This window comes from Cyprinus carpio, chromosome A14 (genome assembly GCF_018340385.1).
Source record: "Cyprinus carpio isolate SPL01 chromosome A14, ASM1834038v1, whole genome shotgun sequence".
Taxonomy (NCBI): Eukaryota; Metazoa; Chordata; class Actinopteri; order Cypriniformes; family Cyprinidae; genus Cyprinus; species Cyprinus carpio.
The window spans coordinates 13,072,246-13,144,334 of NC_056585.1; the positions used below are offsets into that span (position 1 = coordinate 13,072,246).

General features: G+C 35.6%; 2 protein-coding genes across 4 annotated transcripts; both read right to left on the reverse strand.

The window, feature by feature from the left end:
* Nucleotides 1-13,161: 13,161 nt before the first annotated feature.
* Nucleotides 13,162-37,734, reverse strand: LOC109062316 (nucleophosmin-like). Of its 2 annotated transcripts, XM_042769905.1 has the most exons (11): nt 37,611-37,711; nt 37,157-37,239; nt 36,367-36,486; nt 32,650-32,743; nt 32,098-32,195; nt 31,058-31,149; nt 29,965-30,013; nt 27,366-27,449; nt 19,340-19,447; nt 17,619-17,693; nt 13,162-14,539 (listed from the first exon to the last, which is right to left on the reverse strand). In XM_042769905.1, the coding sequence occupies exons 1-11, from the start codon at nt 37,657-37,659 to the stop codon at nt 14,495-14,497; spliced, it is 897 nt and encodes a 298-aa protein (XP_042625839.1). In that variant the 5' UTR covers nt 37,660-37,711; the 3' UTR covers nt 13,162-14,494. The 2 variants fall into 2 exon arrangements, with proteins under 2 accessions (XP_042625839.1, XP_042625840.1); XM_042769906.1 differs by lacking the exons at nt 13,162-14,539; nt 17,619-17,693 and adding an exon at nt 17,756-17,904 and having other exon boundaries at nt 37,611-37,734.
* A 4,810-nt stretch (nt 37,735-42,544) lies between these two features.
* LOC109062354 (T-cell leukemia homeobox protein 3-like) lies at nt 42,545-54,394 on the reverse strand. 2 transcript variants are annotated; one of them, XM_019079446.2, is made up of 5 exons: nt 53,296-54,391; nt 46,728-46,965; nt 44,813-44,857; nt 44,505-44,685; nt 42,545-43,986 (listed from the first exon to the last, which is right to left on the reverse strand). In XM_019079446.2, exons 1-5 carry the CDS (start codon nt 53,774-53,776, stop codon nt 43,975-43,977), a joined length of 957 nt encoding a protein of 318 aa, XP_018934991.1. In that variant the 5' UTR covers nt 53,777-54,391; the 3' UTR covers nt 42,545-43,974. The 2 variants fall into 2 exon arrangements, with proteins under 2 accessions (XP_018934991.1, XP_018934992.1); XM_019079447.2 differs by lacking the exons at nt 42,545-43,986; nt 44,813-44,857 and having other exon boundaries at nt 43,993-44,685; nt 53,296-54,394.
* Nucleotides 54,395-72,089: the final 17,695 nt, after the last annotated feature.

Sequence of the window (72,089 nt, forward strand, 5' to 3'; positions counted from 1 at the left end):
AGTGCAAAAATAAAGCAATGTTTATGACCAGAACACTACCATCACCATTAAGGTCAAACTGGAAATCTTAACTGTTTGAAAGACATCATGAATTCTTTAAAGTATCAGGCCATTTTGGTAGAGAATGTGATGCTTTCAGTGCTCAGACTGAAGCTTGGTGATCATTGGACTCTTGCAGCAGGCCAGTGATCCCAGGTATGCATCCAAATTGACCTAAACCTTGTTTAGGGACTGGTCCTAGAATGATCTTAAGTAGCCTGCTCAGTCTTCAGATTTAAATCTTATTGAAAATCTTTTGTGGGATTTGAAGAAAGCTGTGGCAACTTGGAAACCAAAGATTATCAGTGATCTGGAAGCTTTTGCATGTGAGGAATGGGCTCAGATTCCAGTAAAGAAGTAACAGAAGCTTCTAAGCACTTAGAGGTATTGGAGGTTATAGAGTAAAGGATTCTGTGGATTAAATAAATTGTGTACATTCTCTGAAAAAAGGTACAAAAACTTTCACTGCAGTACCTTTTCAAATGGTACTAATATATACCTTAGTACCGTAGTGACAGCTTTTGTACATTACATGATGTATATGGAGTCAGTTAGAGATTTTATTTTTACATTTGAACTGAGTAACTCAACTTTGCATTTTAATCACTCAAATATATTAAAGGGATTTCAATTTTACTTTCTCTTTGGAGTGTTACAAGCTGTTCGTGCACAGATAAGATCCCTAAAGTTGCAAAGACTAACATCTCAATCCCAAAGAGATATTCTATTTAAAAGTTAAGACTTGTCCACACCCTCCTAAAATGCCTCGTTTAAACACGCCCCCACATATCTACGTCACTGTGTGGGAAGACTTGCATAACACCGCCCAAATGTTCATGCAAAGAAAGAAGGCGTAACGTTTATTCCCACTATAGTATTGTTGCTGCCGCCGCTGCCATGTCACGGAGACGCTGGGGTTTTGTTGTGAAAGCGAAACTACTTTGTTAGGCCCTCCAAAACAGGACACAACTAGAAATCAGTGGTTAAGTTATATTTACAACACTGTTCCAGAACAGTTCAACCCAAATATTCAGATGTGTGCAACGCATTTTACGGAGAACTGTTTCCCGAACCTGCAGTATCCTACAATGCCGGCTGTTCTGATTCACAGACTTTAAGCATGTTTTCATATTTCAAGAATTTGCCACTGATGATTCAAACGCGAGTTGTGAGCAGTGTAGAGTAGCACTTGTTGTTTGTCGTTTCTCTGATCACAAATGCAGACATGGTTTTATGTTTGTGCGATGCAACGCAACACGTAAAAACACAGTATAAGTCATTAATCAGTAATTATGTCCCAACTGGATGCAACAAATGTCTCGTTTGCAATGGGTTTTAATGGTTTTGTCTCGTCGCACTAGGACACGGTATCACAGTATGGTAAGGGGTGCAACATTTTCGTCACATGCTTGAGGTATTCGGCCAATCACAATGCACTGGATAGCTGGCCAATCAGAGCACACCTCACTTTTCAGAACGATGAGCTTTTTTAAAAAACGACGCATTTCAGAAAGGTGGGGCATAGAGGAGAAACAAAAGTGTACAGTATGTGGAAAATAATGTGTTTTTTAACCTTAAACGTCATAAACACACATGCACACGGCATGTACACCAAATACACAAAATAATATTCTTTTTTAGCAACATCATATGACCTGTTTAATAAACTTTATTATAGTTTACTGATGCCTTAGTTGAAGTGTTTTCATTCAATTTTATTTAGAACAGCCTTCCATCCATTGATCCATCCAATCCAACTATCTATCTATCTATCTATCTATCTATCTATCTATCTATCTACCACAGCAATGGTAAATCCCACGTTTCAAATCCCTGGTAGGTCGTTGTAGGGTCATGTCGTGTCGGACTCTGAAGGTGACAGAGAGGGTGTGTGGGGGAATCAAAGCCTTGATGTTGCTTTGAGGGTGTGCACGCATTCCTAATTTGTCCCCCGTCACACGTCGACTGCATGGAACTGTTTAGAAGCCCACCGAAGTGCAGGACACGGTGTGTGGGTGGGAACAGGAGTGTGTGTGGGGGGTGAGGAGCATTTGAAGGTCTGGGGGTGCATGTTGTGGTCTGTGGGTCTGAGAAGGTGATGCTGCCTTGGCAACCGAATTGGATAATTGCTCTGTCAGTGTAGTGCAAATCCTGGCCTGCGCATAGAACACATTAGCGTGCATCAGGCTGCGCAGCGTGGCGCTAATGATGATATTTCCCCTCTTGCTCTACGTTCCCTGTCCAACATCATAAACACTCTGTACGACTCCCTTGCCACTAGCTGCTAACATATGTTTTTCTTTTCATGACTGCATCAATTTCCATGGCTCGGTGAACTCTGTGCTCCTTAATTATTCCACAGTCGTTTTTGTAGAGTGGAGTTTAATAGATTTCAGAGAGCCGGGCTGTCAGAGCTTATCACAATAGAGTAGATGTCTCAAACCGGAGAGAGTAAATGGTTTGGGAACAGCAGGTTTCTTTGGCACTTTGGCGGAGGCCAGACGGTGGTGGCGAATCACATCGCGGGTTGCGATTTAAAGACATGGGGAAGGTGGGTTATGTACCTGTTTGGACGCTGAAAGTTATTTGATTGCTGTTATTATGCCATGACGCCTTCAATCTTCACAATGAGGCAATAAAGAGTCAAAACGTCTGAAGTGTTGACGGACAAAATTGGCATTGTCAGTCAGAGAATTACTTGGCTCTGGATGTGGGCCAGATAACCTTGTTTACATCATCTATTTAATAAAATACAATGAAGTAGTGTCACCCACCGGTCCCGAACAGAAGCCTTGTCCTCACAATGCTCAATTATATAAAAACAGTATCTCAGATTACAGTAAACACTACCTTTGCTTCCAGCTTGGGTCATCTAAGGGCACTTTACTGTTTTAAAACAGAGAAGCTTTGTTCGGGAAAGCAGACAACACTGGAGCGAGCCATATTCTTCTGTTTGAATTCACGCAGTCTCAGGTGTATTCTCTTACACCATCTCACCACTGTGTATAAACGCACACACATATACACACTCAGATTAGCAGACTTTTCTGAGAAGTGTGCTGGAGGTGTACTGTGTGTGTGTCCCTCCAGCTAGTTGAAACCAGCTTGAACTCAATGGACTAGTCTAGTCTCCCCTCCCGGACACTTTATGGGCTGGTCTGATCCGTTCCCCTGTCTAACACCTCCTTAGAGCCTGCGTTTCCTTTGTTCTGTCAATACACAAACAACCATTCACATATGGCCACTCTGTAATCAGTGAAATACTAGCCTCTGGGCTTTCAGCAACAGAGAGAGAGAGAGAGAGAGAGAGAGAGTTAGAAAAAGAGAGAAAACATCCATGACCAATCAACTCTTAAAATACCTGTCTGGCTTTTGGTTGCAGATGTTTTCTGAGGAGGACACGGATGAAAAGATCACTTTCCTAAGAGATTCACATTTTTAAGGGAATATTTAATGTCATAATTTACTTGCTAATAGTATTGTATATATAATAGTAACATTATATTAATATTATATAATAGTATATAACAGTATTTTCAGTAGCATAGAGATGAATGAAGTCACTTTCAAACCAAGCAGCTTTCTGTTGGTCAGCATGGCGAATTCGCATGAGCAGCTTGAACATGAAGGTAATCTGAGTTGGGGAACTTTTTCGCATTCATGCCAAATTCCCAGTTGCACAAATTACTCTTGAAATGACTGGATTTTGTCTGCAAATCATTTTCACAGAGCAAATGTAAATGTGATCCCACTTCAATGTCGCATTTCACCAGGAATTATGCTGTTGAAAAATAAATTAAACATAAGTTAAATCAAAAGGTTTTTATGTTACTCTTAAAAATCTATTCCCCTATGAAGACAATTAATGTGATCTTTTACTCACTTGTTGGGTTCTATAACCCGTGAACATGAGAAAAGATGAAGCCTGAAGATGCTACAGAAATTCTGCTCCGATTAAATTTAAGCTTCTTCTTCAACTGAAGTTAATTTTTACAGTCTATATAATGGTTTATTGGGTGAAAAGTGTGCTGAAGAGGAAGGCCTTGATGGTAAGGTTTTTTTTTAGTGTTAGGGTTAGGTTAGGTTAGGTTAGGTTAGGTTAGGTTAGGTTAGGGTTACTAATTTCTAGTAAAGAGTACTGCATTTATTTATTAGCTTTTTTTTTTATTAAGAGGTACAGTGGAAATTTAATAGAAAAGACAGGGTGAGCGGGGTCATGAAATGACATGTCAGAACATGTGCTAATCTCTAAACTCCAACAAGAGCTTTGCATTTAGTAAATAGTGTAGTAAATTAAGCTCAAATTCTCTTCCTCAACAAAAGGTGATCCATACCAGGTGTTTATGTATGACCTCGTTCCTGCTTCAACCCTACAATTATTATTTTGTCTGATTCATATTTCTGTGGTCTTCTCATTTCACTGTTCGTATGGTAAGTCTCAGGTTGTCGGGATCAACCTGGCCAAGTTTTAACGATAGATAGAGGCCATCACATCATAACAAAAAGCCTGCAAATCACATGGCCTGTCACGCACCATTTAGCAGCAAATGGGTTCAATTCATCTCGATAAGAGTCTCCAGAACTCAGTCAAGAAGGAAAAAAACCCAAAGCATATCCCATCATTCTCAGAGAGCTACAGGTGCCCCTTGCGACCCTGGGCTGAACATGTTTGAAGTGCAGAACCGCAAAAACCACTGGGACCACAATATGCACAAATATCGCTCAATTTATTTTACTCAGGAGATGCTTAGGAGTGACAAATGACCCTTTTTAGCTTCACCGTCTCAAAAGCGAACTAATGTATCAGGAAAATGCTAAAACAAAATTGTTCACAGTAATGCAGGATGAATTTCGAAAGCTAAAGAGGTCTTTTGTAGGTAAATATATGGCCTTTTTGTCCTGCTCATTTAGAAGTGAATGAAGCAAAATAACTCTCTAAAACACAGATAAACCATTAACACAATAATATTCCAGTACTTCCACATAGAAACAGCCACCACAACTTCTGGATTACATGATTAAGAAAGTCATCTGGTTTAACATTTAGGTTTAGTTCCTTTCAATGAAAATAAGCTTTAACAAGGGAAAATATTTCTGCCTCAACATTCCCTTAAAATTAGAACTGTAACGTCCTATAATGTAACTTATGAATTCATAAACTTTTTTTTTTTTTTTAAGATAAACAGCAGAACATTACTGATTTGTTTGATGGGTCCACACTGAAGAAAAAAAAAAGAACTGGTGTAGGATTTACTTTACAAAGAAACAGCAACACACTGAATTAATATTATTTTATTTTCAACTTCAAAAACAATTAATAAAAAAAAGACTAGACAAGACTGTCACAAATCATTCAAAACATGTTAGCCAGCTGATAAGTGACAAGCAACGTATTAAAATCACCAGAATGATCAACAACAATATTCAAAATATGGAGAGAGAAAAATGTTTGAGTTTGCAAAGCATAAAAAGAAACTTAAGATGTAGTTTTAAAATCAGTACAGAACAAATGTTTTTTTTTTTTTTTTATGGTTCCATAAAGACCATTTAACATCCAGGGACTCTTTCCATTCCAGAAAAGGTTCTTTAAAGTGGAAAATTATTCTTTATTTAATTTAAATGTGTTTCACAGTAAGAAAAGTAGTTCTTTTAAGAATTATTCACTGAAAGCTTCTTTAGGGAACCCAAAATGGTCCTTCTATGACATCACTGATGCTGGTTCTATCAAAAGGCCTGAAACGATTTCACACCTGCCCTGGGCCATCAAGTCACCCTTTTTGTTGAGCCCTGCACTTGGATTGGCCATTAGTAGATTAAGATTGAGGAACAGTCCTTTGGCTGTTAACAAAGACCCATGATTCATAAAGTTTTACAAGAGTAACCACCGAGAAACCACAAACTAACCACACAGCAGCTTCTAAGAAACCACTGACAAGCTATTAAAACCTGAAATGAAATCCTTTCCAAACTGGCCCTTGTCACTAATGCCTCTCAGTGCTCAGAGCCGAGGGTTTTTGTGGGTAGAGGAATGCAACTCACATCCCTGCCATAGCCAGCCGAGAAGGTAATATGCTCACATGTTGGCACATGTTAAGGGAAGCGCACCTTGTCTCTTATTAATAAAGCTTGGCCTCCTCTCTCAAAACTGGCAGCTTGGTCTTTACCACTTCATGAATCATGTGGCGCACATCGCAACCGTCCTACACACACCCTTAATACATGAAGATGTAAAGAGGAACTTTTAATAAACATATCTCTAAAAGCATGCTTTCAACAACAAACAAACTTTCACAAATAAACAACAAACAAACTTTCACAAATAAACACATCATAGAGCGAATGCATTGCTTTGAGAGAGATAGAAGCAGTTGAGGTGTCATTCTAACAGCTTAGAACAGGATAGAATGTCAAAGCTCAGCGCAGTATAAAAAAACTGAACTCTGACAATGACAATGATGGCTTCCTCTCTGTCTAATCTAAACATACCAGCATGATCACTTATTTTCCCCTCAGGCTATCATATCGTTCCACTTCCATTCTGAAAGCTCTCCACAAATAGTTGAAATGCTTCTTTGCTTTTTTTGGGCTGTATCTAGACAGCGTGTTAACATGTCGTTTTTGATGTACCTGACCTCTTACAGTGAAACAGAGAGCACAGAGCAGCTCTGAAAGAAAAGAGAAACATGTAACCAAACGAACCAATAATATTCACACAAATAAACATGCAAACACACTAAAATGAGAGAAAACATAAGGCTATGCACAACACAATAGAAATATTACTAGAGCGAGCGCTTACCCCCTTTGAGTGACGCACTGAATCCAATCGTGTTCAGTTGCTGGGAAATCGAGGCCACGTTTGTGCCGACCCTGCTTCAGTGCAGATTCCAGTGTGATATTGCAGAATAATTAGTCCCTCCATCTCATACTTCAGGCATTCTTTTTTTCCACAGATGGGGAAAGGATTATGCAATGTGTTCCTCCAGAGGCCCATGCTACCTGAGAGAAAGTTCACGCCAGCACAGGCGTAGCCGGAGACTGTGGGAAAGTGAACAGTTCCACAAGCTCGCAATGTTAATGAAACAGTTAACAGCTTAGTTTGCTTCTAATGAACCAATGGAACAGATGGAACACATGTTGCGGAGATGATAAATTAGGTTAGACTTTTCTGGTCAAAATGTTGTATGGTATTGTTGCACTGCGTTTGTCCCCAAAAACCTTGTAAAAATTAAAAGCTGCTATTAATCAAGATGTCTAAAATCTCAAAAGAGTGTGAGAGAGAGAGAAAAAAATAGTTTAAAAAGTACAAAAAGTTTTAGTTCACCTCAACTTTTAGTGGTTTTCTACCAGTGGGTTGCAAAATCAAAAATCACAAGTCTATTCTGATTTGGCTGTGGAAGAAAATAATTCTTAAATCCTTATGAATATGCAAAAGAAACTTTTGTTTGTTATGTGAAAGGTCCAAGTCAATTGATTTTTAGAGCAAACTCATCTGCCACTTGGTTGAATCTAATCAAATTTGACAGATGCAAACATGGACAGGTTGTATGACATTCCCTTATCCTCAAAAACCAGAACAAAACTATCCAAAATAAAAGGAAATCCAACCCAAACTACATTTAATATGGTTCTATGGGTAAATCACACATAGTGTTTACATCATTAGTTTTGCAATGCAGTTATTCACTTAAAATCTTGCCCTCTGCTGTATCTTTATTACATGCATTTGGCAGACGCTTTAATTCAAAGCAACATACATTGCACATAAAGTATACATTCTGACTTTGGGTTTGATTTGGTACTTTCAATGCCATGATCTACTCTTTGAGTAACAGGAATGGTGCAGGAATATCTTATTTGCAGTGCCACTTATTCAACTTGCACCAACACAATAAGTCATATGACACTCAAGTAACAATGGTGTTCGGCCTCAGTGACATTAAACGTGACATGACCTGTGAGCAGAAGAGTATCAGTGAAACAACTTAATTTTTGGTCTGTTCCTTACACAATGGGAGCACAGATGATTTGGCATATAGACTAATGCTTGACCAATGTTCTGATGAATACTGGTGAGCAGGTCCAACCCAATCACTCACTATCACAGCTCTGAGGACCCAAATGAGACTGCCAAGCTCATGACAGCTGAAATTAAAGCTACGTCAAACATTTAATCAGCCTTGATCCAACCAGTTTTTGCCCCTAGGGTTCCAGGATAGACATGCCAAGTTGCCATTCCTTCATTCTCCCACAGTCAACGTTTACAAATCTGTCTCCTCTGCACTTCAGCAGTCTGTTTTATAACCATGAGCATGAATGCTTTGTTTTACCTGGCCCAGGTATATCAGACAGGTTCAGCGCTGCATCTTTCCATATACAGCACTAACTGGAGCACTGGAAAAACTCACTTACTATGAGATTTGGCCTCTGTTTCAAAACCTAGTAAGCTGTCTACATAGACAGCTACCTTTTGAGGGAGCATCCTAACTCATTTGGAACGCACTACATAGGCAGCAACTTGCATTTTAAAAATAACCCTCCTGATGCAAAATGTATTATCTGTATAAATTTTTGTGTTGAATGTTACTAAGCTAAAAAACAGTATTCTAATAAGCAGAAATAACACAATATTCTTATGTAAATAATCCAAAATAATGAGTAATATGGTCAATTTCTAACTAGACTAAATGATTTAGAATTGAACTCCTTTTGATTTGGCTGTTATCCTGGGCTTGGCACTGTGCATTATCCATATACATGCAATTTGGCCAAAATAAAGTATTTTAGAAGATATGATATCTGTACTACATGACTGTAGCATCTGAAGAATTTCTACGCTGAAACATTACTTAGATTTATGCATTTGTATTGCACAGAAATTGTCCATCTATTTTGATTATAGTTTTAACACAAACTTATTGTGATGCATATTTTCCAGTCATGCATAAATGAAACAGGTAAGCAACAGGGGATATTTGCCCAAAATCATGGTTTAATTGTATGAAAAGAAAGAAGGAAAAAAAAAATCATGGTTTATCATCTTTATACATATTTAAGTTTATTTAAATAATTATTTTCAAAATGCATACATTTGTTCAAAGAATAAAATCTATTCAGTTAAAGCGTAAAAGTTATATTTAATATTCCATTAGTTAAAATGGGACCTGAAACAAATTTGATTTATTGGTAATAATTATATAAACCTGGTTATTGCATATTTAAAACTATTGCAAAAATCCTACCTGTTAAGTCATATGCAAATCTTATTTCTGACTTAAAATTCATCACATTAGGTTTATTTCAGGCATTGTGGTGTTGAACTCTCATAAAGGTACAGGAGACAGGATTTCAAGGCAGGTTAACTTTAATCCACAAACGAACACCCAAGAAGTCACAGGAGGGGAGAGAGAGGGAAAAGAGGAAAGAAAAAAAAAAACAATTCAGCACAGCAAACACCACTAAACTCAACTAAACACCTGACATGGTAGAACTGAAACTGCAGGATTAAATAGAACTTGCAAACAAGAGTAAACAGACGAGGAACACCTGAACAGAGTACTAAAATCAATGAGTTACAATGGAAACCAATAGGCAAAACCAGAGAACAAAACCAATTAACTAACAGCAACACTTAGAACAGAACAGGAAACCTAAATCAAACAGAATTCAAACATGAATGGAACAAACTTAGAATACAGTTCATATTAAAACTGTAATCTAAATGGATAGAAAATATGCCATTTAAATTCATAAATCTTAAATGTAGGCCCCTTTTGTGTATGTGTGATATGTATGATGCCTACAAAAGCAGCTGGCTAGGTTTTTGAAGGGATGGTAGCCCACTGAGGAAGGGACTTAATTGGTTTCACTGCACCTGTAGCCATAAAATAAAATAGTATGCGAAAGTATGCTGTATGCAACCAAACATTTCAAAGAGCAGCACACTACATTGATTTCACATGACTTGTTATGCTGCATGCTTAATTCAGTTATCTCAGAAGTTAATACTGTCATTTTGTGATTTTCAATCCAATTTTGTGGAAAAATGTCTGCAGTCTGATCAAATGAATCAAGGAGATGTTACAGATGACATTGCTTCTAGTTCATTCGTCACAATGGATGGAAGGTCAAGTTTAGTGTTTCATTGTGATACAGTTTTCCCACAGCTCTGCTTGTATATTGCACATCAGAGTATTACATGTACAGTACAGATTGTACAGTATTACAATCTGCATGATGTTCCGAGTTCTCATACCGTTTTCTTTAAAATAGTGTGTCTAGAAAATCTCAATTCTACACCTGTTTTCCTTACCTGTATGCAGGAGCTATAAGCACAAATTTTATAACAAGGCGGCACCAGTGGCAGTCAAGACCTAAATAAGAAAAGATGAAACCAAAGAACAAATAATAATTCTTTCCATAAGACTCAGATGCATTAAACTCCAGAAATAACAATTGGTGTACAAAAGTTCAAATTCCAACCTAATGCAGACTTATTTGTGTAATGAATGAAGTAAAACTGCTACTGAACTGAACAAGTGATCATGCATTTTCATTGTATATAAAACATGGGTTCCCCCAATTAGTGATTTGAAACTCGTATGATTTCTCATTAAAAATAAATAAATAAATAAATAAATAAAAACCTAACCCATGTTTTATATACAATGAAAATGCATGATCACTTCTAAAAACCCACTTATAGACATGCACCTCAAAGATACTAATATGTTTAAGGGAATTTGCATTTTAAGTCCACAGTGTTTAAAAAAGAAATCTTGGATAGGCCTACACTGGAAAAAGTGGAGTAGGATTTACTTGGAAAAAAAGCTAGGAATTTTTTTTTTATTATTATTTTATTTTTTAAATGTACTCCAATAATCCATATTTATAACAATAATCCATGGAAAAGTGTCTGATAGATTCCTCGATTCCATTTCTAGTGAACACTGAGATGTTAAAGAGCTGACGTTTGCACAGTTAAGCACTAATGTGCAACAAGCAGGACAGCTGCATCTGTCCCATTATTAAATGGGATCAAAACGGTTTCTGTTCCCAACAGGATCTTGCTGACACTGTTGTTTGCGCAGTCATTACTGGACACTTTAGTCAGACAGCTGAATCAGAGAAATATTTCATAATTCCTATAAACTGCTGATTGGAATAGCTTCAGGTGTAATTTCTGTATGTTTTCCTTCATCCCTGTTTCTGCCTGGAGTGTGCGCTGATCTGGAATTCCTCACACTTGGGAAAGAGGGGGAATTCCACACAGTAATATTTCAAGGCTTGCCCCCCATACACACACACACCCTGTCTGTTGAGCTCACTTCCTGCTGTAGACTCAGACAACGGGAAGTAGGTAAGTGTCAGCAAGCATAATGAAGGGGCGTAATCCAGGTGAGAGGCTGATTAAATGTCCCTTACAGTATAGAGCCCCCTTCCTCAAATCTTGCCCTGGAGGTCCAATGCGCTGCAGAGTTTAGCTCTAAGCTCCAACCCTGATCAAAGTCACCTGCCTGTGATTTTCTAATGATCCCAAAGACATCGACTGGCATTGATTAACATGCTCAGGTGTGTTTGATTAGGGTTAGAGCTAAACTCTGCAGGAAAGTGGATCTCAAGGTCCAGATTTGAGGATCCCTGGTATAGAGGGAAGGAATTCCATAAATCAAAATATCCTGTCATCATAAACCATTATCGCCACCATGTGGTGAATGCATGAAGAATGATTTCCAAACTAAATTAGCAAAGTAAAAGAATTTTAATGGAAAGATCAATCAAAATGGTCCACAATGACACGAAGAATCGTTCAAGTATAAAAATCCAGTTTGTTCTTACAAGTACCTTGCTTTTGGAGTTTGTGATGGATCTCTACATTTGAGATTCATTTGCCGATGGATGTAACTTTCTTCTCCCCTAAACTTTACTCTCTTCAAAAAGCGTAAGAAAAAACTGAGAGCTGCAAAATAAGCAAGTGGTATGTATAATTCACAAAGTTTTATTTTATGGCAATAAATAGCAAAGGTTTGTGGAGTCTGCTCCACGAGTCGTCATCATAATGGCCATGGACTGGACCAGGTTCCAGAGTTTAGGAAACATGCTGATGAACATGTGATACGTTTTCCCGCAATTTGCTTGAGACATTCAGGAAAAAGAAAGCAAGTGTTAAAAGAAAATGCAACAGTATGTTTCAGCTGACACTAGATCTGATAGAATGGAATCAGGTGAACACTTCAGGAGGAGAAATGGGATGGAGACTTTCTGGAGCAGGTCAAACAGAAGACATCTTAACAGTAAACTAGTGCGCCATATGGTCTTTGAGTGTTACAAGAATGTAGAGAAGGGGTGTCAAAATCATTTCCTGGAGGGCCGGAGCCCTGCAGACTTTAACCCTAATAAAACACAACTGATCCAATTAATCAAGTCCTTCAGGCTTATTTGAAAACTACATGATATGTGTGTTGAAGCAGGGAGCATCTTCTAACATTTACTTCATTAAAGCTGCAATCAATTAAATCAATCAATTCACACCTATGTTATTTGTAAATGAAATGACTACTGATGGACAGCTAAAATCAAGATACTGCATGGTGCAACTGTGCAATGCAACACACATAAGAACATTTTCAGATTAGAAAGGTGCAGAATATAGTTTGTTTTGTGCTTTGTCTTGTTATAAAAACTTTACATGGTAAGAACATGATCATGATGGGGAAGTCGTGGCCTAATTGTTAGAGAGTTTGACTCCTAACCCTAAGGTTGTGGGTTCGAGTCTCGGGCCAGCAATACCACTACTGAGGTGCCCTTGAGAAAGGCACTGGACCCCCAACTGCTCCCCGGGTGCCACAGCATTAATGGCTGCCCACTGCTCCGGGTGTGTGTTCACGGTGTGTGTGTGTGTGTGTGTGCACTTTGGATGGTTTAAATGCAGAGCACGAATTCTGAGTATGGGTCACCATACTTGGCTGTATGTCATGTCACTTTTAGTTTCATCTCATCTCTGGCCTTTGATGTTGGCAGTCACAACAACACCTTACTGGTGCATTTGGTTACCTTCATCCAAAGACTGCTTAAAGGTAGAATATAGGCAACTTCACACTGTTACAATTCACGGACAAAAAGTTGATATACAGTATTTATTTCACAGATTAACTAAAGCTTGATTACCTCCTTTTCCATTTAAGAAAGGAACCTAATCTAACAATGCAAGCGAGCAGAATGATGCAACAAAATTTAACTGCTCCCAAAGTAATCAACATCAACAAACAAGCAGCACTGTGCGACTGCATTATAAACCATTTTGTTGATCATAATGGAACAATACAGTTTAGTTGCAATACACTGCTTGTTTGCAGCATATACTTTGTGGGACAAAAAAGAAAAGAACAAAAAAAAACACGCTTGACCCAATTACACAGGGCAACACAACATGACATTCGAATTAAAACAGATCTTCTACTTTCAAAAAACAAACAAACAAACAAAAAACCTACATATATTTCAAGGTTTTAACTATTTGTGCTAGCAAATTAAAATGGCTTAGTGAAAAGATAAAAATAAAAATGACAAAAACAACATAAAAAGCAAAAGCCGGATTTTAAAACATCAAATCAATTAAACGTACTAACAATCATCTTTTTAACAAGGTATAATATTCTGGCCGTGCTTCTCAAGAGGATTTTAATAGGAGTCTATAGCACTTAATTGTATTAACTGGTAATTGTATTAATTGATAATTAATTGTATTATAATTGTTTTAATGTTGAAGGCCATGGGAATTGCTGCAAGGCAGAATCCTGAGGGCTGCATGGAATACTGTGAACTAGACGGAATCTTTAATCAGACAGAACAATCAGAACGTGACTGAATCTTTAGCATTACTACACTTCAGCTGCCATCTTCACATGAAGAAATTAAGCGGACGATTTACAGTGATTATGGTTTCAAATATACACAAGAAGCAAATTGGTCTTGGGGCGGTAGTGCAAAAAATATATTTAGCTCAAGATAACATTCAAGTGTTGTGTTTTTGTTTAGTTTGTTTTTTTTTCAAATGGCCTCACGAAAAAACTAAAACTAAAATTGTGATAAACCAGCACCAACCAATATTGGTTTTCTATTTTCTATTTAAGAGTGATGCTCACAAAAACACCCAGATTCTCTTTTAAAATTATAACTGTTTTAGCAAAACATCCCATTAAATGTTCTTCTAAGAAACCACTGTGGACTTTACAAAAACATCCATAATTAAAAGAAATAGACATAAAAAACATGATGCATGATATCTCTGCCATTGCTGAGGCTCCTTCTGCTCTATCCATCTTGAAAGTGAGAGAAGAGAGCAGGCGGATCACGTTAAGATGGGAAAAGGCCAGATCGTACAGCTGAAGTACCGTTACTGGCTCACCCCAGACTTCTGCTGCACCGGGACGGGAAGGGGAGCGCAGAGCAGCCATTACTTTTTTAGTGACTGTAAAAAGTTCCAAAGGTCTTTGATCACCTGCAAGAAAACAAATGGGGGGAGAAAGAGAGAGAGGAGGGGGGAAAGGATGAGTTGGTGAAGCTGGAACGGAGTTTCTCTGATGTAGCGACTCATTTGGATACTTAATAATTAGAGCCGTGTGAGTCAGCTTGGATGAAAAGCTCCAAATTAACTGTGCGTCTGGAGCCCAGAGGAAGGGGGTGCAGTCGTTGTACATACCAGAGGGTATGACTAGTGCCTCTCTTTGACAAAGACATGTCTCACACCTCTTTGCCTGCTGTGCTCCCAAAGCCATTTTTGCTCAAAAACACACTCTCAACACACACTCTCCACCCGTTGTACACCTGCACTGCAAAGTCTGACACACTCCAGCCTTGTTTCTAGAACACAGGGCGCAATGCATCAAATAGCTCATAACTCAATACTAACCAAAACACAAAAACATCTAAACTCTGTTCCAAATTCTAGTGAGCTGACTTGCTGCATACTATCAAAGGCAGCATCCAAACTGAAATGGGACCTCATAAGAGATCTGAAACCGTCTTCATAGACAGCAATGAACACAAACGGCACACAGGAGACTTGACTCAATTGAACTGCTAACAATATGATGAGTATAAAAATAAAAAAATTACAAAAATTGGATACAAAAATAGACCATTTTAATAGTTTTGGGTATTGAATGAAATGTAAGTATATTTATAATCAGCACATTCAAAATTTTTTGGAACAGCGGTTTCTTCACACATCTACAAATATTGGTTGACTGATATATTGACCAGGGTTGATATAACAAATGAAGATGGAAAGTGGGAGCTCCTGTGCTTTTGACACTCATCAGCCAAAAATGGTTTCTAAACATTAAAAATAAAATAACATTCAGACATTCAGGGGTTGGGGGTGGGTCAAATATCAGCCGATAAGTGTTTCTGTTTGGCCCATAATAAGTGTCAGAAAAGGGACTTCTAGTTTGACGGTGCTGAGAACCCTGTGCCTGAGTGCAGTCCTGTCTAATTTACCTTTCTTTCATATAATGCATTCAGCAAATATGCATTTCAGTATTGAATATCTTGCAAGCGAATCCAGCTGTTATATCTTCTTTATTCATGTTTTTCTTCAATTTCTTGATTTGTGTAAAATACTATAATAGGATTACAGAATCAAGAAGCTGATAACGTAAAGCATAAATCTTTACAGATTTAAATTTACCTACAAACTGATTTTTAGGGAATGTGGAAAAAGAGTAATGTGATTTAATGTGTGTTCCTGCAGCTCAAAAAGCAGATACCAAAGTCATGGGTTTGATGCCCAAGAAACCGAGAAATATGTAAACGTCTGTCAAATAAAAGAATTCACAAAGAAAAAAAATATTAGGGTAAAATAAGACCTGGATGTGTTTTTTTAAGATCCACCCCATTGGTACCACTAACACACACAGACACTCACACTGACATTTGCACTCTCTCGTGAGTAATTCATCCTGAGGAGCTACAGCAGACATGATAGTGCGCTTTAGTTAAAAGAGAGATTTTTCTGTTTTGACCCAAAAGTAGCCATTTGTGAGGGCTGCTTTAGACTGCGGCAATATTTTAGGTCAACACCCAGCCTGACACATACAAATGCAAAAAAAAAAAAAAAGCTCTAGAATAAAAGAGATGGCAAGAAAGGAATGAGTGAAGGTGGGATTTAAATCACAGCTAAAGATGTCAGGCGTTACAGCTCCCTCCTGTTCTTTTGAATGCCAAGAGGTCAAACAGTACATATTTCATTTGCTGATAAAAAAAAATGAGAGCACGACCTGAATAATAACATCCATGTTGGCACAAACATTTCAAGGTAACTCTATCGCCCCCCGAGTCTGGGTTACACGACATGGCTATGTACTAAAAATTTAAGTTTTTCCTTTGTGTTTTTGAAAGGCTTCACATACAAAGCTTTCAAAACGATCCCATTCACACAGATTCGTGAAAATGGTTAAAAACACTATATTATGCATGCCAGGCCAGTAGTTGGCGATGTCACTATGTAAAGAAACACTATGCGCATGCACACATACACATTGTTTTACAGAGCGGTGAATTTGTTTGTCAAATGCTTGCGCATACCTATAGAAAAAACACATAATATGTGCATGACATCACCATTTTCATAAACTTGGGTTTGACAGTTTATCATTAATAAAAACATGCACTTTGAAACCCGTTTTCAAGTGTTTGCATTTTCAGGCCCCCAAAACAGGCCCCTGAATAAAAAAAAAAAAAAAAACAGTTTTTAGTTTAAAATGGTATTGTGTAAATGCCCACTAAACCTAAAAACATTTACGTTACTTGAAATAAAAACGTCTAACTAAAATAAATAAATAAATAAACTTAAACTTACTGTTATATTTTATTTTTCATTTAGTTTAACTTGATGTACGAAAATAACTAAAACTGAAATAAAGATTAATAAAAAAAAATATATATAGACAAATAAAACTAATAAAAATGATAAAAACACAAAACCAACTGACTAAAACTTTAAAATTAAAATAAAATAAAAGCATAAAAATATAAACAAATTCCTGAAACAAAATAAAATATAAAAAACAAAAATGTTTTTAATTTCAGCTAGTTGCCAAGTTAACATTTAGTTTAAACTTAATGTTTTAACTTGATGTCCTAAAATAACTAAAACAAAAACTGAAATAATAATAAATAAAAAAATATATACTAACATTACAAAAAAAAAAAAAAAAAAAACTATATAAATATTTATTTTATTTTATTTATTATTTATTTTATAAAAACAAAAATAATTAATAAGTAGTAATAATTATTTAGTTAACTATGCTGAACAAGACGTAGTTAAGTTTGTCTTCGCATAATAGAGTACGTTTCTAGCCTGATGCCTGTATTTCTCCACCGGCTGAGGAATATCTCATCTTTTGAGCTGAAGTGTCTTAATCTTTTAAGTAGACATTTCTTACATAAAAGACCTCTTAGAAGTGTTGACAAATTTTGTTAGGGCTGTAGTACATGCTTTTTACGCAACGTGTGAATGCTAGAAATACTCCAGCCAGAGGGTGACAGTGTTTTATGAATGCAGCGATACTCACTTGTTTATCAGAGATCTTGAAAGCACTTCTAGCGTAGTTCTCAAACTTCTGTTCTGTCTTTGGAAGCGGCTTCCCCTGTTTCAGAGAAACATATTTTTTGTAGAAATGAAATGGCCCTTTTTCATCACTGGTGTCTCTCTGCTAAGTGTTGAGATCATTCTGTCTCGGAGCCAGAGCGCTGCTGCCGTGATGAACAGGGTGAATCGTTGGGTGTTGGACGCACTTCAGTGAACTCGCATTTTTTGTGGCCTTTACAGTAATTCCAGTTCCCCTTATCTACAGCAGACTGAATGAAATCACACGGACACAAATCATCATATCTGCTCAACACAATCCATCCGTCGTATCCTTCCAGTTTTAAACTAGATATTACGGCACAACACACTATTCGTCTCGCTCTCCTTTTTCTGGAGTTTTTTAAGAAGCAATACAGCTAGTGTAGAGACGTCTTTAAGGAATATTACAGGTTTTTTTTCAACCTGCTGTTGACTGCCACATCCATCAGTAATTGCACGACCATTCAATAGTTTGGGGTCAGTACCATATATTTTTTTTTTTTTTTAGAAATTAATACTTAAACAACAAAAGTGACAGTTAATACATTTATAATGTTATAAAAGATTTCTATTTCAAATAAATGCTCTTCTTTCTAGCCTTTTTATACATTGAAAAACAATCATAGTTTCCACAAAAGATTAAGCAGCAAAACTGTTTTCAACATGGATAATAATAATAACAATAATAAATGTTTCTTGAGCAGCAAATCAGCATATTAGAATGATTTCTGAGGGATCATGTGACACTGAAGACTGGAGTAATGATGCCGAAAATTCAGCATGACATCACAGGAATAAATTACATTTTAAGATATATTAAAATAGAAAACAGTTATTTGAAATTGTAATACTATTTCACAATATTACTGTTTTTACTGTATTTTTAAACAAAGAAATGCAGTCTTGGTGAGCTTAAGACTTCATACAACATAAAATTTCTTTCAAAAACATTAAAAACTTGTACCAACCCCAAGTGTTTGAACAATAGTGTAGGTGGTGCTGATGAGACAAGAGTTTTGCATATTTGAAAATCAAATATTTCATATACATTATTAAACATCTACTTATGGTGTTGTACTACTGCCTACTTGGATGCATAGTTTATAGCTTGCATTGTTTGTTTTGACAAACTGAAAAACAGCATATCACACATGAGGTAAATTCACATTAAGAAAAAAATCCTATTATAGCATCTCACTGCATGGTGTGTTTGCATGCAGTCATTTAACATTTAAAGGATCAGCATTGGTTTCAAAAACAGAGCAATGTAATGAGAGTCTCACAAAGATCGGGAGGCTATTACAGATCTGAGGATGTGAGGATGAAGAGGGTTAGTGGTCAGGGGTGCGTAGTAAATGCGTGCATTTGCGAACTGATTGAGGAAGTGAGCAGGTGGACTCAGAAGGACTGGATAATCCTGACATCATGATGTCATATAGCTGGTCATTCCCCCTCTGGCCTTTAGCTCAGACACCTCATTAACATTTGACCACCTCATCATCTGCTAAGTCAGCTTACTTACTGTTAACACACAGCATGTGTGTGTGTGTGTGTGTGTTTGTATGTCAGGGCTAAAGTATGTGTGTGATTACAGAAGAGAAATACATCCACATGTAGCAGAGAGACAAATATCAATGTGAAAAGGAATATGTTGAGTATTAGTACCTCTTTAGCTGTTGATGTAAGTTTGCTTTTGACCTCACTCAGGTTGGGAGTGCTGGGAGTCTTCCCAGAAGGCCCTGCTGCAGACTTGTCTTTTACTTTCTGTGGTGTCTGTAAACAAGAAAAATGCTAATTCTGTTAATCTAGAACAATTCAGTCAGGTCAATTATTTTTATAGCGCTTTCAAAGCAGCTACACAGTATTAAAGAGGGGGAAAAACAGAATCAAGGATGCAAATTTCATCAAATATAAGACAAATCCAAATTCTGCTGTTCAATGTTGATTCAGTTGAGCTCAATAACAGTGATGATGATGCTGCAAAATTTGTCAATTATGAAACAAATTCAATTTAGTATAATGCAGCTCTACAGATGACAACAGTATCTTCATTCAGCTCAATTGTTCAAGTTCTGTCAGTGCCACTCAGATATTGACAACAAGAGGCCATGTACAATCAAAAAAAGTTTATTCTCATGCATAACATACACCAGGAGGCTCCTTGACCCATTAAGCCTTAATAATCAGCAGCCTAGTCTGGCCCACAGACCTCTGAACCAATGACAGCACCCTTTGATAAATTTGGAGTGGTACAAATGATCCTTTTATTGCTTCCATGCAGGAGAAGACAAGCCCAAAGCTTTTAGATGCAGTTGGGGGATGGAACGCTCTGCCAAGAGGAGGAATAAATGATTCGTTTTTCAGTGACAAGACTATCATTTCCAAACACCCTCGTGTTATACAGAGACTAACAACTTACTGTATCAGCACCATTAAAACTATTACACACTGTGGCCACAAAAACACTTTTAAACTAGATTAATATCCATTACCATGATAACCAAGGATGCTGCAGGTTCTCTCAGACTGAACTTCACTTTTCAGAGTAATTTTTGCAATTTACTGACTTTTTTTTTTTAAGTAGAAACTGGTTTCAGAGCATCATAACATGAAATTTAATATCTGAGAACAAATGCAAGTGAGCATATTTATCCTCTCCATCACAGATGTACTAGTGGATGTATTCTTCCACTTTACATTGAACTCATACATTTTTTAGATAATTAATATTATATAGTTGATATAAACATAAAAAAACTTAATGAGATGCTTATTTGTACTCATACATAGATGAAAAGGGTAAGAAACCAGTAAGATTTCTGTAATAGTACTAACAGACTAAATGTGTTTTAAATGCAAAATAATCTGGTTTATACATTGACAATGAATATATGAATCCAGTTTGTTTCAATCTCATCAATTTTAACTAAACACTGTTTTTTTACATAGATATATTCCAGCCATATTTTAATAATGTTAATAGTTTTCAACAGAATAAATTTAATCATTTTCACAACGAACAGCTTTATGCTGACTCCGAGCAATGTGACTAAATACATTTTGAAAATGATTATTTAAATTAATCAAATAGATGGAAATTGTTGAAATGAACTATGTGCCTATTTCTTACCCGTTTCATTTATGTATCACTGACAAATATGCATCATGTTAATTTATTCATCCAACTGGATGGTGAATTTTATATGCAATTTAAAAATAAATCTTAAATTTAGGCCTAAATATGGTTTTGAGTGTCCATGTGAAGGATTTTTCAGGTTTCACAGTTGATGTTTTAAGTCAGTTTACCTCAAGTAAACACAGGTGCTGGAGCAGATGCTAGGAGCATCTCCTGTGACCAAGTGGGATCATATTTTGGAGGGCAGGTCTCTGATTTTGTGACTGCACGGGATGGTAATTTTCTTTCAAAGCCAGTAAAGTTTACCAGGTGTAAACAGGGTCTGCACTGGTGCATTAAAATTAAAATGTTTTTTTACGTGCTTACTGATGCTCTCTCATAGTATAGGTGACTGTGAGGGCAAATGTTTGTATTATTAGAACTTCACTAAAGAATCTGGTGTCCACCCTCTTAAAGAGCGGGTCTGTGTCTGTGTGTGCTCACTGGGCACAGGTGTGTGCCTAGCTTTCAGCAGAGAGATACTATCCCTCTGCAGACTGATATAAGCTCTCTCTCTCTCTCTCTCTCTCTCTCTCTCTCTCTCACACACACACACACACACACACTGGCCTGTCCATGCATGCAGCCCAGCCAGGAATCCACACTGAATGTAGGGTTACACTGATGGATAGAGCCTTGTTTTACACAGTAAGTGAAAAGATGGAAATAGATGGAAGAAATGGAGATGTAAAGCATGAGGACTTTTGGCATATGTGAATATATGAATGCTTCAAATGACCTCTGTGCCCTTTAAAGTGAACCCAACTGAGGCCATCTTGATAGGTGGAGTGATTATTATTTCATGTCTATATATTCTTCTTTTTAAAAAAGTCAGTAGAAAAAGATATATAAAATAAGCTATAAATACTAGCTAAACAACTTAAAAAAAATAGTTAATTGCCTTGGAAACTGAAATAAAATTAGCTGAAGTACTTAAATAATTAAATAAATAAATAAATTAAAGCTAAATATATGCATACATTCAAATTCAAAATCTTAAACATATGAATATATACTACAAACGTATATAATAAATGCTAAAATAACCCTATATCCACACAATAGTTTGAATGGAAAGTGTCTGAGAGATATTAAAATAAGATGCAAGTCCACTTAAAGGGCCAAGTACAAGTTTGGTCTGAGTTTGGTTTTCCTAACAGTGAAAACATCACAAAACCAAAGCACCTCTAGGCACATCTTGACACACATTGTGTATGAGTTCAGCTTCAAGGCAAACAGGTAAACATCCCTCAAGAATCCTCCAGAACTTTTGGCCCAGCTAGATGAAAGAAGAAAGTGAGGGAAGAACATAAAGTAATGGACAATGTCTTCCAGTCTTTCTTTGTGAGAACAAAATAAATAATCCCCTTTTCCTCTGTAGCGATTGACTAGCATGCGATAGATCAAAAGGTATCAGATTAAAGGACAAATGCACTCACAACACACACACAGGACTGGCAGAAGGCCAGAGAGGCCCGGTGTGGTGCAGTCATTATAAAGCAGGGCGTTTTTGTGTGTTGGGAAAGGACAGCTGTAGAGTTAAGACAGCTGACAGACAGAGTGTGCAGTGAGCTTTTTAATCTAAGCCAGACACTGATTACAGATGCCAGGGGACGGCACTTAATCATTAGCACGCTAGTATTTGATGTAATCAGCTGTCCTCTACACACACAAACACACATGCGACTCCACTGAGCCGTGATCAAGCACGTAACTTCCAAAATACTGACCTTTAACAATCAGGGACATTACGAATGATCTCGCACATTGTTGGCAGTTCTATTTTTATGTATTTTAGGACAGGAAATGGTCTCAGCTGCCTAATAGGAATCGACTTTACAAGTGTCCATACAGCCATCATCTCAGCCTCTTCTCGGAGTCCACTGTCTTTGCTACTAGTATGCTCTGGCAGATTTTTGACTAATGGCATAACTCAGTTAAACACACAGCTACTCAGCCATTTCATTTTCTCATTCTGACTGAAATATAATGATTATATTATGGCATTGGGAATGGCAGGGAATGCATGAACTGATAAAATGTATACCTTCAAAACAATGTAAGATGCTTTGGATCAAAGCATCTTCCGAATGAATAAATGTAAATACACTACCAGCGGTCAAAAGTTTGGAGTTGTTAAAAGATGTTTAATGTTTTTTTAAGGAAGTGTTTTTTTTTCTCACCGAGGCTGCATTTATTTTATCAAAAATGCAGTAAAAATGGTAATATTGTAATAGAAATTGCCATTTTGAGGATTTACCATAAGACGGTCAATGAGTGTTCTGTTTGCATTGCGGCTGAGGCAGACTAGCATAAAACCAACTTGAGTATGTATACATATTCTTGCATACTTTATGAAAGCACACATGCCATTCACAGATTTAGGTATCTTACAGCTATATCCCATGCTATTTTACTAAACTTGTTTCTACACGCCAATACTGTCTTACAGAGCATTCCACAACTGCTCGTGCGTGTCAGTGTGAAATGCAAGCAATTTTTCTTCATGCATTCATACAGATATACAGTTCTCTGATGGGAGAATGCAAAGTGTTAAGCAATTCAGCGTCTGCCACACTTTAATGACAGAGCACACGGCTTCCGCTCACTTCATGGCCTGCAGGGACACCCAACGCCAAGCCCTAATGATTTCTAAAGGCAGAGGTGTGGCCACCGGAAACAAGGGTGTGGAGAAGGATGAGTAGGAGTGGCAGACCGGAAACAGAAGAGTAAAAAGTGCCAGAGTTTGAGAAAGATGGGAGGATGTCCGCTTGACTGTCTAATCTCATCAGGTGTTTTAACAACAACGTCTTGCACCAGAACATGGCTATTATGGAATTAGCTAAATGTGGGTGCACACACACACACACACACACACACAGCTCCCCCCACCCCCCAGGTGTTTCTATAACAGTAGGTAATTAGTGCTCCTCACGTCAAGCATATAAGATGCTAATAACAAGCTTACTGAGTCTAACATTGTTATGTCAAGTGAACTGCCAGCAGGAATGATGGGAAACTTATTTTGACATTTTTAAGGGATGTTTCACACATTGTGCGGGTGCTTACGTGTTAAAGGTGGTCCGGGTTTGAATGCAAAGACCAAAGGTCATCCTGTAAAGGTTTATACCTGTCCTGAAGGGGTGTGTTCCAGGGGTCAGGGGTCAGACAAATTTAAATAAGTGGTGAAAGTTCAGTCTCGCTTTTGTTTGTCACCTGCAAAAAACCTGCCAACTTAGGTAATTGGTTTGTGAAATTGCTTTGGGGTGTTTGAAAGGTAAAGCCTGATAGACATTTATGGGCAAATTTAAATCTGGTAATTTCTCAAGCACTCAATACAGCGCAACAGTGACTGCCCACTTTTGCACTGTCATTGGTTTGATATTTTCCTCCATTATTTTTCTCCATATACATAAAAGGGGTCAAATGATGTGATTAAAATTTTTCCTTTCTCTTTGGAGTGTTACAAGCTCTTGGAGCATAAGAAGATTGCAAAGACTAAAGTCTTAAACCCGAAGAGATATTCTTTATAAAAGTTAAGACTTGTCCACGCCCTCCTAAAACGCCTCGTTTAAACACACCCCCACATGTCTACGTCACTGTGTGGGAAGCTTTGCATAACACCGCCCAAATGTTCATGCAAAGAAAGAAGGCGTAACTTTGATTCTCGCTGTAGTATTGTTATGTTGTGGAGATGCTGTGTGTTTCATTGTGAAAGCGAAACTACTTTGTTTGACCTTCCAAAAGAGGATGATATCTATTGTTATGTTGTGGATCATGCCTAGAGCTGATCTGTTGCTGGTCGCAGAGGAAATACGTTAACTACGCGCTTTGTGACACTGTCGCCGGATCGGCTTTAGCCACGTCTGTGGAGGCTTTTTCCATGCAGAGGAAATACGTGGACGAAGCGGAGTCCAGCCCTGGGTCGTCACATGTGGTTGCCTCGTGGAATGGCTGCTGCTATTGTTGAATCAGGCATGCATTGTTCAGTGACACTGTGTGTTTCGCATTTTACGGAGGACTCTTTCCTGAACCTGTAGAGTAGCCTATAATGCGTCTGTGGCTCAAAGGCTTTTTCCATAAAGTGGGGCAGTTGTCTAATATTGTGTGTTTGTCATTTTACGGAGGACTCTTTCCTGAAAATGCATGTTTTTTTAGTACTCCCATGTAAACTGCCAAAACTAAAACTCAGAAAAAAAGAAAAACCAATAAAAAAAATTAAATATAATTACATAAAAACCTATAACTCAGTACTTTACTTTTATTTTAGTATCATACTATTTTTTTGTTTTTTTTATTTATTATTTTCACTTTAATTTGGTTTTAGTTTTAGTTGTTAGTTTTTAAAAAAAAATTTAGTTTAGAAAAATTATGCCTAAATAAAATAATTGGAAACTAGCTTTTTTAAGTTATTGATTTTATTGATTTTGGTTTTAGTTTTTTTTGGAAAATGATATTTTTTTAGATAGATTGTTTATTGGAATGTTGCTTTGGCAGATAACATCTTTTGTTTAAAGTAACAAAAAAAATATATTTTTATGGTTTTAGTTTTAGTTAATGATGACAACACAGCTTTGATAATAATTACAGCCTCAAGTCTTTTTGGTTATGATGGGACAAGCTTTGCACTCCTAGATTTTGAGGATTTTCTTCCATTTTCTTTCTCCCCCGATTGCTCAGTTTGGACAAGCTGCCAGCTTTAGGAGTCCTGGCTGTTCCAAACTTCTTCCATTTTAAGTATTATGGAGGAAACCTTCAATGCAACAGTCTTACCCAAATCTGTATCTCGACACAATCCTGTCTCTGAGCTCTGCAGACAGTTCCTTTGACCTCAAGGCTTGGTTTTTGCTCAGATATGCATTTTCAGTTGTTGGAACTTATATAGACTGCCTTGTTTAGTTTTGTTTTGTTTTGTTTTGTTTTGTTTTCAATTCAGGTCCAATCAATTGAATTTGTCACAGATTTACTCCAATCAATATGCAGAAACATCCTCTTAAGAGGATCCAGAGAAATGGGATCCACACGAGCAAGTGGATCCCAAGGGTCTAAATATTCAGGACAGTATGATATTTCATTTTTTTTTCTTTAAAGCTATCACAAATGCGGCCTTTGCTCTACTTTGTCACTATGGGGTCTGGAGTGTAGAAAAAATAGAAAGAAAAAAAATTAAAGCACACATATACATACACACACATATACACACATATATATTTTTACTTCCACAACCCAACTTGTGCGCTGAACTTCTTTCTTAAGTTTACACTGTTCTTGCGTTCTGTCTGGATGACTGTTACTTCTCTAGATGTCTTTGAAGAACTCTTACTGTGCGTAGCGTTCCTACTCCTGTATCTTTCTGATTCAGCACCACAATTACAGTGAAAGAAAAAAAAAAACTACATCAAAGAAAATTCAACCTCACACAACAGCATGTGCATGGGTCAAAGGAGAAAAAAATGTGATTACAAGAAAGTCTGGTGAATGCATTTCAGATTCCCAACATCGGTCACCCTGCCAGAAGGCCGTGGCTTTGAGACTAGTTTGTTGTTTTAAAGCAGACCACAAATGACCCTTCAAATTGGTCGTTTTGGGATTGTTGCCACCAGCAGCTAGTTAAGAGCACTTCACTGTTTCCTTGCATGGGAAAATACAATACCCCTTTTCCATGACCTAAAAGAAATACTTTAAATGTCAAGATGTTTTTCTCTAAAACGCTTGATTATTAAAAGTGTATTAAGTGAATTCACTCTAAAAAAAAATAAATAAATAAAAATACAGAAATAATGGCTTCGGGATCGTCGTGTCCTCCCAAGACTGGACAGTTTTCAGCTAATCACAGCTGGAGTTTTGAATTATACTGCTGCACACATTTATCTTTAGGGGTACTGCTGGTCTAATTTACATTTTGCTTTTGGCGGTGTTGGCTGATCGTAAACAAAGACAGGCCATCTCATTATCCTGTGGTTTTCTCTGTGAGGCTGCCATGTCGTCGGCGTCCTAAACTGCACCTGGACGTTTGGTAAGAATTACCTCTGGCATCCACTGACTTGACTTTTGGTTGGCACGGTTTGGAAATTTGGAAATGGGATGTGGACTGAATACCAAAACCTGAAACCCAGACGGCTCCTACAACTTGCGATGACCCATTAGAACATCAGAACGTGTCCAATTTCTTTTAAGTTTGTTTTAAACCAAAGTGTTACATAATGTGAAGCTGTTTTTGCATTAATGCCAGACTTAATTTATTATAAATAATCTTATCTTTTGGTTTGCATCCATCAAATACCAAATAAGATAAAACAAGTTTTGAAGAACATTTCATTTGAAAAAGAAACTTAGTTTGCTTAATTATCCAAAAATAGGCATGAATATTTAATATTTAAATCATTTTTTGGTAGATTTCCAACAAAAACGGCTGTATTGTGATATTACACCATTACCATGAAGTGATTGATTTGAAGATTTTTGATATCTATTCTGAAGTGTTGCTAACTTTGTTCAAAATAAATCATAACTTACCTGTGTTTGGGGCTTCCCTGATGTCCCCGCTTTCTTGTCTGGAGAGCCGTTCTGCTTATCTGCACTTTTCTTCTTCTCTGGGGTCTGGAAAAATGGACAGAGCGAAAAAAGAGAGAGAGACATTGCAGATTAAAATGAGTTGAGAAAACATTTAACATGTGCCAAAGCTCCAGTCACCTGTCATGCTCCGTGATAGAATCATAACAGCGGATAATGTTTGTGAATTGAGTGATTGTGACAGCTTTGCTCTTGAGTGATGTAACACAATACACTTCTCGGATGTTTTTTTTTTTTTCTTTTTTTCAGTCGGGCTATCAAGAGAGTCATGATGAAAGAGAGCAGTAATTTGTAGAAAGCACACCCTGTCTAGTCACGGCCTAAAGGGACCACAGGACACTGTCATTGCTCTATAACTCTATACCCCAGAGAGAAAAACAGACAGTGGAAGAAAAGAAAGATAAGGGAAAAAAAGTTTGAAATAAAGAAATATTCTCTTTACACTTCCTATACACACCTTATAGACTCACACAACATTAGGCCTTATAAACAATACTGATCATGTAAATCGTCACCTTATAACTAGCTATATGTGTTTTTGTCAGGAACAAAGTTACAGTATATTATAACACCTATTCTTAGTATACAGTATATGCCAATTCATTATAATGCATTACACTACTTTGAACCTGAATAAACATGCATTATAATGCATCATAAATGTGGTTATATTTATTTATTAAAAAGGTATATTAGCCCATAACGTTTCATTTGAACACTGTAGCATAAATTAACTATTATAAACAGACTTCATAGAAAGTGTTTCCAACGAAGTGAACAGTGAATGAATAAACATGTAAAAGACCTGATGGGTCAAAGCCAGATCTCGAGGCGGCTAAAGTGTGTGAGTGTGTAAAAGGCCTGTTGGTTCAAAGACAGACCTCGGGATGGCTAAAATGTCTCAATGAGTGATGTGGAGTGTGAGACAGAAGTGCTCGTCTGTCGTCCCTCCTCGGGGCAGGAATCAGTCCTCACAGAGCAGGTATGTACCCGCTTTGATCTCTAAACACACTGTCACGCGCTCTCAAACATTTAAATACACACACACACAAACAGCAGGGCTATTAGTTTTTATTATGGTTGTCAATTTCAGTTTATTTCCACTGCGTTTTATTGGTGCATAAATAGTTTAGATTTAGATTTGAACTACATTCACTTACATGCATTTTAGGTTATATAGACTTCTTATTTTTATTTTTTTTATGTTTCTGAAATAAGGGGTTATCCAATCATGAGTACAGTAAAAACAGTAATAATGTAAAATATTATTACAATTTAAAATATCTGTTTTCCATTTAAATATGTTTTTTAAATGTAATTTATTCCTGTGATGCAAAGACGAATTTTCAGCGTCATAACTCCAGTCTTCAGTGTCACATGCTGATTTGCTGCTCAAGAAACATGTCTAAGTATCATGTTCAAAACAGCTGTACTGCTTAATTTTTTTTTTCTGGAAACCATGACACATTTTTCAAGATTCTTTGATGAATAGAAAGCTGAAAAAAATATATTTGATCATTTATTTGAAAAATGTAATATGTCCTTGCTGAATGAAAGTATTAATTTCTTATTCATACATTAATCTTCTGACCCCAAACAAGCAAGTGGTGGGTAGACAGGTGAAGTCAGACTGTCTGCGAATCTTAACAGTGTACATGTGATCATTACGATCCAGACAGAAAACAGACGGATGAAGAAAGCATGCAAACAAGATATGATAAAGATGATAAAACACTGAGGTGACATGAGGGAGGAAGACTATGTATTATACGAAGAGACAGACAGAATGTCATGTGCTCTCATTGTGGATGGGATAATAACAGGTGGTGATGAATATGTGATGAGGCAACATCCTGTGTCTCAGGCAGAGACTGGCACCTGCTGGTCACTATGGGGTTCACTTGGTTTCATTCTGGACAGCAGCGCTAATGTGCAGCAATGTAACAGTATAGTTCAAAAGTATGGGGTCAGTAGGTTTTTTTCTGAATAAATTAATAATTTTATTTAGCAAGGATGCATTATATTGTTCCAATATGACAATAAATGACTTTTCATAATGTTACATAAGATTTCAATATGTTTAGAATAAATGCTGTTCTTTTAAACTTTCGAATTCATCAAAGAATTCTGAAAACCAAATGTATCAAGGTTTCTACACAAATGTTAAGCAAACAGTTTTTAACTGTGAAAATAACATGAAATATTTCTTGAGGAGCAAATCTGCATATCAGAATGATTTCTGAAGGATCATGTGACACTGAAGACTGGCGTAATGATGCTGAAAATTCAGCTTTGCATCACAGGAATAAATTACATTTTAAAATATTTTAAAACAAAACACAATATTTTAAAATGCAATAATATTTTGAAATATTAATGCTTTACTGCATTTTTGATTAAATAAATGCAGCTTTGGCAAGCATAAGAAACTTCTTTCCAAAACATTACAAATTTTACCAACCCCAAACTTTTGAACGGTAGTGTAATACACAGCATTTCCTCTTTCCTGATTGTATAAATGGAAAGAAGTGGCAAGACTCACTTTTTGAGGGGTTTTGATGGGGCTCTTTTCAACAGGGTTTTCATCGTCTCTAAAAAGTATGACAGCAAAACAATGCAAACGTTTATCAAACGAACAAAAATATAAATGATCCTCTCAAAGTGAATTCTTGTTTACTGAGTGTAAAAACTAGGGCTGCCCCCTAATAGTCGATTAACTGTTACATTTTATTATTCACTTATTTGCAGGGACCAAAAAAAGAAAAGATCCACAGGAAGTGGCGAAGTCATTATTAACAGCTGGTCTGTGTGGTAATTACAGTACAAAGGTCAGGACATTCAAATGGTTGTTTCGTTTAGAATCTCAAATGTGGCTTACCATCTGAAAAATGCAAGTAGTAGCATCATTACATAACGTTAACCTAGAAAAATGTGCGTTATTCAAGTGTTTGTATGTAAGCTGTATTTAAGCTGCATTTAACTTAAAATACAAATTTTTGGTCATACAGATAAGAGTAATATATCTTTTGAATCTGTAAAAGGTCTATTTGTGTGCACTCACAATAAAAACAACACATTGTTCTTTTGTAAAATGATAAAAGCAAACAGGTTGCACTTTCTGCTGTCTAGGTCTCTGTGAACTTGAGCGCGTCAAAAAAAAAACAACTGCAAAATATATCTATAGAAAGCAAATTGTCTACTTTTAAATGAACCAATTCAAAATAGGAAACAAATATTTTCAGCTCCATGTAATCTGTATGAACATGTACAGCCACTGTGGAGATGATGAGTCAGTGTCGTCGACTTCATCACTGCAGCCGAAAATTATTATTTATTATTATTTATTAATGAGTTATTACAATGTTAAGTCAGTCTTCTTGCTGTTTTTCCCCTGACGCATTCATAATCATTACTTCTGCAGTGCACTGTGGCAAGATTTATGTGTGCGCTTGAGCACTGATAGGCTATAGGCAATTAAAGGCTCATTATTATGAATTATATAGTTTATTAATATAAACATGAGTAGTCGACTAAATGAACCATTAGTCGATCAGAAAAATCTTAAGTCAAGGGCAGCCCTAGTAAAAACCTTTCAAAAGAGCACAAATTTACACTGAACAAACATGAGTTCTCACTCTTCATCATCATCATCGTCGTCGTCATCATCATCATCATCCTCATCACTATCCTCATCCTCGTCTTCATCTGTGTCCATTTTCAGCTTTTTCTGAAATGACAGAACCAAATCATTGGAAACAGAACTAAGTAAATATATATGAAACTGAGTGCTCTGGCAGTAATACCTGAATTGAAGTGACTTGTGAGATGCTAGAGAAAAGTGTAACATACTATCTTTTTTTAAAAACATTTATTAATGCATTAAATTGTATCTTCTTTATTTTACCGCGGGTAAATCACAACAACAACCCTTAACTCTAAAAAAAAAAAACACTGTAAGTGACAGCCTCTCGTGGCTTACTGCTTCAGTAAGAATTCTGGGATCATTTCAACACTCCGACAAAAGATTTCAAACAGACTCCCTGTGTATCATATCGATGACAAGCTGTTGCTTGTCTCAGACACTTATCTAGAGGATTAAGTGTGTATTGAACAATGTGCCTCTTTATTGAGATTCCACAAAAGTCAACAGGGCAACCTCACAGTTTCTCTTTAAATATTTCTCAACACCCACTTACCCTTAACCCTTTTCATGTCTTATTAACAAAAGAAGGTACCACGTTCTGTGATAAATACACCGCAAAAATGATCTTATTTTTATTTTTATTTATATTTTTTTTATTTACATGTATATGTGTTTGTGATTTAAATTATTATTTTTTGTAGGAAAAATCTTAAAAGGGAAAATTAGATTTTTTTTCTTACTCCATTGATAGTTTTTTTTTTCTTGTTTTAAGAATGAAACTCTTAATGTTGACATTTCAGAAAACAAGACTTAATACTGTATATTAAATCATTTTGCTTTTCAAGTAGTTGTATCTTGATCTAAGAAAAATGTCAAGTAAGATTTTTATATTAAGCATCTATCTCTGTTTATATTTAAATTAAGACTTTTTTAAAACCAAAGTGTAATGCATCAAAAACAGTCATAATTTAGTAGCCTTTAATGAATTGTGTGGAAACAGCATTATTTGATGTGTGGTTAAAGACAGATCACCTGAGGCACTTTTGCAAGGGTCATGTTGGACGGTCTCTTCACTGGTGATGTATTATTCTCCTCCTCTTCCTCATCCTCATCATCTGATTCCTTCACACCTGAGCACACCACAGAGATCTCTAGACATCAGTAACTGTGGTTTAAATAAAAACAAAACAACTTCATGTCCGAGTTTGTATGACAAAACCAATCTGACTTATGTAAGTGGAGGCCTAAATGCTGCACTCGTTTAATATCCGGAGAATAGAACTGACATGCTGAAAGTGTCTGAACAGCATGTGCAAACATATGGAAGCGATCATATCAGAGAAAATGGTGTTACATGGTGCCGGTTCATTCATTTGGAGTCCATGTGGAGAGAGAAGGGCCCTTTAGGACGGCCGGATTACTCCCATGGACGTCGCATCAAGCAGAAAGAAGAATTTCATCAGAGAGAAGAGAAGAACAAACAAGAGAGACAAAAGACACACCTGGGAAAGGGCTTTCCTGAACTCTTGGTTTTCAGTGGACGTGTTCAGTCATAACAAACGAGAAAAGACAAAAGGTACTCACTGACGAAATGCTGACCGCTGATGTAGACCGGCCCCGCTCCGGACTGCAGGCGGAAGGACACAGGAGGCGTGACCTCAAAACCTCCCAGACTTAGCTAAAGGGAACATGCAGACACACATATTGCTGTAATCCAAACCGAGCGAGAATGATCAAACACAACAAAAGCAAAACGTTTGCTTCACGCTCTACTTTTAGAACACAATCGAACAAAAAAATTAAACATCTTGAAATGACCACACAGGCTCTGTTTTAAAACTTACCTAACCTTGGGTACAAAAGTTTAGGGTCAGCAACAGTTTTTTTTTTTTTTTTTTTTTTTTCAGCATGGATGCCATTAATTGATCAAAAGTGCCAGTACAGACATTTATAATGTTGCAAAAGATTTTTATTTCATCTAAATGCTGTTCTTTTGAACTTCCTATAGGAATGTATCCTGGTTTCCACAAAAATAGTAAGCAGCACAACTGTTTTAAACACTTAAGACAATAAGAAATGTTTTTTGAGCAGCAAATCTGCATATTAGAATGATTTCTGAAGGGTCATGAGACATGGAAGACTGGTGTAATGGTGCTGAAAATTCAGCTTTGCATCACAGGAATAAATTACATTTTAAATCTATTAAAATAGAAAACAATTACTTGAAATTGTAATAATATTTAAAAATTTTACTCTTATCATTGTATTTTTAATCAGATTAATGCTGCCTTGGTTAGCATAAGAGACTTCCTTCAAAAACAAACACACACACACAAAAAAAAAAAAAAAATTGTAGCATTGCGTAAATGATTGGATATTAAAACATATACTACTAGGTGTTCTTTATCAGACGATTTGTTGCTGAAATCAGATTGTAAATGATTCCCACCACACAAGCAACCAAAAAAAAAATTGTTTCCCAGAAAGAATTCATAACTGGGTTCCGTCCTGATCATTCTATGCCAGAACATCCCAGACAGGCCTTCAGCTAAACATCAGCACATAATTGCGCAACTCGCGAAATGCAAGCCACGGCCAAAAATTCTGAATGAACATTCCACTGCACCAGGCAACAGCACTTGCATCGATGGCAACCAGATGTAAACAGCTGAGGGCGCGATGGTCTGCTTAATGCTTTAAATGACAGCTATGAAACTGTTGTAATTACACTGAATGGCGAACAATCCCTCATGTCCAAAATCATCTCAGATGATCCGTTTCAACACAAACGCTGACTGATGAGTTGATTGTCTCCTGAGAAATCGAGACAAAGCCTTGTAGTTAAGGTACAACTATTGCTCGAGTCAGATATCCTGGGGCGTTTGCTAATTTTGGGATTGAATAAACTGAATAAAACCAAAGATATTACAGACAAGGTCTTACAGCTTACAAATATGGACAAAACAAATATGCGTGAAAATTAATACGCCACCATTAAAAACTCCACCCGCAGTACTAATCATACCAGCAGTTGGTATCTACTGTTCGCTCTGAGCCATAAAACATAGATTCCTTGCAGAGCTCTTTGGACATGCTCACATTTTCCATAGCTGATATAAAACAGAGGCGAATATGTGCTAATGTCATGGAGGGCTTGTGCCTGCTGTCCTGATGATGCAATGATGGCCCAGCCCCTTCCAAAAACAATCTGTCAATCACAACTTGACCAGCCTCGGCACAGCAGGAATTTTTATTAGTCACATTCTTCCAATACCATAAAACACCCATAACAGACATCCCTTCGCAGTATAAATCCATATATCAAGATGTCACTGAGGACATAATCGCACTTGGCTGCTAGTAATCTATTTTTATTTTACAAAATGAATTTGAGTAAACTTGTAGTATCATCTGCAATATTCATTTCTCTACCACATTACTTGAAAATTTTGTCTACCGCAAAATATGATTTGAAGTGAAAGTCTCTAAATTTAAGGATGCTTTGGTTACACTTTATGGTGTCCTTTCAGATATACAATTAAGGCAAGACACTACGGCAAAATCACTTTTTTCATGCACTTGTAAGGTACTATGATTTTCAAATTTTTGACGAACAAATCAAAAGTAACGCCAAGTCATTTTACTTAAATCAGATCGCAATAGGAGCTAGTGTCTGTGAATATTAAGGTGCAAAAATACTATTGAAATATGAATCCTGCATGTTTTGCGTGTCTCTGTGTGAATGAATGGTGTCTCAATAAATGGAGAAGTGAACACATGAGTATAGTCTCCAGAGCTGCTCTGAGAGTCACTTTATGAGCATTTGACCATTTTATTTTAGAAAAACTCATCATATCATATACACACAAACAAATCTCTTCACAGGAACCCAACAGAATAAAAGTCTGGTTAAACTTTAAGAAACTGTGACAGAAATATATTACTTTTGTATAGTTGAATGTACATCTTAATGTAATACTATCACTATTCTTTAAATAATTATTAAAACTTAATTTTTTTTAAGGAATAATAAATTTTTCTTCCATGTTTTCATTTTAACAGTACACGTTGTGCAGCACTTTATTTGCCCAAAAAAATTTTAAGGGTTTAATTTTCATTGGATTACAAGACAAATTAATGTTTTATGCCTTAATTAGATTACTGAAAAGAAAAAAAATTATCATAAAACATATTTCATACCGTTTTGTTAAGCATCAAAATGGAGTCCAGGAAAATAGAAAGGGAAAAAAAATGGAATACAGAAAAAATTAAGTGACGAGAAAAATTAATAAATCAGAATTTAGGGAAAAAATAAAACAGATTTCATAAGGCCCTACAGTGGTCAGTTGTGAGATTTTGGTCTATTTGGCTTCTCATAATGTTTTTTCAGACTAGTGGAACAAAAACAAGGAAAATACAAGTGCTAATTATATTGAACTTTTAATTTTATTGCAAATACAACACATATTTTTAAAGGATGTTTTCTAAAAAATTGTTTTTCGCCTGCACTGTGGCAGAAATTTCCAGTAACTCTTACCTACAACAAACTTTAAATTTTATCCCTATCCATATTGAGAAGGATTTGTTCATATACTGTATCATTTGCCATATATATATATATATATATATATAGATATATATATATATATATATATATATATATATATATATGTGTGTGTGTGTGTGTGTGTATGAACTTGTCTCTATGTTCAGATTTCTATTCTGGAAATGGTGATGTCTATTAGTTAAATGTTCTATCCTACTCACCTGGGGGTATTTTTCCTTAAATACAGATTAATATTAATCATCAATGTGTAATTACAATAGTGTTAGGGTTAGAGTTTGGCTTAGGGTTAGTTGCTTGTAACTATGCATTATTCACTGTAATAAACCTCAGTCAATGTAGCGGCATATTTAATTTTAACAGGAATAAAAATGAGACTGTGAGGGACTGAAGTACAGGAGTTCAATGGATTCTACGGTTGTGTAACAACATACCAGTACCAACTGTTTAGACAAAACGTCCTTCCAATAACTTAAATTAGAGAAAACGCTGTAAAAGCAGTTTTGGAAGTTGTAAAGATTACATGATCTAGGACCTTTATACAGTGTGTGCTACTGTAAAAACTGTAAGTCTATCCTTCATAGCCTTGTTTTCATCCACGTTAAATTCAATATGATGTCTAAATCAACGAAGGTCTACTACTATAGTAAGTACAAATAAAACGCATGAAAAGGATGCTGTAAATTAAAGAGTTACTGAACTGGTTATATCACAGAAATGGAGACTAGAACACTTACAGAGGGCAGAACGGATGGCTTCAGTACAGCAAGAGTGATTTTGGTCGTTTTGCCATCGTAAGTCAATCCCTCCATTTCCACGGTGTGGAATTTATCCTCCGCCTCAGCACCCAAACACACCTGAGAACAAAGGTGAAGAGAGGAAACTGGTTTGTTAATGTGAGTTTATGGGCAATCGAAATAATTCATCTATAATACGAATCATTGGCACAGTGATGACAAACACAGAGAACAATATTCCCAATTCAGAACTGAATCCAGTGTTATAAAATAGAATGTTATAAAACACCAGGATAGAATGTTATGCTTTAGAATAGAATAGAATAGAATAGAATAGAATAGAATAGAATAGAATAGAATAGAATAGAATAGAATAGAATATGCAGTTTCAGTCCTTCTTCAGTAAGTTTAATACTTTAGAAATATATGTAGAGAATGAGTAAAAAAAAAAAAAAACAATAACTTACAGCCACCGCTGATTTCAGCACACACAAAAAAATATATCATATACAGTAATCATGTATTTGTACAGGAGTAAAGGATTAATTAGGGTCTAAAATCATATATGGGATGGAATAGAAAGAACATTACTCTTACTAAAGTGCTACAGAAAAGGACAAATATACAGAACAAATAGATTAAAACAGAATAGAAGAGAACAGTTTACGACTCCACCTCAAAACTTCTACATTTATTTTCAAGGTAGGACTGATTAAACTACTCCATGCAGGACTGAATATCTGTGATACTGAGTAACTTTAATGACATTTCATTAATTCATCTTCCTCACCGCCTTGAGTGACAGCTGATGTTCAGCCTCATCATCATCCAACTCAACTTTGTGCTCTTTCTTACCAGCTTTCAATGAGCAACCTAAAGGAAGAAGAATGTTTTATTCATTAATGTTGTATACATGAAAGCAACAATCAACATCCACATACTATACTAGATCCTAGATAAAGGCTACAGACACGAAATCATAGTAAACAAAAGGGGAAAAGAAATACCCCTAAAGTTACACCTCTTGTCCATCATATATTTGAAATAACCATGAAATGAACATTCGCGCTCATATGAGCATTAGGCTATAAACAAAGGCAAACTCAATGCATGAGGCTAGCTGCATTAGCCACAACTCTTTTATTGCACTGCAATGCTGCAAGCAGACGCATGCCATATGATTGCATAAATACTGATTACCGCATATGTATGATTATGCAACGTGAGGTTTTATTTCAGCTCACCAAATAAATACATCTGAGGTCGACTGGGGTCCTTAATGTTATCCTCCATTTTTGCGCCACAGAGGGTCCTGATACTCGTAGTTCCGGCTTGTGGATTGACACTTGAATGGACGAATGAAAGTGCTAGAGTGGGCGGCTATTGTTTGCAATTTTTTTGTGTGCGTGCGCTTTCAGTACTCAATTTATCCACCAGATGACGCCATATAATAACTATTCAGCATACTTGCTCTGTTCATCTTTCCAGCCATTCTCCAAACAGCTTGTCCTGTAGTCTTTTTTCCCCAAAATAAAACTGTAGGTTTTGTTTTAAAGGGATACTCCATCCCAACATGAAAATTTTGTCATTAATCACTTACCCCCATGTCATTCCAAACCCGTAAAAGCTTTGTTCATCTTCAGAACAATTTAAGATATTTTGGATGAAGACCGGGAGGTGACTGTCCCATAGACTGCCAGGTAAATAACACTGTCAAGGTCCAGAATAGTATGAAATGCATCGTCAGAATACTCCATCTGCCATCAGTGGTTCAATCGTAACGTTATGAAGTGGTGACAATACTTTTTGTACACAAAGAAAACAAAGATAAGAACTTTATTCAACAATTCATCTCCTCTGTTGAACCACTGAAATATCTTAAATTTTGTTCTGAAGATGAACAAAGCTTTTACAAGTTTGGAATGAATGAAATGAATCATTTTACAATTTTGGTTTGAGATTCGGTTTAGTGTTTGCTGAATGCTTTATTATGATGATTTAAGGCAATTTGACTTCCCAATCTTTCATCCAAATTTGATCACTTACTCTGTTGCTGAAACAATCCAAATAATTCCCACATCAAGTCTTGTTGTGGTTTCTCGTTGAATATCCTTTTTGATGTAAAATGCAATCCAAATATGATTCCATTGCATTAATGAATACATAAGGTGTCTCAACTACCTCACAGATAGACTACCACTGAAATAAACATTAAGAAATTACACCTGTCTCTGTGACACAACAAAGCTCTGTGAAAGGAAAAGGACAATCTTTTTAGCCAATCAGAAACGCCTGTCAATCATTTTGCGACCAGGGTTTGGTGACATCGGGTTGGCTGGCAGGTCGAGAGGGCGGGGTTTCAGTTGAGATTTACAAAGAGCCTAGTGTTAGAAAATGACTAAAAATCGTTTACAATACAACACATACGTAGCTGACTGAATTTATTAATTTAAATAAATCTAAATGACTGACGTGATGTCTCTGTTAAGTTCTATATTGATATAGTGATGGGGGAAGGCTTTTCGAAAACTTCCAGTTGCTTCAAAAAATACAATACAATAAAATAAATAAAATAATAAAAAAAAACGAATAACTGTATAAAAACCCTATGATAAAAACATGTCAAAATACTACAAAATCATGCTAAAGACATCGGCTGGTTAAAACTGTGTAAAAAAAAAAAAATGTGTTGATTGGCATGTTCTGCAAAATAATTGTGTAAGATTATGTAAAATAAGTGTAATCTATATTAGCAATACATAAAGATAACTTTGTAGCACTTTATTTGAGTACAAGCTTGAACAAAAGCCTATAGAAAATTCTACTAAATTTTTATGAACATAAATTCTAAAATTGATTCCAGGTCAGTTACTATAAGCTCCATTAAATACTTTATTAATAGTAATTTATTAATTAGTAGAACATGCATGGTTTACCAAACAGCTTGTAAACACTAACCTACCAAACAGAATTTTAAGACCTTAATAGAAAATTCTACTCATTTGGTTTTTATGAACACAAATTATAAAGCTGATTTGAGATCAATTACAACTAGACGTTAATTTTTGGTTTCGCAGCAGAATGGCGAAGCTGAAATGACGTCACTCAGTGAGTTTATACGCCCTCCGAAGCATTGATTCGAGACATCAATTGATTCGTGAAGTATTCGAAGCTTCGATCGTTTCCAATGCGCTTGTTGCCTCGTTCACTAAGTTAGGCCATGTCGCTTTTCTACAATTTATTAAACTCTTCAGATGATTTACTTGATTTCCCATTCACAAAAACAAAGCGTTTTGCTTTGTTTAGAGGTGACAGCCATATAAAAGGACGAAGATAATCGCTTCTACCCTTCATGCAGGCTCTTGGTGAAAACAGCCATCTTGAAAGAAAACAGTTCAAAACAGGCAGCACTTTAAAGTGAGTGACCCGTATACACACAAAGACATGCCGGTGTCCTGATTACACCCCCCAAAACACATGCATGTCTGTTGGATCTCAGGGTTTAACACAGTTCTATAGTCTCTGGACCCTGTCAGCACAATTTACACGTAAACAATTATGTCTCATATATCCTTGTAAGGAGGGTGCAAATGTATAAACATGTTTAGTATGTGGTATTTATCAACAGAAAACTGGTTGTAGCTCCTCTGACAAGCCTTTTAATTCAGTATGCCTTTTTAAGAGCAATTGAATGCTGGCTGTTTGTTATTGAAAGTTTGCATGAAACAGTATGAATATGGATGTGCAATAACACAGGAATTTGTCATATTAATTAAATGAATCTGTAGTTTCTGTTGTGGTTGACCAACATTTTTTATTTATTTCTTTAATGATCATTGATGATATCTAGTAAAAAGAGCCTTGTTAGAAAGCACCTGCCTTGCAAATATTGATTTCTCTTTCAAGACTTGTTTGAACTGACAAACACACACATACACACAAATATGTGTCAACATGCCCGTCTTTGTGAGTACCCTTGCAAAAATCGTTGTCCAGGTCTTAAGTGAACGTAAACAGTCGAGAAAGACAGCGCATGTGTATCAGTATCAGTGCACTGGGCCTGTGCATAATGTCTTAAAGTAACAGCAGTCTATGTTAAACAACAAAAGACAAGGAAATCATTCACTTCTCTCTTTTAGTAATGATGATTTCTGTTCTCAAATGTTTTTCCAACTTCTCGCTTTCACAGGAATGTTTTTGCAGACCTGTATCTCTTTCTGGAGGAAAGAACCAGCTATCTGATTTTCACAAAAGCAGATGAGCAGATCAGCCATTTAGATGTATCAGTAAAACTATCAGATGTTTTTGTGTTTTGCTTTACTGTGTTAATGCTTTCGACGGCCAGGCATTTGGTAGAGATTGTTCTACAGATGCTGTGAAAAAGTCGTATTATTCATTAAATTGTATAGTTATTAACATTATATTTTCTTGTTAAAAAGAAATGTTGGGTTTCATATAATTCTTTTGGAAGATTTAAGTGACTAGACACATCACTGCTTCTATATAGAGATAAGGAGTTTCATTAAAAAAAAATATATATATATATTTGCACAATTATCAATCTAAAATGGCCTAATACTGGTTATGTCCACTTGAATCAGCTAATGGAGCTGTCAAAGTTGACATGAGATGTTTAGATTATTGTAAGCATGATGCATGGTTTTCTCTGTTCTTATATGTTGAGCCTAAAGCTTGTTGTTTCTTGAGGACTGTGTTTATCTATCTTATTGTGCTTGTGAAAATTCAGTGCGATGAATCTTTTAACCATCGGACATCCGATGCAATCTGAAGTAGCAGACTTATTGTGAAAAAGTGGAGGCCATAGGTCATATTGGTTTGTAGCGTCTGTGAGATAAACAGGAGCCTGTCTAGGAACACTGAGTGAGATAGGAAGTGTGATACTTTAACCTCTCACTTCTTGCTCATCTTGTGTGGCAACATTTTATTGGATGAGGTGAGGGCCCTCAGGTAGATAGTGCAAAAACAAAAAACATAAAGGCACATCAGCAGGAGAAAGAGAGGCTCAGAGCACCTGTGGCCAAACACAATAGAGAGTTTTTGAAAACAGTGGCCGAAAGGAATTTTAGCAAAATGAGCCGAGCCAAGTCACGTCACAGTGGCAGGATAGACAGGAAGATGAAAGCGGCTGGAAGACTGACAGAGGAAATAAGGGTAGGAGAGGCGTCACCGTAGCAACCGACTCACACTGACAGGATCTTAACCAGGCGAGATGGCATCAAACTTGGCTAAACAAACCTGCGTGTGATGGCTAAAACAGACAGTTGTCAAATTGTTATTTTTCTTATGGTATAGGCTGATAAATTTGACTGCTTATGCAATGCATAATTCAAAATATGGGTAAAACACCTGTAAAAAATAAATGCGGAAAAATGCTCCTTAATTATATAACAGTCACTGGGCTGTATTTTTGTGGATTTTTTTAGTGTATATATTACTTAATATATTATACTTATTTTTTCCAGTGTTTTATTAAAGTGTACTTCATAATTATATACTTTAGCTTCTTGTGCTCACCAAGATATTGTGAAATATTATGCAGTTTTCTATTACTATTAAAATTACTTTTTTGTTTACATTACTCCAGTCTTCACAAGATCATTCTAATATACAAATTTACTGCCTAATAATCATCAGTTATTGTGGGTTCTCAGTTATGAATAATTATTCTTGTCATTATCATCAATGTAAAACAAACAAACAAAAAAACAGTTGTACTGCTTAATATTTTTGTGGAAACTAAAAAAAAAAAAAAAATTTTAATGAATACTAAGTTCAAACAGCATTTATTTGGTATAAAAATCTTTTGAAACATTATAAATGTCTTTACTGTGACTTTGTATAATTTTAATGTGTATTTGCTGAATAAAATTAATTTATAAAAAAAAAAAAAAAAAAAAAAAAAAATCCACCCAAAAACTATATATTACTTACAAGTTAAATTGAGAAGCTATTTCTACTTCATCTGACTTTAGTTAGCAACCTGATTTGCATTCGATCATATTGAGTTATATTTTTGACTTGGATAAAAGTAGTTCATTTGGACGTCACAACACAAAAATATTTTTTTAGATTACCTGAAACAAATAATATTTTATTAAGAATCTATTAAAAAAATAAATAAAAAATTATTTGAATGTCTTCAGTAATTTCAGAAACAGTTTGCAAGATTTTAATATCTTTAATTTGCTTGCCAAGAGCAAAATTGGAAAATTATTATTTGTAATGAATTTTAAAATGGGCCAATCACACACATTCAGCAGAATTATTGTTCCCATTGAAAAATGCATGTTTTCCAGCTGTGTTCCCAGTCTGTGGTTTGTTCAACTACTGATTCCTTTCTGTAAGCCACAGGCTGTAGAGCGCTGTAATCAGTTTAGCGCTTTAGCATTTCCTGGGAGATGCAGTCATGTGTAGAATAGAATGTAAAGGCTCATTTACTGCGAATAAAACTGCTATGATTCCACGTCCCCTCCCTGTGTTACGTGGCTATCACTCTGCTGTGGTAACCAATGAGGAAACTGCTGTTTTGACTGCTGTCTTGGCTCACAGAGATCCCATCAGTTGTTTACGCCCCTACGGTGTCTGGGTGGACATGGGTGATGAATGCCTTCAAAATCCTTGTCAAGGACTCTGTTTTTTGTATACAAACTGAACTCACAGGTTCTCACCAGCAGGTTTTTACAAGTTGACAATGAATGATGATATGGGCTAAATATAGGTAGTAAAATGTAAAGTGGCATGTTTTTATCTCTGTTAAAATAAGCCATTTGTTGTTTGATTTCCTCAACCAAAAAAAAAAAAAAATGGTGGTGACACTACAAAAACATTGTTCTGTTTACCATCCCAATCAGCCCAATATGGCCACACTGGCTCAACCAAGTGCATGAGTTTACACTCCTAAAAATAAAGGTTCCATTCCAACAGGGCGTTTACAAAGTAATGCCAAAGAAGAACCATTTTTGGTTCCCCAAAGAACCTTTCAGTGAACAATCCTTAAAGCAAACAATCTAAAGAACCGTTTTCCACTATAGAGAACCCATTTGTGTAATGGAAAGATTCCATGTATGTTAAAGGTTCCTCATGGAACCATCAATGCCAATAAAGAACCTTTATTTTTGAGAGTGTAGGATTTTTCTATCATTATTTCTGCTATTTTATCTTAGTTGTGCAAAAATGGCACATTTCGCCTTTAATATTATTCTAAATTAATTTTACAAAGGATGAAACAAGTTTTAGAAGTCACAATTCCTTTTAATATAAAACACCTTTAAACGTCACGTCATGAAGAATCCAGAGAAAGCGCCTTCGTAATTGCTTCCAAAGTGCGTTTTAGGACTCCAGCTTGACAGAACTAACAGTTTTTAGTTCATCTCTTCATACAGGAAATGTAGAGAACATGCATCACAAACACATCTTACAAAGTCCAAAAAAAAAAAAGAACACAAAAAGAACAAGAATGAACGAGTCTGGGGTTGAGTCAGTCTCCTTGATGCCAAATGGCACGTAGACGAACAGCAGTCTTGATGGGTGAAATTCATCATACAGCTTTGCAGTTTTGGGTTGGAAAGGACAAAGCCCCTCCCTCTCTTAGATGGGTAGCTGAAGAAAGAGGAACGAGAATGTAGTGTAAGGGACGAGCAAATGACCAGTCAGGTTTAGGTGGCAATGAAAATGTGAACTTGGTGTGCTTGTGTTTGTTGTGATTCCACTTTAAATGGGAATACATTAGGGTTTTTGTTCCATGCCAAGACTTAAATATGCATGTTTCTGAAAAAGACAAACAAATACACAAAAATACAGTTCGGTTTAATCTAGTGGTTTTTATCACAGGCTCAAAGCTGATCCTGTTAAAAAATTATCAAAATTTAATAGAATCTTGCCATATATGAGTGGAAAAGATTTTTTTGCACAGCTAGATCTCTTCTACCATCTCACCAAAAAAAAAAAAAATATGTATGGCTTCGTACAGATGCTTGTGAAGTGAGTCCAAGCAAGAATGTCAGAGATCCGCCTAAATTAACTTCTAATTGGCGTCCTATAAAATCCTTTCTCAATTAACTAGCACACATGAGAGTTGTGGGTCAGACCACAGATGCGACTGAGGTGACGGACGTCACCTTGTTTTCTTCTGCCCAAGGCTGTAAGTTCTGCAGGGCGTAAAGCGAGGAGTTGTGTAGGCAGAGAGGGTCTTGTTGGAGCGGCTGACTCAGGGTCTTCTGAAAGGCCTCCTGTTGTAGCTGCAGCATCAGACGGTTGGCTTGCTGTCGCTCAGCCTCTCTCTCCTCAGCGGTCTGCCTCCTGTCATCAGAGACGCATGATTGAAGTCAACATGATGTGCAGGGACAGAGACCGTTTTCAAATACAAAAGCAGATTATGTCAACTAACATGTTTATCTGGTGCAGGTCCTAGGCTGGTTTTAATTACCTTGAGAGATCTGAGCTTTCCGCGTACACAAAAGAGATGCCATGCCTTTGTGAAAAATAACAATGTTATGACTAAAGTCATTTTGAATGAAACACATGAATGTTAATGGTTCTGTACATTTAATAATGCCTTGAATGTACACATGAGGAGCCTATTGGAGCTGTCAGCGTAAAGATGTGAGTAGTATTATATAACAGTACATGACAAAACAATGATTAGATGCTATTTTATTGGTCCGGGGATCCAATATGTACATTGATAGATCAAAAATGATTAATCTTTCTACCAACTGCATTAACTTAAAGGGATAGTTCATTCAAAATTTGTAATTTTACCATCATTAACTTCATGGCATGTGTCATTGTGATTTTCATTATATGAAAAAAAAAAAAAAAAAAAAAAACTATGAAAACAAAGTCATATGGTTTGGAATGACATGAGGGTGAATAAATTGACAGAATTGTAATTTTTGGGTGAACTGTGACCAAAAGTTTATTTAATTTGAATGAAGAAAAGAAAAATAATAATAATTTTAAATGTTGAAAGGCACATGCAGGATGCATGATTTTGAAACCCAGAGGGAGCAACAACAAACAAGCAAATTAAAATAGTTTTTTTCAGGCAACGTGAATTAATTGCTTTTGTTCTATTTTATTGTTTTAATTTTATTGCACCAACAAAAGTATTTTAAGGTTAAAAATAGCAAATTTTTTCCTTTTTTTTTTTTTTTTTGAGATTAGGGTAATTTAAATCCAAATATATACTGAGGTTTTTTCCTGACATAAATTACATAATTACCATTTACTTATAATGCCTTATGTGTTTTTTTTTTTATTATTAAATTTTTCATTCTTAAAAAAATTATAAATGGTGTGATCACTAGCAGCATGGAAAAAGTGAGCAGAAAACAGAAACTAGAAACAAATGCGTGCTGCATTTCACTCCAGGTTTTGCAGTTTTGTTGTGATATTCAACTAGTCTAGAGACACTTTGAGAATGAAGGATCTATTCGTGTGTCAATCATATGGGTAACAAGCCTGTGATCAAATGAGCTAAGTGCAATCACATTACAGTGATGCATTTAGCTGTGACGTGTGCTGGACGCCGGGCGGCAGGTATGGAGCAACGATTTAGGCCCTCATGGTGGACAGATTTTGTCATGGAAGATGAAGTTATTAGGCTGTATGATTCCATGCATTCACGACATGTGAAGTCATTTTGAAATAAATTGATCTCTGTGTTGCTACTGGTATTCAGGTTTGGTTGGTATCCAGTTGTGAGGTAAGATTTACCAGAATTTCTAAAAGCAAGTGACCACACTAGTGAATGTTTCCCAGCAGCTTTCAGCAGATACAGATAATTGCTGAATTAAGTTGAGCCCCATGAATATTGATAAGTAGGCATACTGAAGCAGTCATCATGGCCTTTCATTTGTTAAAGGCCGTGACTCAGCTTCATTATAAATAAATCACCTTCAGCCAGCTCTCTCCTCTGCCTATAGCAGCCTGTTGGTAAAACCAAAGGTAAGTAAGCCAGCTCTTAATTAGATTGGGCTCTTATTTGCTCCAAAAAAGCCAACAGCAAAAGGTTGAGTAGATTATGGGGAAAGGATGGACATGCTCTCAATTATTCAGAATTGTAGCTTTAGTACTGCATGGACAGCAAGTTTCCACAGAGCCTTTTAAGAGCTTGAACGTTTCTGCTTGGTCAAGGCAATTGGTGTCCAATGTAAAATAAATAAACAAATAAAAAAGCAAACCTCTGCAAATTTACAATAGTATTTTTTCCACTAGGCCCCAAATGCCCTCTTCACTTAAGCTCAGTTCTGACTAAATCAGTTGCTATTGGGATTTATATCTAATCAGGTTTTGCCAACAAAAAAGAAAAGATTTAAAAGCCTTAGATTAACACTCACCTCCATTTTGTTCTTCTGTTTTGAAACCAGGTTTTGACCTGAGCGTCTGTCATCTTCAAGGCCTTGGCGAGAGTTGCGCGCTCCGCGGACGCCAGATACTTCTGCCGGTGGAAGCGTTTCTCCAGCTCACAGATCTGCACACGGCTGAACGACGTGCGGGGCTTTTTCCGTTTCGGTGGAGTTCGGTTCTGGTACGGATGACCGATCCGTCGTGTCACGGAGAATGGTGAAAGAGCAGCTGAAAAGTAAGATTTAGGCGTGAGTATAGGTGAAAATATTTGCATTCAATAACACTGAAAAGAATAATACTCACAAAACAACATCATTTGGAAGGTCTTGCAGTGTATTTTTTGAAATCTTAATGGCATCAGGCAGCCTAGACTATACCGTCATAACAGTGGAAGTAAATTCATGGTCAGTAGGGCAGAAACAAACAAACGCCAGAAGGGTCATTCCTGATGTGGTGGTCTTTCTGAGCCTATTCTGAAATATGTATTTAATTAGATTGATAGATAAAACAAATATCAAAATAAATAATATTGATGACGCGTTTTGACGTGCACTTAGAACCTTAAATAGGCTACATTTTAAACAGTGCACTGACATTTCAAGTGATTTATATTTGTGATCAGTTTTCCTGAACGGAGCATAGCATTTGCTTAATGTACCGTTGCTATAGTTACCTCAGTTGAACGCAACTTTTGTTCTTGAGCGTCTTTTTAAGTGTAAAATGGGGGTCATGATGTCCATCACCTTAAACTTCAGCACATACACGGACAAATTGTATTTCAGGTTTATATCACACAAAGTGCTGGCAGCAGTGCACTCAGGCTCATTTCTCATTCAGTCCTTCTGTATTGTTTATCCATTATTCATGGTTTTACAACAGGGGTCTTGATTGTTGCATTCAGAATTCTTTGTATGCATTATTTTAGCTTCTTTCACCTTTCCCTTCCTTCATGTTTTTTCCACTAATAATGTTAGTAGAAGCAGCTGTGAATAAGTGATGTGAACAGTTTGGTACCTTTCCTAGATGCAAGCCCAATTTGACACTATGCCACTATATCACTTTATAAAAGTGTGTGTGTGTGTGTGTGTGTGTGTGTGTGTGTGTGTGTATATATATATATATATATATATATGAATGCAAACTTTAAACAGCATCTGAATAATGATGCTACATTAGCAGTGTGTGGCAAACTATACTCACCATTTGGTGAATATAAATAAGGATTTATACATTCAAGATTAAGAGGAGCAAATGTAATATAAGAATCACACATCGGAAAAACTCATATGTGTCAACCGCTAATATGCATTGAGCCCCTTACATATGCAAGTTACATCCTAAATATTAATTTTATAATATTAATATATTATAATATTAAATATTAAAATATTAATGTTCATATTTATTAATAACATATGATTTGTGTGTAATATGTTTTGCTAAACTATAAATGTAAAAAAAAAAAAATACATTTAAATGTTTTAAATAATTTTGGTCTCCACTGCACCATAGGAAAAAAATATGTTTGGTTGATTCAGCAGAGGCCAACATTAATATCGAACAAATGAAGAAAATGTTTAATCGACATGTTAATATTGAACATCTGAAGAGTGTATCTGTGTAGTGTTGTGTATTAAATGTATAATTTTGTGCAAAAAAAATAAATAAATAATAAAAAACAGAGATTATCAAAATATTACATTGCATCATTTATATAGACAAAATAACTTAAATAGTTTGGTCATCATAAAATGAGAAAATAAAATTAAGGAATTGGACCAGAATATCGAAATAACCCAACACTTCCCTGTGCAAAAACCTGTTTTTAGCTGAGTAAACCAAGAGAGTGACCTTCAGCCAAGGTGTTTTATTATTCTGAACTTGGGTCTAGCCAGGTTGGCTGGCCATGTGTGAAGACTGAAAGGCAGTTTTCTGTTTGGCAGGTTGGAGTTCAGATAATACCATGTTAGAGATCTGTAAATGTCTGATCTTGGCTACTCAACTACATTCATTCACGTTCTTGTGTAATTTAAGATTCTCCGTGGCTCTCAGAAGAACTTCTCAACAGTTCACACTAGTCACGCTAGGATTCCTCAAGGTCTGACATGAGGTCAGTCTGACATTGAATCTGTTTTGGTCACCCTCAGAGATGCAAATTTTATCGGTTTAATAAAAAATAAAAACAAATAATAATAAAGGTGTCATGATTTTATTTATTTAGATATGTTTAGATCGTTAGTTTATTTGTCATATTTTATTAGACAAGTGGTAAAAAGGCTTCTGGTTGGATTGAGCGCATAGACTCTTCATTCCTTTGCGTAATTAGATTTGATTGCTTTTAATTAAAGCTCTGATCTTGAGTGACAGGCGGCACGTGTCATCATCAATTAAGCACACGGGTAATGAATCTAGAACGTTTGACATCAAAATTATACAGCTAAATTAGTTCACTTATTCTTATAATTATATATATAAGATGATACACTCGCTCGGGATATTTGTTTTCGATGTTCACAGCTTTTACAGTGTTTTTTTTTTTTTTTTTTTTTTTTTTCTCCTTTCCCCTTCTTCTATATGTCAGATGTGTCGATTGGAGAACAAAACTAATAACAGATTTCCCAGAAACACTCCTCCGCAGATACATATGTGGGTCAAATGGAAACAAAAACAATCCCCGTATTCAGTCTCGACAGCAGAGGGAATTCTAAATGATAAGTCTGTGTAATAAAATTTATGGTGAGCACATCAAAAAATCAAAGCTTGCCTTAGAGAATATGCGACCAGTAATAAAATCAGTTATACGTGATATCACCTTCATGCGACAGCGCCTGCCTTTCCCATTGCGCATATTACCTTTGTTGAAATCTAATAAATATACATGTAATGGTTTTAAAGCGCGATATTGAAATATAACATGGGCATTTGTCGCTATTTACGCGCAGTGAGGCAAAACAGAATGTGCCTTTAAATTTTCCCTCATGCTGGGAATTGAAATATCGAATAGAATAAAATAATTGTCAGGAAATGCCATAAACCGTCCGCTTGAGAGCCTCGTCGTCCCTTCAGACACTGTCACCATGGCTACACGGCCTCGTCTCAGTTTCATAATCATTTGTATTTATGGGTGGGAAAGATCATTATTGTCATTTCAGATAGAGGGGCATCCACATGCAATTTCATTTTCCAATTTCTCCAAGGCCAGTGATATCAGATTACGACCATCACCTGCCCCTTGTTGTGATGCAGCTGGACCCAATAGTCCTCACCAGCAGCGGTAATACAAATAAATTTACCTACTGATGAATATACTGTTATGTGAATCTTTTCAGAGCACGCGCGGAAACAAATACAGAGCGTTTGAATTAAGAAACTTGAGTTTTTCTCGTGTCAGTGAAGATTTTGGTATTGTGTGTATTTGAAAATGGTCAGAGCGTGTATTTTATTTCCACAGTTATATATAGCTCGTTGCACGTCGCAGTTGTCACCAGTGCTGTTAACGGGAACAGAAAAGCCGTGCGTAAAGGCCGTTACCATCACTAGAGCACCTGTATGTATTGAGTGGAGAGCTACTGATCTGTTTATGCATTTCTGGATTTTTATAAACTTGCAAACTGCCAAGGAGTCAATTAACAAAAAAACATGTGGTATAGCCTTTCATCGCCTCCCAAACCGACATGATATGTCCGGCCTGCAGTGCATATCGAGTCTCAGGCCTGTCCGTGCACCTATACGCGCCGTGACACTTGTGCTGAAATGCAGACATGCAATTCAAGCTGACGGAGAAAATAGTTGGAAAAAGAGAAACCTATTTCAGACAGTCATCGTGACTTGTGCATTATGACTAATAAGTGGCTCTGGTTTATTTGGATTACGCTGGGAGAAAGGCACCAAATCAATCGCAATGAAATTGAAAATGAAATCGCCATTAGATGTTTTTTATGCAAATGCAGGTTTTTATATATATATATATATATATATATATATATATATATATATATATATATATATATATATATATATATATTAGGGCTGTCAAATGATTAATCACGATTAATCACATCCAAAATAAAAGTTTTGTTTACATAATATATGTGTGTATACTGTGTATATTTATTATGTATATATATAATACACACACATGCATGTATATATTTAAGAAGAATATGTTATGTTTATATATTAAACATATTTATATATAATGTAAAAAATAAGAATCTAAATATATAAACGTATATACATGTAAATATTTTCTAAATATATAATTTATGTGTGTGTGTTTATATATACATAATAAATATACACTGTACACAGACATACATTATGTAAACACAAACTTTTATTTTAGATGTGATTAATCGTGATTAATCATTTGACAGCCCTAATATATATATATATATATATATATATATATATATATATATATATATATATATATATATATATATATATATATATATGCTTATAGATCTATGTATATGTTTATTATTTTTTTATATTTTGTTATGTTTATATATACTTAAATGTAAAGTGTTAAACATCAATATTTCATTTCTGAAATATGTCCAGCGCAATTCAAAGGCACGGAAGAGATAAAATATAATAAACGAGTGGCCCAAAGTGACTATGAGTAAAATTGATAAGCATTTTTACAAAAGAGATTTTGCAGTTGACATATCATTCGCTCATTTGAATAATTAATGAGAATAGAGCGGAATTCTGAATATTTAATGCGCAGAAATCTATATTCTTCTTAATTTTCATCTCACTATGAGTGACGTCATTTGAAGACGCGAACTGACCAAATGGAAAACGGAGGAGGATGGTACGGACAGACGAAACACAAATAACGTGATGCAGATATTTTCGTATTATTTCTATATATCTTTATTTATTGAAATATACATTAAAAATATATTAAAACGTGTATATTGGACAATTAATATAATAACAAATATATAATTGTTTCATTTTCTGTAATCATGCAGGCCAGGCTATTTTTCCAGAAACACGATGTTGTTGTTATTTGTGTGTGTATGTGTGTTTTTTGTCCCAAAATCCAAAAATCGTCCTCTGTTGGATCTCTATTGGTATTACGTTTGCGTAGATTAAAACGATTTGTCAACATGCCATTACGCATCACTGCTGGCTGTGGCAACATTTAGCTTCCTGCAACCACTGTATCATGATTCATTTGTCTTAAAGGTCCAGAGAGACAGTAGCTCAAGAATATAGACGTGACTTGTGTGTCATAAAAGCATTCCACACGAAATTGTGATTTTGAAAGCCACTTTGTTTTTATGAGCAATAAACAAGTATAATATCCACGGGCCGAGATCATGATGTTGGTTCTACTGTGCGCCTGAGTTCAATCCAACATCGTCGTCTCTCTCAAATAAAAATTAATTATTATGCTGGTTTAAAAGATTCTCTAGTGTTACTCCTCAATTTTCAGATGTGTCGAGGGGTAAAGCCAGTGGAGTCTTTAAAGGATTTCCGATATTAATTCAAGCACTGTGCAGAGATGTTAGATATCAGAAGGTTTTTTTTTTTTTTTTTTTTTTTCTTACAGAGAAAAGGGAATATATATATATATATATATATATATATATATATATATATATATATATATATATATATATATATATATATATATATATATATATATATATATAAACACCTCATATTTGCAATAAAATGAAATAAACAAAACAAACAAACAAAAATATTTTAAGAGTAAAATCCATTTGGCTCTAAAAACAAAAGGTATAAAATAATCTTAAAAATTATATATGCCTATTAAATATATTTCTATATATACAGAGTTATTATATTCCATTTTATATTACTATATTTAAACGTGAATATTAAATTTTAGTAGTAAAATTAATAGCTTTCTTGTATTTCTTATTTGTAAGGTTGTTTTTTTATTTTTTTTTTTATAAAAGCTAAATAAATAAATGTAAATGTAAAAGATCGCAGTAAATTAAAATGCTATTTAAGAAACGGCACAGAGTCGAAAATATTTCAGTAGAAATGGGGGCCTGAAAAATTAGACTTACTTTTCTATTTTAAAAATAACAGTACAAGTTTTACATGTAGGCTAAGTAATATCAATACAAAAATACCGTAGCAGTTTTTATTGTTGTTTAATTTTATTATTTTATTATTTATTAATTTTTGTAAGTTTGTTTGGCGAAATTCATTATGAAATGTATTCTTCTGTTAATTAAACTGCTGCTGTTTTTACATTGTCTGCATTTTTATGTAGTTATCGTCTTTATATAAAATCGCTGTGAAATCTGCTGCAATTTACGTTTAATCAGCGATTTTTAAAGAATCTCTTTATCTATAAAAAATAATAATAATAATAATAAAAAACCTTCCAAGCTAATGAGATAATTTTCTCATTGTTAGCAGACAACATTGACCTTAAAAGTCAGCAACAAATGAATCGTCCGTCTTCGTTGATGTTGGTCATAGTTATACCCTTTTTTTCTAACATAAGCAAACCGGGGCAGCCTTACTTTTGGCAGTGCTGTAAATATTTTCAAGTCTTACCGGTCAGTCGATCTTTCGCAAATCTTCTGCTGCTCTCCATCCAGGGGAACGTGAAGCTGGCGGGGCTGCCCATGCTGGGTACCGTGTGCACGGTGGGTATCCCCGCCGCGATGCCCGGTGGATGGGCAGAAGTCGGCGGGTGAGGCGCGGATGGCATGGGTCTGTGGGCCGGGACGCGGATGACACCACCTGCGTTCCCTGAGTTCACATTAAGGTTCATATTCATGCTCACATTCATGTTCATGTTTACGTTGTAGGAACCTGCCAGTCCCGCCGCCATCGAACAGGCCGGATTGTACACGCTGTTGTAGCCGTTGGCATAGACGTTCGGCGCGAGCGCGTAGTCCGGGTCGCCGGTTCGGCTCGGCAGCATGCAACTACTCGGCTGGTCGGAGCCATTGAGAATCTGATCTATTCCAAAGCTGATGGGTTCGTGCTGCTGGTGGGTCTGGTTCACTTCTTCGATCCCCGTGTGCTCCATCGTCGCGGTTCTTTCGGTTACGCACAGCTTGGAAGGTTTCGATGTTTAATTCCTAAAACTTCAACGCAACACGAGTTATTCCCAAAGGAACAGAATAGATTTTTTTAAAAACAAATATTTTTCCTTGAATTGCTCAGAGCCCATGCAATTTTACATCGGTGCCATTTAATGTACGGAAATAGTGAAGAACAGAAATCACATTGACTCCTTCACGATTAATTCAGCATTATCCAACACTTTCTTGCTCTTTTTCAGTTCCATGATGATGCCTAAAAAAGCAGCTCAACGGTAGAAAGGGCTCCGCGCTCACTGTTAAATCCCGAAGTGATGAGTTGCCAAGTTGTAGCAAACAAAACTGACGCGCTTCTGGAGTGGTGCTGTACCTCAGAAAGGCGCATGGCCCAGACTTGAGCTCATCACTGTTATCTAAAGTGAAGTGTTAACTGTCCGATACGTGCATATTAATTGTCGTGAGCTGAAAATGTCCTGTTCACGCTCCTCTTGAAATGATTTCGAGCAGGTGAGACAAACCCCTTCTGCCCAAACTATGTCACGCGCCTCTCCATTGGCTCTTGCGCACTTCTGTAGAGACAATGCACCGCGCCCGCACCCCTCTCTTAAAGAACCCGCTTCTGTTTTTCACCAGGGCTGTTGTGTTGTAGCTCACGGTGAAATATAAAATGTTTCATGTTCCTAGAAAACAGAGCAATGTAATGAAACTATTAAAACATGTTGACATAATTAATTTGTAATAATCTTTTATTATTGTTTTTGTTGTTGTTGTTTGTTTGTTTGTTTGTTTGTTTGTTTTGTTTTTGTTTTCTTTTGAAGAATAAGCAGTGAAGCTTTTTTCGTGTTTTAAAAATATATATTTGGAGAAGAAATATAAAATTTGTATGCCAAATCAAAATCACTGTGGTGTAAACAACTTGCAGGAAGCCATTTTGTTGTCATGTGACAAGAAAAACAAATGTTATGACTGTGAGTCAAGGTCAATTTTATCACATGCAATATCACATTTTGACCTTTTTATGAAAAGTCGTTGTGACTAAAAAAACGTTTTGATAATCATTATTTTTATTTAATATTTATATTTTGTATTATTAAAAAGGTATTAATTTTATACAGTTTATTAAATGTACGTTTTATTTTATTATGTTTATAGGCTACTTTTGTACTCAATTAATTTTACAGCATTTTTTTGTATTTTTATTTATTTACTTATTTTTTTGTCATTACATCCACACTTTTATTGAATATGTTATGGGGACAACTGACCTTGCAATTCACTTTCTTATATTCACCTTCGAAAGGAGGTGAATTGTCAAGTTAAAATACACTGAATTTGAGCGGAATGCTATTGGCATTGGGTTGTAATAATAATTATAACAATAAAAAGCAGGCTTCATTTCTTTAATGTTGTGAAAGCTAACACATCAAAATGACTTGTAATCCAGAGGGTTGATGCTGTTAATTATCCCATGAAATAAAGGCCAAAATGTTTACATCAATTCAGAAAAAAGCTCTTCAGGTTTTGTCAGGGGTACAGAAACATGCAGCTTTACACATGGCAATGCGTTTGCTTAATCAAATGAAACTGAATTTCATTGAAGTGCACTAGCCTTTGGGTGCGTAAAATAAAGGGTGAAGCCAGAGAAGCATCAGTTGCCTTCAGTGATGCAGAAGCAGATCACAGTGTGATTGGCGCAAATAATTTAACCTTTTTTCGCCCGAAGCTACAGTGGAAGATTCTCCGCTTTCAATTCAATAAAAATGAAAAATGGCTAATAATAAAACCTGAAAGGAAGGAAAACGAATTTAATATATCATCGTTTTATTACGTACTTATTTCAGCTTTCGCACGAATAAAAATATTTCTCCGCAGCACAAAGTGGCTAGAGGGAAGCATAAAAATCAATTTTCGGAATACAAAGCTGTATCAATAATAAGCGCTCTTGTGTGTGTCTCAATAGCAGAAAAACATGTTGTTGGTTCTCAGTGATATCGAATAAAGCAAGCCGGAGTCGTGGCTTTTTAACTGCACGAGGTCGTGTTGTGCAAGGCCTAGGCCTATCAAAATGTGGGTGATTTTCTCCAACATGAAAAAATATGATCATATAGGCTTGCATTGTGTTTCTTATCCTGGACTGAAGATGTTTTTCAGAAATTATGATTGGATTTCTTTGCTTTGGCAGAGTGATGATGGTGCTCAGACGTGCAGCTTTAGAGCATCACGGTTTTAAAGGCGCATCTGAGGTCATAATGATCAGACACGACTGAGTCTGTCTTCATCACGAGGCAGTTAAGGAATTAAGAACGAACTCAATCATAATTAACAGTCAAGATTAACTATTATTCCCAGGTTTCATTTCCATGATTTCGCCCTTATGCCATTTTGTGTTCTAGGCTATGCACACATATGCAATTGTGGATCTAATTTCTTGCACATTCATATTCCTCTAGCAGTTATTTTCCCTAAGATTGCTTTATTTTAACCGCAGTTATTATCGGACTAAATGAACTGTGCTGAAAATATTTTAATTGCGTTTCTCTCTTGCTGTTATTGAGTTGAATTAAATTCCAGAAGCAAACGGTACCCCGCGTTCTCGAGTTGTTTTCGTCAGCAGTGAATGTTAAATAAAATTACATTTTCGCACGGAGGCAACATATTATCTAATGGTTACTAATTGGTTTAAGTTGTAGGCTAATTATTTTTAAAACTAAGAAGCGCTCAAATTATTGAACCTGACAAACCGCGCCTACCCAACTCTTGTTTCATTTCATTAAGTGCAAAGGAGTGTTTATTCTAAAATCCATCCAATTAATGTCCTGTTAAAACATTGCAATGTAGAATCAAGACTGAAATCGCTATTTTCAGATGAGAAAATCTGAAATGCATGCCGGGATATTGTGAAAACGAACTTTTAAGAATGTTCCTGTTGTTAAATTAGTCTATTTTGCACACTCTGGCTAACATGACATCTTACTTTTGTAGATAGCATGCCCAACTGCAATGATGTTTGATTAACGCCTGTATCTAAAACTAACCACTTATTTAATTTAATTTTTTTTACTTTATTTAGTTAGTGCCTATTACGGCCTAAACCGTGGTCTTCGGGTTGAAAGCCAAATAACCCTTATAGCTGGTTGCCCGCGGGCGATATCTTGGCAAGACTGTATGCAGGGTCATTGATGAATCGGAATCTCCAGGCGGTGCTGATAATAAAGTATAAAGACAAAGCGACGACAAAAAGAATTTGTCACAGTTCGCCTTTCAACAGATTCGGTGACCCGCCGCCCTCCCGGGTGTAACCTGTTTCGGTGCGCTTTTGGAGATTTGCAAACAACTGCGATAGTGTTTGCTCAATATGGTGCCACGGGGATTGGAAGGCGATACCAAGGAGCACAGCTCATAACAAATGGCGATTACAACGCTACATAAAGATTGAGATGAGTCAGTAGCAAAGTAGCTACTCTCTGCCACTTTTTTGCCGGTTACTTACACGAGCTGTCAATCTATGCATTTTTTTTTTTTTTATTATTATTATTTTTATTATTATTTTTTTTTAAGATATTAAAAGAGAAATAATCAAACAAAACCAACGTGACAAACATCCATTTAAATATATTGCATGAACACCTGCCGGCCGTGTTCAATATGAACCCGGCACGTGGGTTTGAAAGCAAAATCCCACCCATCACAGCTGCATCCATCTATAGATTATAAGGATTGACTGTGTAATGCATCATCTGTTTTTCACTTCAAATGCAAGACGATCTTTCACACTACTGTTATTTTGTTTCTGCCGTTTTAACAAACATTACGGAACAATGTAAATAATATAATTTTATACATGTAATTTACTATGAATATAATTTATAATAAATTATTTAAAAAAATGTTGCTGTTGTTATTAATGGTAGGCTATTTTATAAATAATTTGTATTTATAATTATTATATATTATATTTGTAATATATTATTAAGTGTTATTATTGCTAGTGTTATTATCAATACTATTAATAAATAATATAATATTATATTAAATATATTTTATATTATTAAATTATAAAATTAAATTATATTAGAATATAAATTATAAAAATAATGCTATTTGCATTATTATTAAGCCTATATTAAAATATAAGAATTATTATTATTACTGTTGTTAATAAATATCATTTATATAGGCTATGATTGTATTTGTAATTTATTATGATATAATTTAGAAATTGGAAATGTATTATTGTTATTATTATCATTCTTCGATTTCTTTTTATTAAATGTAATGTTCTTAATCTAATTATGTTACAAGCTGGAAATGGTTGAGACTTCAGCTTGGTCTTGAGCTTGTGTCTTTCAACAGAGAAATGGCGAAGCAGCTCTGACTGATCCCAGCACCTCTCAGTGTCAGTACATCCTTTTACCTTCAGCATTTCCTCATGTGCATCTTGGCCTTGTGCACCTCAAATGCATGTGTGCGCGCGCGTGTGAGTGTGTTTGCTTATGTGTATGTGCTCGCCGAGGAGCCTGTCAAAGTGTGGATTCGCATCCATTGCACCATTCTCCATCCCTCCCATGACTGTTGTGCTTTCTGCTGTAATTAGGTTGAATTCAGAGCAGATTGAATTACGTTATGCTGCATCTCGAGCTGCAGTCCTTGACTTTCTCTCTCCCCCGGGAGAACCTGGCGCCTCCTTGCCCGATCAGACGGCTTCAACTGGACGGACCGCCAAAAGCGCAGGAGCGCACCGGGATCTCCGATACGTCATCTGGTAATATGGACTAAATGAGAGGTGTGAGGGCAGGGGAGCAGGATAACATCGCAAGGTCTTGTGTGACCTGAAACAGATAAAGTGTTGGAATAATGAATTGTTTTATTCGCTTTGTCGATATGAATTTTGGGCGTTGGGGAGAAAAAGAGATGGTAAAGAAAGGATAATTTTGTTTCGTTTTTGGACGTAGCCAGTTTATTTCCAGCTGTAGTTTTCACGTTTTGTTGGCTATTATTATTATTATTAGCCTATTATTATTACCGATTTAATGAGATAAATGAGAGAAATATACTTAATATTAAAACGGGAATGCATTACTGCTGTCTTTTCATTTATTTTTATTTATTTTATTTTTGCAGTATATTGAATAGCCTATATATATATATATATATATATATATATATATATATATATATTATATATATATATATATATATATATATATATATATATATTATATATATATATCCACTTAGGCTGAATCAAGCTTTTCGTTGTTTTCAATAAATTATAACGACTGTAGGCAAGATACATTTGCAAGTGTTTTTAAATAAATAAATAAAATAAAAAAAAAACAAATGAACTTTTTTCACTTTTATAATTATTTTGTATTTTCTCACAGCAGTTCAGGACATTTCTGGCAGTAAATGTGTACAGATCGTGTAAACAAATGAAAACATGACTGACTAAAATATGTATTTGTGTAATTATTTGTGTGTTTATATTTTGGTTTATTAATTAAATTAGTTCTGAACTGTCTTATGGAGTGATCTGTTTGCAAAGACATGAATTCGTTTTCAGCCTATTTAAGCGAGCATTCTGTTATTAGATTTAATCAAGTTTTATGTATTTTTGATTGCAGATAGACTCCCCATTTAGCGCAATGAAAATGTTGAAATGCTAGGAAATAATGGACACAACAGTGGTTGTTGATTCATTTTAACTGGGTTTAGTTTTGTCTATGTTGTGGAATGCACTGAACACCAGACCAAAGTTGAAGTGCTTTGAAATAAGTTTATTGATTATATATATATATATATATATCTATCGAGATATATATATATATATATATATATATATATATATATATATATATATATATATATATATATATATATAATAATATAAAATAATAATAATTCTCTGAATGCAGGGATAAACAGAACCTTCTACCTCAACGGAAGAAAGAAATAGATAGATAGATAGATAGATAGATAGATAGATAGATAGATAGATAGATAGATAGATAGATAGATAGATAGATAGATAGATAGATAGATAGATAGATAGATAGATAGATAGATAGATCTTTTTTTGTGAGGAGTTGCACAACAAATGAAACATGTTTAATTTAAACGCATCTGCTTCAACCATTATTGTATTTCTTGTAATCCATCTTTTGTATCTTTCGTTCCGATCGCGTTTCTACACGCGTCTCGTTGAAGTGTCAAACGCGTAATTAAGCGTATCATTGGCTTTGTGTTGTTTACAAACCGCGAGCAGTAATTTAATTTCGTCCACCAGCCGCCACCGGCAGGGACTCAGCGCTGATGCCCGCGGGCTCCGGGCGGAGAGGGACCTTCTGCCAGCCACCTGCGGGGGTGGTAACCCGGGGGAGGGGTGGCATGGGCCAGCTTAATGAAAACAGACGGGAAATGTTCAAATGTATGTAACAATAACAGTTTGTTCACTCTCTTTTGTTCCTACTGCAAGAATCACGTCCTGCGCGTGAAACGTGCAGTGCTGTCTCTGTTTCTGTTCAAATGGCACACGACATCAATTTTAAAACAAGGTGCAAATGAAATGCTAAGCCTCTCAAAAAAATATTTACGGGAATCGTAAAACGTATAACACGTATTATAACTATTATTACTGTTGATAATGTATAACTTTGATGTATTATTAATATTATTCTTAATAAATCAAATGTAATTAGTTTAATTATGCTTTTTATTGTGTGTGTTTGTGTGTGTGTGTGTGTGTGTGTGAGAGAGAGAGAGAGAGAGAGAGACACACACAAAATGCATTTATTGATTGCATTTCAAATATATATATATATATATAACAGTATAAAATAGGATTAAAATAATATTCATTAATAATAACAACAATAAAATGTAACATGAAATTTATTATTATTATTATTATTAATGATTTAATTTTAATAATAAATCTACTTAGCCTACTTATTGCTCTTTGATTTTCAATATAAACAGTAGGCTATATATATAGCCTATGTGTGTGTATATATAATTATAATTATTTTTTTCCCCAAGAAAGAGAGAGAAAATACAGATAAATACATGGTGGAGAAGAAGTGAAGAGGGAGAAAGAGAGGGAGAGAGGGGTTTTTGTAATAATGATGTACCCTCAGGCTTAGTGCTGTCTATCATACAGCCGTCCCCCCTCCCCTTTTTTTGCTCTCTTGCTTTCTCCCTCTTTCTCCATCCCTGCACATTCTCAGCACAGACAGGCCTGTTGTATTATGGGAGGACCCAGTGTCTGGGCCAAAACACAGGGAGCACCAGCCTCCTAAATGATGACTCCCTTTGAGTGAGGAAAAACACTAGCTGAGATTGATGGCCTTGCAATTTACGGCTTTTGGAATGAGTCCTAGCAGCATTAACTCAATAAGGTGTCTATCAAACTGGCCTTATAGCCCATCCTATGACAGCACTGAATGACTTTAATTACAAGGCATTTGCATGAAATATTGGGAAGGCAGTGCATATATCTGAGGGTAAAATAGGGGCGAAGAATAATACATCATCATTTGCACTTTGTCTTGGTCAGAAAAAGGATTTCTTAAGATAATGTGTGTGATTTGTTATTTTTGCCCAAACCTATAGGTGAAGATTCTTCACAATATATTTGGGTAAGACTTTACAGTGTCCATGTCCCTGTAATTGATCATTATAGGAATGCTGTGACATTATGTGCAATTACACGCATTTACTCAAAATACAGATTAAGAATACGCAGTTTTGAATGTAAATATGTATATAAAAAGTAAAATTAACACCTTATTATAAGTATTAGTTCACCCACAAATGAAAATTTGCTGAAAATGTATTTACCCTCATGCCAACCCAGATATAGAAGGGTTTTGTTGATGTTTCTATGCATGTAGTGTGGATTACTTGTGGATCATTGTGATGTTTTTTTATCAGCTGTTTGGACTCATTCTGACGGCACCCATTCACTGCAGAGGATCCATTGGTGATCAAGTGATGTAATGCTACATTTCTCCAAATCTGTTCTGCTTAAGAAACAAACTCTTCTACATTTTGAATGGCCCAATTTTGCCAGACCATGCTTTGATAACCTCACTTTTAATTGCGTTTTCATGGGTCATTTTGGTAGAATCCTGTCTCATCCTCATTAACATAATTAGGTCACACTAGTTGGGGCTGCTTGTATTGCACATTGTTATTTTTATTACTATAATCATTAATTAATGCAACATGCAATATACAGTGTTCAGCATGGACATTATTATTGTAGACTCCCACTGTAATGGTTATTTGTAAAGTCTAGACTGGACTTCAGTAATCTGGCCCTGTCGTCTGAGGGTCCTACACTGTGCCATTTTATCTTGCTGTTTCCAATAGCTGCAGTCTGTCTTCAGCGAGTCCTGTTTTCCCAGCCATCTCAAATGAGTAATTGCATTTTTCATTTTTTCTCAAGACAATGGAGCATCCACAGCATGCGCGTTATTAATCATAATGAGCTTGCGCAAATAAGCCCTCATGCATCATGAGAGAGAGAGGCAGAGGAAGAGTTTACAGCTTGCAAGCACAGGCATATTCCCCCCATTTTAAATGATTTAAAGTAAATGAATGCGCTTTAGTTTCATGTTCACTTCATTTTCAGTCATGTGGAAGAATGTTTATTCCACTTGCATTTTAAGCATGTAACAGGTATAAGTTATACTGTAATGAAATACAGTGCAGAGTTGCTTAATGTTGATGCAATTAAATATCATTCTTTTAGCACAGTAATACTTTAAAAATTGCTGATATTTGATGTAATAGTTTGGGATAATTCATCATACAGTAATTTATCAGAAAAGGGACTACACTGTAAAACTGATTTTTCAAAGATGTTAGTAAAACAAAGGTTATTGAAGTGCGTTTTACAAGAAAATACTATTTCAGTCTTTCTACTTAAAATGTATCTTTAATTCAGTACGAGTTCTTTGTAATTATGAGTGAAATTTACTAGCAATTTCTGAATGAAAACACTTTCACTTTTTTTTTTTTTTTTTTTTTTTTCAAAAGCTGTCACCGGGGTGGCACTTTTCGAAAAGTACAAGTACCATTTAGGTGCTAATATGTTTTAGGTGCTGATATGTACCTTTGAGTTACTAATATGCACCCTCTCAGGGTAAATAAGGTACAGAGTTGTACCTTTTGTAAATGTTGCCCACGCCCCAGTGACAGCTTTTGTACCTTTTTTTTTTTCTAAGAGTTTTGATGACTTTAATATTAAAAATAATAATGAAGTATGTGCAGGTGTGTCCAAATGTTTAAGTGGTAGTTTATATATTAAAAACTCTGCTTTAATTTACATCAGATAAAAGAAGGGTCATTTGAGAGGCATGTGTCCAAATGTTTAAGTGGTAGTTTATATATTAAAAACTCTGCTTTAATTTACATCAGATAAAAGAAGGGTCATTTGTTTTTGCATATATGTGCAGGCTGTCATTGCTGTTCATTTGCAATCCATTTTAGAACAGGCCTAAAGGCGTGTTAGCAAAGTTCTTGATCAGTCCATTTCATCTATGTTTGATTAAAAAGGTGGGCAGATCAATAATATATTTTATCCTGGAGATCCCGAGGTGAAGTTTTATCTGATAATGTAGTTATCTAGAAATACGGCCGCTTTGATATCATTTATTACAGTTCACGGTAGGACCTCCAGGCGGAGTCTAATAAATCTGAGAGTAACAGCTAGTCTGCTAGTGGCCTCTGCCCTGCTTAACTCTATAAGAACACACCGTCTGAGGACTTCATTATGTCTTCACAAACACCGCCAAATCGATCCGGTTGCCCTTTCAGTGGCAGAATCAGTCGTGGTGGAAGCAAAAGGACAAATCTAATGAACAGTATTTGTGTTTAGGGTTGCTATGCTGCCCTGTAGGAGTGTCTGGCACAGAATATTTTGTCCCCCCTCTAATTAAGAGAGTTAAAATAAACTTAGCTTGAGCCCTGCAGTGGGACGGGGGAAAGGAATGCATTAACGCCTAACGAGGAAATGATTGCAGCTCCGAAGAGAGAAGACTGAACTGGTGCAGTCAGAGATGACTTCAGAAAAGACACACCTTTCCTACTTTCTAGTTTTGTTTGTCTCCTATTTGGGAGCAAATACATTAAAAAAAAAAAAAAAAAAAAAAATATATATATATATATATATATATATATATATATATATATATATATATATATATATATATAACATTTTATTTAATTTATTTTTTTAATTTCTTTAGAAAAATAATAAAATCTTGTCGTACAGTGTAGAGATTTCTGGGTTGTTTAAAGCACTAGCACATTAAGGCATTTTAAAGAAACAGTCAGTTTTGTTAAAATAAATAAATAAATAAATAAATAAAGGCCCTCTGATGGCATCAGGCTATACAACTTTTCTTGGCATGTGCAAGTATGTGCTTGTTTGCTTGCAACTGAAGTTTTTTTACGTTTGTATTTCAGGTGCGTGAGATTATATGTTTGTGTTTGCAAGTTTGTGAATGTGTGTACAAGCCTCTGTGTGTTTTCACACGTGTGCGTGTTTGTGTAGAGCGATCAGTCAGGTAACTCCTGTCAATAGAAGTCTCACTGCAGGTGAACCCTGTAAAACTGTACTGCTGTCGTAAACTTTGATAAGTGATGACACTATAGATTGACAGCAGTTAAAGGGTGAGTCTGAGCTCTTTTGCTCCATGCTTCACTTCACCACACAACTACTCATTAAATGGATCTGTAGCTGCCAGAATATGTCGGCACATCAACAGGTCTGATCGGCCTCAGAAAGAACCGATTCGATGGAATCTAATGAATGCCAAACACGCTCAAGAAGGGGAATCACAGCTACTTTTACTTTATGTCTGTCATTGGCATTTTTCTTTTCTATTTTTAAGACATGTTGTTCATTGATGCAAAACCACACAGTAATGTTGTTGAAGTCGGTTTGGACAGCGTATGACCTCGGTTATGAGTGATGAGGGATCGTAAGGTCAAAGTTCATTCTGCTTATTCAAAGGCACACAGCAAATTAAATATATGTGAGCAGTTTTTTCTTTTCTAATATAAACTTATTTGTAAAACAAAATTATAGAAGCCCATTTTTGCCTCAGATTACACCTCTTTTGAAAAGGTCATTGTGGGCTAAAGTTTAAAATAAGAAATAGTCACATTGTGAAATATTATTAAGATATGGTTATATTATGTAATTTGGATTAAGAGATTTGAAGTTAAATTGAGATTATGAGATTTCAAGTCAAATTGTGAACTATAATGTCACAGCTGTGAGATATAAAGTTATATGTATATATATATATATATATACACACACACACACACACACACACACACTGTCAGAGATGGGCAATATTTTAATGAAATGTCAATTTTGCTCGACAAAAAATAAAAATAAAAGTCTAATGTAATTTTGTAATTAAATATTTTGAGAGACTGTATTTTTTAATTGAACTATTTAATTGAATCAAGTATAGGTCATTTTATTCTCTGATAATACAATAACAATACAATAACCTATCACAGTTTTTGGCTAGATGCAAGTGAATCATATGACATCCTGTTGGATCCTAGTCAGAGTCTTAAAGGGTTAGTTTACCCAAAAATGCCTATGGAGGGACAGAAAGCTCTCGGATTTCATAAAAAAAAAAAATACCTTCATTTGTGTTCGGAAGAGGAACAAAGGGCTTACGGGTGTGAAAAACACGAGGGTGAGTAATTAATGACAGAGTTTCAATTTTTGAAAGAACTATCCCTTTAATTTGTCCATGGTTCCATCTTCCAGCTGGAAATAAATAAATAAATAAATAAAAAATATAAAAGAGGCTGTTTTGGTGCTCAGGGCAAACTGGCTAATTATGTACTAAAATATATACTATCAGATATTGCTCACTGAATATTATTACAGAACAGAAGGAAAAGCTGTGCTACTCCACAACTTTGCTATTGCTAGCTGGCAAGCATTCATGTAGGGCAGTCGTGGCCTGATGGTAAGAGATTCGGATTTGTAACCCAAAGGTTGTGGGTTCGAGTCTCGGCACCGGCAGGGATTGTCGGTGGGGGGAGTGAATGACCAGCGCTCTCTTCCACGCTAAATACCACAACTGAGGTGAGACCCTTCAGCGAGGCACCAAACCCTCAACTGCTCCTCCGGGTCCCGCAGCAAAAATGGCTGCCCACTGCTCCAGGTGTGTGTGTGTGTGTGTGCACTTGGGTTAAATGCAGAATTCCGAATATGGGACAACATACTTGGCTATACCTCACTTTCACACTAAAAAAGTGACGTTAGCTTGCTAGCTAAAGTTAGCTACTTGTTTCTATGGACAAAATGATTTTTTTAAAGGGGCTTTAAGAAACAATTTGAGTGTTAAAGTTATTTAATTGTTTGTTTGGGCCTTTAGACTTATTTTAAAATCAGGGCAGTTTTGCTGGCACTATTTCATAACAGTGCAATTTTAATGAACCTCATCTGTCGACATGATGTCAGTGAATCACATTGGCTGTCGCTGCTCACATTATGGAGTGTGTGCAAGAGCATGAGCAATAAGTTGCTGGCCACAGCTCACTTAACAGACACCGGTGTCACTAATAACAAGAGTTTCTGAATTCTATACAGAGCCCTTTAACAGCTAAATATCAGCTATTTTAGAAGTTTTTAGAAGTTAATCTTTACAGTTGACAGTGAAATAACTTGAGGCATCCTCTTGAGTAGGACTAGGCGCTCTGACAATACAGTTTCGCAGGACTGCTTATAAAGAATCAATAAGAAAGCATAAAAAAACCTGAAAAATAAAACATAGACATGCTCGATGGTATTCAAGTAAACATTCGGGTGTGTCTTAAATAAACATAAGAAATTAGTAGAACTATGGTTCAATATATTAGATATATTATCTATTGTTAAAGTTAAAGAATATGTTGTTTATAAGTTGTTCAATGAGGGGGAAAGCACTTTTCTTTCTCTGATGTGTGTATCTAACTCCAGTATTGCTAAATGCAATGGCACTGACTCTTGCACTGCAAATGATTGCTTGTAAATATTGTTTGTATTTTCAAATTACAAATCACTTATATTTTAATTAAATACATTTCTCACACCAGTATTTTGTACTTTAAATTAAATACATTTGATGAGCAAGTATTTGTTATTTGTAACAAAATACTTTTTGATGTATTTGTACCCATCTCTGCACAGTGTTGGGGAAAGATAATTTTTAAATGGAATGCATTACAATATTAATGTGTTACACCCTAAAAAGCAACTAATTGCGTTACTTAGTTACTTTTTATGTGAAGGAATGTGTTGCATTACCTTCACATTACATTTTCTTGTCTATCCTAGTTTGCTTGTTTGTTTTTAATATAAAAAAGTAATATTTTGGCAAATGTAAAAGCCCTTTCACACAAAAGGGAAATTAATCAAAAGCTTTATAGATATATAGACAGAGAGAGAGAGATAAAATATGGTTATTTTATATATATCTATATATATATATATATATATATATATATATCTATATATATATATATATATATATTTCCTTACAGCTATGAATAACAAAAATCTATCTATCTATCTATCTATCTATCTATCTATCTATCTATCTGTTCTGTCGTTCTATCCCCATAGTTTTAAACAGTTTTTTTTTTTTTTTAACAGTTTCAGGCAATACTCATACTCAACATTCAAAGTTTGTCTATGTTCTCTTTTCTGAGTGCGTAAAGATTTGTTGGAGTGCGTGAGTCAGAGCGCAGGTCTCTGCCCATCCACTCAGCAGATACGTGACGGCTGACGCACCCTTTGAGGTGACCGTGGTGAAAGGCTTTGACTAGCGAGATGAAAGTTTGTGGATTCTGCTCTTTCTCATGTTACAGAAACAAGGTCAATTCACTTGTCCTGAATGCACCGGACTGCCATGATCTCACACTGGCTGAAGGGCGCATTTGGCAGCCATGTTTGTGTTCGCAGAGTCTGAAGACGAATCTGCTGAATCCATTGTTTCTCTTCAACTGGCTTAGCTTTTAGTGCTACTTCTACAGGCCAATGGATCCGATTTGTGGAAACTTTAAGCTTTTCTCACCTCTCGTGTTTGTGGAGACATGCAGTTTCTTCACAGGCGCTTCCAGCCTCACCTGAAATCCGATCTCGCACATCTGCGCTTGCTCTCCAATCCCAGATTCTTGGCTACTGTAGCTAAAGGCTTGTTTTGTTCCAGTGTAATGCAACTTCAATACTCTTCTGCTTGGACCTTCCATAAAAATGTCAAGGAAGAAATATCTGGATTAAGCCCAAGTGAAGTAGTGTTCATTTTCAACACATTGATGTGAAGTTGTCCAGTCGTGCAGGCCTTGCTCGGCCCAGGAGGAAAATGCATTAGTTGGAAAGGCAGAGAGAGAGCACCAGAACACGCCTTGGTAACCAGATACGGAATAAAGGAAGTACCTTCGATATAAAGCCAGCAGATTTATGAGAGGGTTTAAATATGGCAAGTTGATTAGCTCGATTCGTCTGTCTCATGTTGTTAAAAGAGAGGCCAGTGATCCGTGCAGGTGTTGCAAGACACTACCAGCATTCTTTGACTAAGCCCAGTTCTCACACAGCTGCATGAGCGCTGCATTGAGAGAGCTGTGTCGTGGTTTGCTTAAAAAGGTAGAATATGACCTTCTTTTAAGTTGGTTCATTGCATTTTGAAGAAATTCTTGATGTGAAAATGCAGGATCCTGTGTGGGTTTTTTTTTTTTTTTTTTGTGTGTGTGTGTGTGTAAAAACATATTTTTATTATTAAAAATAAATGAATACTTTTAGCAAAGATCCATTAAATTGGTCAAAATTGAAAGTAAGGACATTTAAAATGTCACATTAGAGTTCTGTTTCAAATAAATGATGTACTTTTGAAATTTCTAAATATCTATCACACTTTCCATAAAAAATATTTAGCAGCACAACCATTTTCAACATTGATAATAATAGATTTTTTTGTTGTTGTTTTGAGCAGCAAATCAGCATATTAGAATGCTTTCTGAAAGATCATGTGACTGAAGAGTGGGGTAATGATGCTGAAAATTCAGCTTTGCATCACAGGAATAAATTAAATTTGAAAATGTATTTTCTCTCTCTCTCTCTCTCAAATTGTGTGTTTGCTAAATATATTTAATTTCTTGTATCCAACATTTAAGAGTACACTTAATAGTTAAAAGATGTAGACTAATCACCACAAAAAATCTAAACCACTAGCAAATACTGTTTTAATTTCATAATGGTCTTTAAAAATCTTTTTGTATGGCATCAGACTGTAGAACTCCTATTTTTAAAAGGTACTTAAGGTATTTTAGATACAGCCTCATTGTATAGTCAATTATATTAGCATTTGGTTTAATATCTATTTTCAATGCAACTTTTCAGCTTCTTTTTCTTTGTTTATTACAGCTCCTTCTCATAAGCAACCAGCCATGACTCATTCTGTTTTTTTTTTTTATTTTTTTTTTTAATAGCAAGATGAATAAACTATAAAATGTGTATAGAAGCAGTCTGTAACTCAACCTGTTGTGCCCTTAAACTTCCACACGTCTTCATGATGTATAAATCAGAGACAGTATATGCAAACCTCTCTCTTTCTCTCTGTTCATCCTCTGTCACACTGACAGGTCTGTTGAGACCTGTAGAGGAGGGCCGCTCAGACTCTGTATAAGAGCTTTACCATGAGAAGCTGCTGTCTCACCTCTCCAGTTGTTTCATCACCTGTCGGTCCCACTACTGACAATTTAATTCCAAAGCGCCCCCTGCATCTCTCTCCATATCTTTTTACACTCGTCAGCCCTCAAACCTGTGCAGACCCTGTGCTGACAGCTGAGGATGCGGAGTGCTCTTCAGTCAGTGTGTGTGTGTGCTTGTGCATGCATATACATGCAGGTGAAACGTAAGGAAGCTGGTTGTCTTTTGTAGTGTCAGAGATCAGAGGAAAAGTAATGAGTGACTAATAGAGGCATGATCTGTTTCATACACCCTCATCGTGGCTCTGTAAGTATGTCATAGTGAAATGACTTTAGTGTGTTTGATAGAAACTTGACATCAAATTGGAGGCTCAGAACATGGAAGGATATTTTAATGTTTTGCTCCATCATGAATATGAATTTTGATGTCTGTGTACATGTTCTATGTATACTGCAAAAAATCTTTAAAAGGTTAATTATAAATAATTTTGTCTTATTTTCCAATTAAAATATTTAGAGAAAATTTGAAATGTGTATTGTATTTATGTATTTTGTCTTATTACACTGGCAACACTGCATAATGTTATCTTATGCAATGTTACTTCTTAAATAAATTGATCTTGCTTTAAGGATTTTTAGATATTTTTACTGGAAAACAAGTAAAATTTATTATTTTTAAAAATAAAACTCATTAAGAATTAATTTTTGCAGTTATGGAAGCAAGCAGTGTGATGCAAATAATTATGAGGTTTAGAGAGAGAGGGAAATTATTCAAAGAACTAATTATGACAATGATTATGGCTAAATAAAATTTTATTTGGCAACTTAAACAGGGAAATATAAAACAATTTAGCAATGTATATGGCCCCTTTAAAATGAGTTTATATAACAGGTGAAATATTAGAGCAAAAAATATATATTAATTTTTTTTTTTTTTTTTTTTTTTTGGACATGCATCATGATGATTACATTACATTGTCGGAGTACACTATGTAAATACCATGCTATATAAATTAAGTATCATGGTATTTATCTATCATTATATTACTATGTCTTCTGATACCATCACTGTACCATCTTACCACTATACAGTTGCTTCCAGTAAGTGTAACACAAACTCACCCTCATCACACACACACACACACACACACACACACACACCCCTTATAATCATTAAAGCACTTAAGAAAAGCCAGAGAAGGAATGTAAACATCCCTTCTTTCACAAAGGCTTTTCAATTTGTCATTCTTTCTTCTTTTCACTCACATTATAAAGGGATGATTAGAAAAGGTTGGGGTTATTGTCTTTTTTGTAAGAATGGGAACCTCAGTCTCTGGAAGCAGCACCCACATATGCTGGCTTCCTGTAATCATCTGCACTTATATTTTCTGAAATTTAGGCTGATGCTTGTCTCTGAAGCCGAATTGGAGAAATGCTTAATCGTATTAACAATATGAAAATAAGACTTGAAAGAAAGTGTAATGCAAAGTGAGTCTTTGATTGGTTGGGATATTTATAATTGTCTAAACCAGTAGTTCTCAAACAGAGAGCTGGGGCCCACTAGACCCGTCCTCAAGTCTTTGTGATATCCTGGTCTCTAGATTTGGGTCGTCTCCCTTCTTTAATGTGAGTCTGAGGTATTTTGTTTATGTCTGTTTTATTATAAAACAGAGAATCACTTGGTAAATAATAGCACAACTTTTGAGGTCAGATCTACGGTGGCCGAGAGAGCTCAGCGCGCTGCAAATGAAAAAACACATGCAAATAGGAAAAAAGAGAGAGCTCAGCGCGCTGCAAATATTATTTTAACTACATGTTTGTTAGGTGTCCTTGTTACAGCATAATTGTAATATAATAGTAAGTACTGAGTAAAATATAATTAACTAAGAAAAACATGTACTTACATATGGTCTATGGTTATGGTTCCCTTAAACATTTGGGTTTGGCTTAAGGTTACTTGCATATAATTATGCTTTGTTTAATTTTTTATTATAATATTTAAGTACATGTAACGTGTAACACAGACACCTTAAAATAAAGTGTTAGTACATGTAACATGTGTAACACGGACACCTTAAAATAAAGTGTTAATGTTGCATGTTGTGAATGTGTTACCATTGTTGAGCTTTATAGTCTAAAAAGTGCTGTCCTTAAACATTTCCGATGTGGTCTGTGCGTATTTGCAGAGTGTTTCTGTTTTTGTTTGTTTTGTATTTGCAACTCGTTTTCTGTTTTTGTTTGTTTGTTTGTTTTGTATTTGCAGCTCGTTTCTGTTGTTTTTGTTTGTTTGTTTTGTATTTGCAGCACATTTCTGTTTTTGTTTGTTTCTGTTTTTGTTTGTTTGTTTTGTATTTATAGCGTGTTTTTGTTTGTTTGTTTTGTATTTGTAGCATGTTTCTTTGTTTGTTTGTTTGTTTTGTATTTGTAGCTTGTTTCTTTGTTTGTTTGTTTGTCTTGTATTTGCAGCGTGTTTCTGTTTTTGTTTGTTTGTTTGTTTTGTATTTGTAGCGCTTTTCTGTTTTTGTTTGTTTGTTTCGTATTTGCAGCACATTTCTGTATTTGGTTATGTTG

Coding starts and splice junctions, on each gene's coding strand:
- LOC109062316 (XM_042769906.1), bottom strand. CDS start 37,659: ATGGAGGATAACATTAAGGACCCCAGTCGACCTCAGATGTATTTATTT. Junction 36,487..37,156: donor ATCAGCTGTCACTCAAGGCG/GTGAGGAAGATG, acceptor CTTTGTTCTCAG/GTGTGTTTGGGTGCTGAGGC. Junction 17,905..19,339: donor TTACATCAACAGCTAAAGAG/GTACTAATACTC, acceptor GATTTCATTCAG/TCTGCTGTAGATAAGGGGAA.
- LOC109062354 (XM_019079446.2), bottom strand. CDS start 53,776: ATGGAGCACACGGGGATCGAAGAAGTGAACCAGACCCACCAGCAGCAC. Junction 44,858..46,727: donor AACAGAAGAACAAAATGGAG/GTGAGTGTTAAT, acceptor TTTTTCACAAAG/GCATGGCATCTCTTTTGTGT. Junction 44,686..44,812: donor GAAAGCTCAGATCTCTCAAG/GTAATTAAAACC, acceptor CTCTGATGACAG/GAGGCAGACCGCTGAGGAGA.